The 60,948-nt window shown below is 41.6% G+C and overlaps 3 protein-coding genes across 8 annotated transcripts in view; 1 reads left to right on the top strand and 2 right to left on the bottom strand.

The window, feature by feature from the left end:
• Positions 1-945: 945 nt before the first annotated feature.
• On the top strand, positions 946-4,334 carry LOC128700835 (glutamate receptor 3-like). The gene has a single exon (XM_053794282.2). The coding sequence runs from the start codon at positions 1,217-1,219 to the stop codon at positions 3,362-3,364; it is 2,148 nt and encodes a 715-aa protein (XP_053650257.1). The 5' UTR covers positions 946-1,216; the 3' UTR covers positions 3,365-4,334.
• A 5,572-nt stretch (positions 4,335-9,906) lies between these two features.
• Positions 9,907-35,314, bottom strand: LOC128700755 (serine protease filzig). 6 transcript variants are annotated; one of them, XM_053794160.2, is made up of 15 exons: positions 35,209-35,314; positions 26,449-26,613; positions 26,258-26,310; positions 24,852-25,016; positions 23,846-23,978; positions 23,063-23,193; positions 20,887-21,009; positions 20,299-20,567; positions 19,932-20,073; positions 19,068-19,177; positions 18,300-18,388; positions 17,330-17,420; positions 16,524-16,653; positions 15,690-15,898; positions 9,907-10,921 (listed from the first exon to the last, which is right to left on the bottom strand). In XM_053794160.2, the coding sequence occupies exons 2-15, from the start codon at positions 26,478-26,480 to the stop codon at positions 10,748-10,750; spliced, it is 1,851 nt and encodes a 616-aa protein (XP_053650135.1). In that variant the 5' UTR covers positions 26,481-26,613; positions 35,209-35,314; the 3' UTR covers positions 9,907-10,747. The 6 variants fall into 6 exon arrangements, with proteins under 6 accessions (XP_053650135.1, XP_053650132.1, XP_053650134.1 ...); XM_053794157.2 differs by having other exon boundaries at positions 26,449-26,616; positions 35,209-35,312; XM_053794159.2 differs by having other exon boundaries at positions 26,449-26,616; positions 35,193-35,311.
• A 15,949-nt stretch (positions 35,315-51,263) lies between these two features.
• Positions 51,264-60,948, bottom strand: part of LOC128700754 (uncharacterized) — a 19,490-nt gene continuing 9,805 nt past the window's right edge. Inside the window, exon 7 of the mRNA XM_053794156.2 lies at positions 51,264-52,212. Within this exon, the coding sequence (XP_053650131.1) occupies positions 52,180-52,212 (33 nt within the window). The 3' untranslated portion in view covers positions 51,264-52,179. The remainder of the gene's footprint in view (positions 52,213-60,948) is intronic.

The following is a 60,948-nucleotide window of genomic DNA, read 5'->3' as shown; positions in this document are numbered from 1 at the left end:
GAATTGATTCAAGAAAATCGGTCGATGTCTAATTCTCTGTACTGGTGGCCAGCTAATTGGTATGCAAGAAAGCTAATGCATTGCTGCACATCTAAAGTTTAAGGTATGAGACATAATTATAACACGTACGTACGACCCTGGAATTTGCAACAGCCAGGGCACCGTTGAATAATAACGGGATTCCACGTTAAGAGGCATTTGTCAATGTTTTAAGGAGAGTTGTTCTTTTAGACAAGCATTTACTGTCGGAAGAACAAGTCAGATTGTATAGAATCATTACAGGATGTATTATCTTGTAGTAAGTGTTTATTAAGCAACCAGATTTGTCTAAACGTTCACTTTATCTAGGTCCCTGACAGGGAACCCAGCAGGAGGAGTATATCGATTACCAGAATAATATAATACTACGATTTCTTGGAGAGGTATGCGATCGATACTCCACAATGTATGACCATACTATACCGTGAAGGCCCATCATGAGTGTTCACTGATTTCAGATGTCCTCCAAGATTATCAACTAGGAATACTATAGTAAACCTATGGGCTTAGGATTTGCTGCCTGGATAAAACTTAGACACAGATAGGCTATCTATAAAGCGAAGCAAAATTAAACTGCCTTTGTAACGTTTACAGGAAATTGTAGCGAGGAAAGTGAATATTAATGTCAGTAGATAAAAAGACACATGAAACACGGTAAAACTTTGCCAATTTATCACATATAATTTTGTTACCATAGTGAGAAAGTTTTATTAAGCTACCATTGGGCAAAAGATTCATTACAATAAAATCTTTAGCTGTTTCTTGCAATAATAAGTGCAACTGAATTACAAATAAAAAATTTAATCAGTAATGTTTATATTGTATAATTATTTTTTATGAAGGTATAAATATTTCTTTCTTTTTTTTTTTTGCAATTCAGGTTTGCGAGGAGTCAAACCAGGGGGATCCTCACCTAGTGAGACATGGTGAGTGATTATTATTTTTTTGGCGTAGGTTATTGCCACATGTTCTTAGTCTATCAACTATTGGGATTAAATTATTTTATGTATGGCAGTAAATAGAAATATGATAAATAGTGCTGCTCAATAAACTAGTCCCTCTGTTCCAAATCAACAATTTTAGTTACGTATTTGATGCCGAAGCTAACATTTAATGTTACATACTGGTCACATGTAGCTAATTGACTCACTCCTGGTCCTCAGGTGCTGCAGGAGGGATGATGACTTTTTACAATGTGGTGGTGGTGGCGACTGTGATGGCAATAGTGGGGGTGACTGTACTGGTGATGGGGGCGCAAGTAAGAGTTCAGGTAAAAGGAAAGGGCGTCCCCACACGGAAGCAACCCTCCCATACTAATGCGCGACTCCTGCTGCGTGCCTGGAGCCGTGTCTTGAAGAACCGTCAGGCTGTTACGGATCCGTTGCCCTTAGCGCTGGCTGACGTAGTGAAGGACTTAGGAGGTGGCGAAGGTGGTCCTTGTCACGTCCTACTCTACTACGACAGCACGACGGTACCTCCGGAGGATTTAGCTGTCTTTCGCTCCTCCCTCAGCGTCCCCATCACCTTGATAGATGTGAGTAAACTCACCTTCACTCTCATCACTAAAGTCCGACGTCGAGTGCCTCTCCTTGAGCTCCTCTCGTTCCAGGCAGACAATAGGTGCCGGCTGCTGGTGGCCTGGTCCTCGAGCAATTACCAGCGCGGCCTCATGCTGATGGCTCAGGCAGAACCTGTCGTATTGGGGCTTAGAGGCACACTTGTTTTGCCCGTCACTGACAACAGCCTCGACCGCTTCATCCCACAGCTGCGACGTCGCATTCTTGTGAAGCGACAAACGTTCCGCAAGAAACAAGGGACGAGTGAAGCAAGGTTTCTCGTCGAGGGAACTTGCGAAATATGCCAGCGGTACTACTCGACTCGTCTGGGGGATTGGCGGTACCCTGATGGGTGGAAGTGGGGAAGAGCCACGCCCTATGGACACGTGTTGCCTGGTGCGAACCTGACTGTGGTTTACACGCCTTCTGTTCCTAATATCTTCCCCATGAAGGGAGATGGTGCTCTACTGTTAGAGGGCATCGAGATGCGGCTGTTAGAGTATATAGCAAAAGCTCTTAGATTCAGCTATCGTTTAGTTGTGCCCAGTGATGGTGAATGGGGAAGACCTGTGAACGGGACATGGACAGGGAAGGTGGGGGAAGTAGTAACAGGACGGGCGGATATAGCAATGGGAGGTCTAGTGTACACTGATGAACGAGCAGCTGTTGTTGAATATTCCCTCTTGTTTCTTAACGAGGTGTGGGGCATCGTGTGTCCTCTCCCTGTACGTCTGCCAGTTTGGCCTTATATCATGTTCCCCTTCAGAACTGAATCGGCGCCTTCAGTGTTCGCCTTGTTTGTGGTTTTTAACGTGATGGCCTACTTAGTGGGAACAGTAGTGGCAATACAAGCACCTCAAGGTCCCAGGGACCCGTGGGCAGAATCTGTAGTCAGAGTTATACACGTTGGAGTGTCTCTGTACCTCCGACTCATGGCCTGCCTGTACTTCTGGAATATATATTATTGTCTCATAAAACCTAAGTATGAACCCCCGGTGGATTCCTCGACGGAGCTACTTCAGTCAGGGTACGACTGGGGCGTCGTATCTGGCACCACAGTACCCAGAATCCTCACTTCTTCACAACACAGTGTTCACTGGGATCTCAATCTCAGAGCTAAGCCACTCCCAACAATCACCGAAGGATTCCAGCGCCTTCGCAAAGAAAACTTATGCCTGGTGGGGGTGCCAAAGAGGTTCGCCCTCGCCACTATCGCCATGCGACATTCTACTAAGTGCGGGGAGCCTGGTTTGCAGGTCAGCTCAGAGGACCTCAACTCTGTCCTTAGTGGATGGGTGCTGCCTCGGGGCTCACCCCTTACCTCCTACATTAATGACATCATCTTACGGCTTCAGAGCTTCGGTCTGTTGGAACACTGGAAGAAGAAGATGCACGAACTTCTAATCACCCGCGCCCCGAGAGACCTGCCATGTCTCAACCCTCCTCCTTCATCTCTCACTATACTGGATCTACGCCTCACGCTCTTTATACTGCTGGGTGGGTGGTGTCTGGCCCTCCTGGTGTTCGTAGGTGAACACTTAGTCAGTGTTTTCATCAAGTGTGATATCATGACGGTGACGGAGCGGAGCACGGAAATGATGTTAGGAAGTCAAACAGCACGTAACAACGAGAGACGTGATGGTCTAAGTGATTGGCTCAGTGTGCTTCTGTCTCCAGTACCTTCAATTAATATCAGTGTTAAAGAAGCAGTTTTTCGAAGACAACTGGATGCCATTCTTAGGGATAACTGGGGTCTTGATATAAGATGAGAGAGGCTCCCAGAGGCGCGGGCTGCATGGACGTCGCCTCTGGGAGTTTCAAGAGGCAGTGGCACTCTGCCTCTTTTCCCTCCTCTTCCACTACCGCCACCTCCACCATCACCGCCACTATCACCACCTCCATCACCACCTCCTTCACCATCACCTCATTCACTATTGCCACCTCCACCACCCCCACCTCCTTCACCACCACCTCTTTCACTACCACCACCTCCACCACCACCACCACCTTCACCACCACAAGATACTGTGTTACTACTACCACACCGGCACTCGCCTGATCCTGGTGAAGTGCCTGTTGACCTGCTGCATATAGACACTCGTGACCCAAGGGAATATAACGAGGCGCTGGGGTCTGTGTTCTCGCTGGGTTTCAAAGGACCATCTCGCCCTGGAAACTTTTCCACCGCCGCCAGACTTCACCACAGGTCATCACTCCGTCATCCACTTCCCCAGACTTCCATTGGCCTCTCAAGGAACTCCTCACTCCCACCAGTGTCTGAAGAGAGCAGCGCCGTGGTCATGTGTCACCCTCACACACTTCCCTCACCGGTCAGACACTCCCCTGTCATGAGGCAGCGTCGGCGCCCATACTTACATCCAGCAGCCAGGAAATATATGAGTGACGACGCTACGGACAACGACGCTGAAAGTTTCGGGTGATGGAAAGACTGCTCACAATGCTAGCTATTTCTCTGACGATAAAATACAACCAGGAATGACTGGTCATGGTTTACAGCATCCCAAAAACTGAATCAGACTTAGCAAAAACGCATACATCCGGGGAGGAAGGGCTTACTCGTCCTCAGGAAAATCAGCAAAATCTAACATTTCTGCTACTTTAAGCCCCACTTCAAACTACTTGCAGTCCTGTAACCAGCCACCAGATACACGTATCAGTGTATGCTAGAGTGTGTCTCGCTGGAGGTCCCCGCACTTACAGACAAGTTAAACAAAGAGAGTGCTCTCGGGAACCCAGTGAAATTTACAACAGCTCGGCTGAAGTACCAGCAAGTGTGAAAAATATTTCTCCTTCATGTTAGGAAAGCAACCAGTTTGTAAGTTCAAAGACCATGTTGTAAGCCAATCCAGTTCGTACATAATCACGTAACTGAGGTCCATGTACTATGTACGAGACTCGATCTTGGGTTGTTAGTTTTTGCTGCTTGGTCTGGTTTCCCTGGAGGACTAGACCTTTCATACACATGCAACTCATGTTTACTGTGGTCCCATAGAGTATGTTTACTCTTAGTAAACATTCTCTAAGTAATCTTTACACAGTTTCTGTGAACACTATACTTGTATAGTGTTTATTTTTTACAAACATCCTCCCTCAGCTCATTCAAAGCCCAGCTCTGTGTAGGGTATACTGCCACCCACACCAGTCAACTAACATCCAGGTACCTACTTACTGTTAGGTGAACAGGGACAGCAGGTGTAAGGAAACTTATCCAACGTCTCCGCCCGTGCTGGGGATTGAACCACGTACACTCAGTATGTGAGCTGATTGCGCTACCACGGGTTCAGATCCGCTCATGATTTGGCGAGTTATTTCTTATTTGTGACACTCTTTCATAATAATAATAATTATTATTATTCATTACAATTATTATTAATATATGGCAAGGTCATACAGCACTTGGGGAAATGAGAGAGAAACAGATTTGATCTAAGGAAGGGGATGGGAGGGGTAGGTAGCAGGAGTTCCATGAATCAAAAATACTTCACCAACATCAAGGCAACCCCCCCCCCTTCCATCGAAATATATATATAGGCACCACACAATCATTCAGCTTTAAAAAGCATCCTAGCACTTGACAATTAAAAATCTCGCCCCCATAACTCAACTAGTCTTATTTTATATATATTACGTACTATATATATATATATATATATATATATATATATATATATATATATATATATATATATATGTGTGTGTGTGTGTGTAAGGTTACACGTCTTGAGTGTCGAGTCAGAGAGTCTGTGGATCACAACGTGAGACAGCACAGGTGATCTTTCTAATACTGGAGTATTTATAGCACCTGCAAAGGTCAGCTCCGATTATAATGGAATTCCAACGGTGTTATTCAGAATGCTCTACAGTCAACTTCAACTGTCTACCAAGTTGAGATGAGAAATAGTGATAATCATAAGACCTAAGGTAATGAATGGATACATCCAGGCACAGAGATGCACTAAATTAAAGAATATCCACCTATCTCTGCGATAGTGTAATTGTACTCGTCTATTTATACCAAAATTGCTCTGCTATCATAGTTATAATCATAAAATTTCAGAAGAGAGGATCAATTCGCAGCTCCTGGTTCCTCTACTTCCGACCGGTTAAACTATCCCTGGCGTGAGTCTTACCAGGAGATTATTCCGGGGGTCAACACCCCCGCGGCCCGGTCGTCGACTAGGCCTCCCGGTGGATCAGGGTCTGATCAACCAGGCTGTTACTGCTGGCTGCACGTAGTCCAACGTACGAGCCACAGCCCGGCTGATCGGGCTCCAACTTAGGGTATCTATCCAGTGCCCTCATGAATACAGCCAGGGGCGTATTGGTAATCCCCCTTATTTCTAATGGGCGGCTGTTGAATAGTCTTGGGCCCCTGACACTTACTGTTTTTTATTCTTTTAGTGTACTCACAGCACCCCTGCTTTCCATACGTACTTATTAAACGTACTAAGATCATTTCACTTCCTATACTCAGTCCTACTGATGAATTACTGACTGCAAACCCACTCAGTACAACATTTATGTTCATCTAAAAAAATATATGTAAATTATCTCAGTATCTTTTTTCCATTATGTTAAGTTTCGGATATTAAGTGGGATGTGATGTTTTTTGGAAATCAATCCTAACCTAACGTATGCCAATGTTCTCCCAGAAGTCCAAAATACAAATGTCTAGATTGCCCAATCCACTTAATGGTGAAGAATTTTCTTAATCAGCTGTCGCTAAGCTCAGAAACTAATAATAATAATAATAGTATTATTATTATTATTACTTATATCATTATTATTATTATTTACAGCTAAGTTAAGTATTCAGTCACCGTGGCCCGGTGGCCTGGTGGTTAAAGCTCCCGCTTCACACACGGAGGGCCCGGGTTCGATTCCCGGCGGGTGGAAACATTCGACACGTTTCCTTACACCTGTTGTCCTGTTCACCTAGCAGCAAATAGGTACCTGGGTGTTAGTCGACTGGTGTGGGTCGCATCCTGGGGGACAAGATTAAGGACCCCAATGGAAATAAGTTAGACAGTCCTCGATGACGCACTGACTTTCTTGGGTTATCCTGGGTGGCTAACCCTCTGGGGTTAAAAATCCGAACAAAATCTTATCTTAACTCCCAACCATCAAATCACCACTTGTGACAACAATTATTGAGTCCCCTGCAAGGCTGAAGTTCATTTATGTACCAAAGTACGCAGAACAATCCCCATGGGGATGAAAGCTTTAGCTCTAGATCTTTCACACTCTCATGCGTCGTCAGGAGCTATGTTGCTACAACATTACATAGCTCCTGGTGACGCACGAGAGTGAGTGATTTAAAGCTGAAGATTTTCATCCCCATGTGACTTGTTCTATATTCTTAACATTGCCTGTTTGTGACTGTATTGCAGTGTCAAAGTATGTGTACAGGGTTCACATGTTAATATCGTTAACGTGTGGCGTAAAATACACTTTAAAAAGCAAAACCCGAAGGGGTTAAACCACAGATTCTCCTTAACTGTACCCACAACTATTATTCTGTTCTACTCTATAGTACTTTCCATTCCTCAATATTCACATGACCCAGATTTAAGGTTGGGAAACAGAACAAGTGTTTCCTGACGCGGGTCATAGTCATGTGATGACCCACAGCTGGAGCTTTTGGTCATCTGACCGAGACTTTCCACTGGCTTACCAGTCCACCACTTTAAAGATTTTTTTTTTTTTTTTTTTTTTTTTTCAAAAAGTCGGCCGTCTCCCACCGAGGCAGGGTGACACAAAAAAGAAAGAAAATCCCCAAAAAGAAAATACTTTCATCATCATTCAACACTTTCACCACACTCGCACATTATCACTGTTTTTGCAGAGGTGCTCAGAATACAACAGTCTAGAAGCATAAACATATAAAGATACACAACATATCCCTCCAAACTGCCAATATCCCAAACCCCTCCTTTAAAGTGCAGGCATTGTACTTCCCATTTCCAGGACTCAAGTCCGACTATATGAAAATAACCGGTTTCCCTGAATCCCTTCACTAAATATTACCCTGCTCACACTCCAACAGATCGTCAGGTCCCAAGTACCATTCGTCTCCATTCACTCCTATCTAACACGCTCACGCACGCTTGCTGGAAGTCCAACCATTTATTAATTTATCAGATAATTTTTTTTAAATAGTCTAATTGATGTAGTCAATAAAACCACATTTGTTTAATATATAATGTAATTATTATTAAAGATTCGCCGGTATTCTCCCGGCCCGGGCCTTTTCCAAGTGGTGGCCCGGCCTTGGCTCCCTCTTTAGGGAGTGTCTGAGACATAAGTCTCCCATGGGAGGAGGCACAAGTACCTCCTCATCTTTGGGACCAACTGTCCCCAGGCCTAGCCACAAGCTAGGCCTCTCTGGTCTGCCATCCCCGCCACAAGGAGGCTAATGGGAATGACAGTCTTATGAGCTAAAGGCTCGGGCTCAGGCACCTACCCTACCCTAGAAGGGTTAGGCATGGTGTCGATGTAGTGTAATTTATTGTATATTTTTTTCAAACGCTAAATTTTAGCCAGTTTCTCCTACTTGCTTATTTTATGCTTGTTGTTTATTAATATCGTGTTCAGAAGTCTAAATTATATTTTTTAGCCTTTCTAAAAGTACCATAAAAATTTTCTTAAATGCTAAATTCAGAGGTGATGTATACATGTTTATCACTAACATAAACTTTTCGTGGAATTTATGTAAAATAAGACGTACATTCAGTCATAAATACTACTATGATTGTAATAAAGTTATGTGCACACAGCGGTGTATGTCTCAGTGGCAGACCTACATTTTTGGAGCCCTGAACCTTTATCTGTTTGGGGGGCCCCTTCGCAACCCCTTCCCATACTGTAGACCCAAAATTTTTAAGCAATGAGAACTAAGTCGCTTCTTGAGCCCCTCCGGGATTAGGGGCCCTGAAGCTTGAGTTCCATAGTATATCCTCCCTTAGTCTCAGTATATTCACTAAGAATATATTTTAGTTCCTCTGTACTAGGGACTTATAATGACCTGTTTACTCGATAGGCTTTTAACCCAATTAACCAACCGAGACTGTATGCATTTTGATGTGTGCAGTCAAAGCAACAGTGCATACACACGTACAGGGTTAGTTGGTTAATTGGGATTAAAGCTTATTGACTACACGAGAGTCATTAAGGCTGCATGTAGCTTGTGCACCATCAGTCAAAAATACTTTAATCTTTAAAATAGTGATTCAAGTATTCTCAGTGTGTATAGATTGAAAGATACACACTCCTGGGTGTATATATCCTTGATGTTCAGGGGTGTATATCTCAGTATACCGTATAAACATTAAGTTTAATCCCCGAAAGAACATACATTTGGGACTGAAGTTTGGTCAGGGAGTCTCCTCAATGACCGTGAGAAATAAATTACCTGTATGACACTCATTTCTGCATTCATACAAATAATTTGATTAAAAGGCAACTGAGTAGGACTACTTACATTTTGTTGCACCTCCGAGGTATGTGTAAATATTTTGGAAATTCCAGGTCTCTCGAGATTCTCCCCTCCGACACCCACAACTTTCTATACACATCTACCGGGACCTTAAATAATTTATATTACATTTAAGAAACACAACCAGTAATTCTGGTACTTATATTTATTGATGTGGAGTGTATGATTTGATGTAGACTTGCAGGAGGGGGGGGAGGTACACTATCACTAACAATATTACAACAAATCATTGAAACTTCCAAATTTTCTGTGAGGTTGCTTGACTCTCACTGCATCACCCACAACCTACCTAAATACAGACACTAAACTGGCCAGTTAGTTATCTATATGGAAAGACAGTTATACTTAGCTGTGGATATGAAGACAGCATCCTTTATCTATCCCCCTTCACCATCCAGGATTTCAATATGGCGGACTCCTTATTTCACCATATATCCACTTTGTTTTAGTGGTTTCTTCACCGTGTAGTGCATCACCGTATTATTTGCTGCTCATCTGAGGCCGTTTCACCATAATTTGTCCTCGATTAAACGTGATTTAATTTAATAATCCCCCTCCCCCCCCACACACCAAATTTCGAAGGGTAAAATCAGTATCATTTTTCTACTCATTTGCATTATAAAAATTTCTACAATATAAATTTGGGAAAATTACATCAAAATTTTACACAATGACCTTCATGTGGTAGTCTTTCACTTAATTTAACCAGCAAACCAATTTTAAATAATTCCAAAATCAAAAACTGGAAAAAAAGGAGAAAAAATAGGTAAAAGAAAGTAGAAATCTATAGGGCCGCATTTTTTTTTTCGTTTTATTGAATGATTACATAGGTTTGAGTAATAAAGACACATGTGAGTGATATACTTGTGTTGTACTCCCGACAGACACCATTATTTCTCCACATCAGTGACAGATGATCCAAAATATGAACATCCATCAGTGGAAAAAAAAATTAGGTATAATTATGAATAAGGTAATTTTAATGTCAGGTCCAAGACTGTTCAAACACGTTTATTTAGACTGTTGCAAAACTTAAAAATAGTTTATAATGCCCGAATATTTGGCAGTTCATGTTGTATCCTGCTTGAGTTTGATATGATGAGAGGAGTAACAATAATAATAGGGGTATAACTATTGCACATCAAAGATGAACAGTATAGTTCATGATTGTTACAGGATTCTCAGAGAAAAGTCTGGCTGGAAGCACGGAGTCTGCTTCCAGATTACTGTACGGAGGATCGAGCCTCCACCACCGCCTGACCTACACGGGTTTGTCACTTCACCGACATTTCACAAATAATCCAGACTTGGCAGAGAAACCTTCAAAGAACGTTTCGGTCCAGTAGAGAGCGAAACGTTGTCTAAAAAATCCTCTGCCAAGTCTGAGTTACTTGTGAATTATTTCTGCATATAATTTTCTCGCCTGTACTGTAACCCCTGAATGACCCACACGGATTAGGAGCACTTTTTTGTGTGTATAATAATATCGTCGCTATTATATTTATTAATTAAACGAATTTAAATTTTGCTAAGCATCAGAAGCCTAGCAGATCAATCACGAAAAACTATTCTGCTTTTTTCTCTATTATTTTACCCGTTTATTCTCCTCCACTGTAGCTCCTCCATCAATAACAGCTCAAACATAATTCAACTGGAGAAGATTCATGTCAATCCACGACTTGTAGTTGGTGATACGAGTGAAGACAGTGGGTAGACCTACGTTGATACAGAGAGGGAAGCCAAAACTGACCACACCAACTTGTGTACATTGCACCCCAGAACACACCACCAGTGGCCCGCCGGAGTCACCCTGTGGGAGGATAGGATAGGTTAGGTTAGATTTGTAGGGAAATAGGATAAGTGTTTCCTGAGTCTTAGTCATATAATGGCCCGCAGCTGGGGCTTTGGGTCATCTGGCCGAGACCTTCCGCCACTCTGTGGGAGGAGGACACTGAGTTAAGATATGATTTTTAACCTGGTGGATTATCTACACATGATAACCCAAGAAAGTCAGTGTCATCGAGGACTGACTGTCTTATTTCCATTGTGGTCTGAGCTTCAGTCTTGTTCACCAGATGAATCTCCCGCAAGTGGGAGTTTCATCTGTAAAAACTTACATATGATCACAGCGGAACCCATGTTAGCCTCCCTATAGTGAATAAATATACCTAGGTCGATAAATCTTATTGTAGCCAACTGGCCCAGTGCAAACGCGCTGGCCTGCAGTTTTACAACCCGCCGCGATGTCAAGCCCCAACAATACCGTGTTCTTTTCAACATGGAATCCGGTGTGATTCAAGAAAGGGGATGCCAGGTGCAATTCCTAGAATTTATGTTCCTCCCTTCCCCCCTTCAAGTGAATAAGTATAATAGTTCATTCAAAGTGTCTTCGCATCCTAAGCACAGGTACACATAAGTACAATTATCTTACATAGTGTGAATTACCTAGGGTAAGTTGGTAGACAGCAACCACCCAGGGAGGTACTACCGTCCTGCCAAGTGAGTGTAAAACGAAAGCCTGTAATTGTTTTACATGATGGTAGGATTGCTGATGTCTTTTGCCTGTCTCATAAATATGCAAGATTACAGGTATATCTTGCTACTTCTACTTACACTTAGGTCACACTACACATACATGTACACGTTTATTTATACATACTCATCTGAGTTTTCTTTGATTTTATCTTAATAGTTCTTGGTCTTATTACTTTTCCTTTTATATCCATGGGGAAGTGGAATAAGAATCTTTCCTCCGTAAGCCATGCGTGTTGTAAAAGTCAACTAAAATGCCGGGAACAATGGACTAGTAACCCCTTTTCCTGTAAAGATTACTAAAAAGAATAAGAAGAAAATTGTCAAAGTGGGAAGTCTGAATGTGCGTGGATGTTGTGCAAATGATAAGAAAGAGATGATTGTGGATGTTATGAATGAGAAGAAGCTGGATGTCCTGGCTTTAAGTGAAACAAAGCTGAAGGGGGTGGGAGTTTCAATGGAGAGGAATAAATGGGATTAGGTCAGGGGTTTCAAATAGAGTTAGAGCTAAAGAAGGAGTAGCAATAATGTTGAAGGATAAGCTATGGCAGGAAAAGAGGGACAATAAATGTATTAATTCAAGGATTATGTGGAGTAAAATAAAGATTGGATGTGAAAAGTGGGTTATAATAAGCGTGTATGCACCTGGAGAAGAGAGAAGTGTAGAGGAGAGAGAGAGATTTTGGGAAATGTTGAGTGAATGCGTGGGGAGTTTTGAATCAAGTGTGAGAGTAATGGTGGTTGGGGATTTCAATGCTAAAGTGGGTAAAAATGTTATGGAGGGAGTAGTAGGTAAATTTGGGGTGCCAGGGGTAAATGTAAATGGGGAGCCTTTAATTGAGCTATGTGTAGAAAGAGATTTGGTAATAAGTAATACATATTTTATGAAAAAGAGGATAAATAAATATACAAGGTATGATGTAGCACGTAATGAAAGTAGTTTATTAGATTATGTATTGGTGGATAAAAGGTTGATGGGTAGGCTCCAGGATGTACATGTTTATAGAGGGGCAACTGATATATCGGATCATTATTTAGTTGTAGCTACAGTTAGAATAAGAGGTAGATGGGAAAAGAGGAAGGTGGCAACAACAAGTAAGAGGGAGGTGAGTGTATAAACTAAGGGAGGAGGAAGTTCGGGGGAGATATAAGCGACTATTGACAGAAAGGTGGGCTAGTGCAAAGATGAGTAGTGGGGGGGGTTGAAGAGGGTTGGAATAGTTTTAAAAATGCAGTATTAGAATGTGGGGCAGAAGTTTGTGGTTATAGGAGGGTGGGGGCAGGAGGAAAGAGGAGTGATTGGTGGAATGATGAAGTAAAGGGTGTGATAAAAGAGAAAAAGGTAGCTTATGAGAGGTTTTTACAAAGCAGAAGTGTTATAAGAAGAGCAGAGTATATGGAGAGTAAAAGAAAGGTAAAGAGAGTGGTGAGAGAGTGCAAAAGGAGAGCAGATGATAGAGTGGGAGAGGCACTGTCAAGAAATTTTAATGAAAATAAGAAAAAATTTTGGAGTGAGCTAAACAAGTTAAGAAAGCCTAGGGAAAGTATGGATTTGTCAGTTAAAAACAGAGTAGGGAGGTTAGTAGATGGAGGTATTAGGTAGATGGCGAGAATATTTTGAGGAACTTTTAAATGTTAAGGAAGAAAGAGAGGCAGTAATTTCATGCACTGGTCAGGGAGGTATACCATCTTTTAGGAGTGAAGAAGAGCAGAATGTAAGTGTGGGGGAGGTACGTGAGGCATTACGTAAAATGAAAGGGGGTAAAGCAGCTGGAACTGATGGGATCATGACAGAAATGTTAAAAGCAGGGGGGGATATAGTGTTGGAGTGGTTGGTACTTTTGTTTAATAAATGTATGAAAGAGGGGAAGGTACCTAGGGATTGGCGGAGAGCATGTATAGTCCCTTTATATAAAGGGAAAGGGGACAAAAGACACTGTAAAAATTATAGAGGAATAAGTTTACTGAGTATACCAGGAAAAGTGTACGGTAGGGTTATAACTGAAAGAATTAGAGGTAAGACAGAATGTAGGATTGCGGATGAGCAAGGTTTCAGAGTGGGTAGGGGATGTGTAGATCAAGTGTTTACATTGAAGCATATATGTGAACAGTATTTAGATAAAGGTAGGGAAGTTTTTATTGCATTTATGGATTTAGAAAAGGCATATGATAGAGTGGATAGGGGAGCAATGTGGCAGATGTTGCAAGTATATGGAATAGGTGGTAAGTTATTAAATGCTGTAAAGAGTTTTTATGAGGATAGTGAGGCTCAGGTTAGGGTGTGTAGAAGAGAGGAGACTACTTCCCGGTAAAAGTAGGTCTTAGACAGGGATGTGTAATGTCACCATGGTTGTTTAATATATTTATAGATGGGGTTGTAAAGGAAGTAAATGCTAGGGTGTTCGGGAGAGGGGTGGGATTAAATTTTGGGGAATCAAATTCAAAATGGGAATTGACACAGTTACTTTTTGCTGATGATACTGTGCTTATGGGAGATTCTAAAGAAAAACTGCAAAGGTTAGTGGATGAGTTTGGGAATGTGTGTAAAGGTAGAAAGTTGAAAGTGAACATAGAAAAGAGTAAGGTGATGAGGGTATCAAATGATTTAGATAAAGAAAAATTGGATATCAAATTGGGGAGGAGGAGTATGGAAGAAGTGAATGTTTTCAGATACTTGGGAGTTGACGTGTTGGCGGATGGATTTATGAAGGATGAGGTTAATCATAGAATTGATGAGGGAAAAAAGGTGAGTGGTGCATTGAGGTATATGTGGAGTCAAAAAACGTTATCTATGGAGGCAAAGAAGGGAATGTATGAAAGTATAGTAGTACCAACACTCTTATATGGGTGTGAAGCTTGGGTGGTAAATGCAGCAGCGAGGAGACGGTTGGAGGCAATGGAGATGTCCTGTTTAAGGGCAATGTGTGGTGTAAATATTATGCAGAAAATTCGGTGTGTGGAAATTAGGAAAAGGTGTGGAGTTAATAAAAGTATTAGTCAGAGGGCAGAAGAGGGGTTGTTGAGGTGGTTTGGTCATTTAGAGAGAATGGATCAAAGTAGAATGACATGGAAAGCATATAAATCTATAGGGGAAGGAAGGCAGGGTAGGGGTCGTCCTCGAAAGGGTTGGAGAGAGGGGGTAAAGGAGGTTTTGTGGGCGAGGGGCTTGGACTTCCAGCAAGCGTACGTGAGCGTGTTAGATAGGAGTGAATGGAGACGAATGGTACTTGGGACCTGACGATCTGTTGGAGTGTGAGCAGGGTAATATTTAGTGAAGGGATTCAGGGAAACCGGTTATTTTCATATAGTCGGACTTGAGTCCTGGAAATGGGAAGTACAATGCCTGCACTTTAAAGGAGGGGTTTGGGATATTGGCAGTTTGGAGGGATATGTTGTGTATCTTTATACGTATATGCTTCTAAACTGTTGTATTCTGAGCACCTCTGCAAAAACAGTGATAATGTGTGAGTGTGGTGAAAGTGTTGAATGATGATGAAAGTATTTTCTTTTTGGGGATTTTCTTTCTTTTTAGGTCACCCTGCCTCGGTGGGAGACGGCCAACTTGTTGGGAAAAAAAAAACTCCGAAAAAAAAGTAAAAATAGTACCAGAGAAGGGTGGAGGAGAGAAGACTGCGATATCCCAAAGCTTAAGATTAATTAACAGGGATAAAACGTCTGAATTAGGACCAGAACCAAGGGAACACCGGTGTAAGCTGAAGACACAGATGAACCATTTGAATGTAAGAAAGTTTTTATGTAGTCTTAGGGTGGTTGAGCTGGATGAAACAGTGGTGAAGGCAAACTAAATGTACAGCTTCAAAAGAGGATATGATAAGTCAAAAGGACTAACCAAAAAATCCGTCTTCAGAGAAGATATAAATTAGAATCAAGAAAAACACATTTATAAGTTGCTCCACCGGCCCTTGGTGGCAGGTCCATGTCAGAATTAACTCAGCATAACTATGTAGCTTCACTAATAGGTACAAACCCTGCAATTAATCAGCTGTTAATTTTATTACCTCCGCATGGTACTGATGGGTACTCACGTGACATGGAGTCCCCATAGTGATGTCAAGACACACATGTTTGTCATAAAGAGCTTTGACGCCTGGGAACTTGTTCCAGGCCGCCACACATTTAGTAGTATTCATCAGAGGTCCTGTAAACTTCTTCAAGACGCTGCTGGTTTTCTTCACCTTGCTGGAGTACCGTCCCCACCCACTAACTGTAGCGTTCGCTAGATCGTACCGCTCATCTGTGGATATGTACGGTTTTATTACTATTAACCAGAGAGCTGAGGGCCCTCTCGGGGACCGGAGAGAATTCCACCCGTGAATAACGAAAAGGCACAACACCGTGACTGGAATACACAAAAAACCCGCCCGTAGGAGAGAGGAGCTTCGACGACGTGTCAGTCCGGCTTGGACCATTGACAGAGTCACACTTTGTAAATGGTCTAAGTCGGACCGAAACGTCGTCGTAAGAGGAGGCTCCTCTCTCCTATGTGTGGGTTATTTGTGTATTGTTCCACCCGTGGCATGGTAATTTAATTTTCAGAACAAAAGGGGACATACTGGAAATTATTAATGACTGATGAGCCTTCACACAAATAACCCGCAGTCAGTACCTGAGAAGTCAGTAACTGAGAAACCTGGTTGTGGCTGGTACGTCGGTTTGTGTGCTGCCAGCAGTATCAGCACATTTAATCAGGCCCTGAACCACCAAGAGGCCACGGAGGCGTTGACTCCAGAAACATCTTCCATGTATACTAGAAAGAAGCTTATGACGATGTTTCGGTCCGACTTGGAGTACTGACTAGTCTAACACCCGAAGATGAGAGATTACCCTTAACTTGCACCAAGGGAGAGAAGGTTACATACCTAGGTCGCTGGGTAACTTGACGGCACTGATGCTGTAGGAGAAGTCTATAGGTTCGTCCAGCTCCATGAGGGCTATGTCATTGACGGTGGTGTGTGGGTTGTAGTGAAGGTGCCAGTGGACCGTCTTGACCTGTCCCGTCAGGCAAACACAGTCACCCAATCAGGCCACCCAGCCGGGCATTCAGAACGCACAGCCAGTTAATCATGTAACCCAGGAAGATAATCAGGTCTCCCAGGAGAGTATTCAGGTCGTTCAGCCAGAAACACAGTCGTTCAGAAAAATAAAGACACTTGATAATCGAGGACGGTCAATACGAAGACTCAAACAATAACATCTATCACTCACACACAACTCGTAAGATACTTGTAAAAGAAATCTCGTAACAGATTAAAAGATTCAACGCAAGTGGGGCTCATGTTGCAATAAATTTTGTATGTATAATATATTTACTTTTCCTAGTCATGCTTTTAATTACTCAAAATGATGCTAACTAAAACTACATAAATCATTTTGAAATTAAGAATGACTTCCATTTAAAGTGATTTTTTACTGAAAATAGAGCCTAATGGTTTCATCCTTGGCAAGACCGGGTGAGGATAGGCTAGGCAGGATCTAAGCTGTAGATAGGTTGGGTAGGGTTTAAGCTGTGGATAGTATGGGTAGCGTCTAAACTGTGGATAGGTTGGATAGGGTCTAAGCTGTGGATAGGTTGGGTAGGGTCTAAGCTGTGGATAGGTTGGATAGGGTCTTAACTGCGGTTATCTCTGAAAACGACAACAAACCAGATTTAGGAGACTTCACTGACCTTAGCGACGATATTCTTGGTCTCGTTGCGGGTAGCCAGGTCGTGGTCCCCCAGACTCACCCTCAACAGGTCTATTCCCCTTGAGAAGCTCCTGTAGGAGATTTATAGTCAATTTAATCAGAAAGTTGTTAGGTTACATCTGCTTCGGGATTAACGGATGGAGGATCGAGCCTCTACAAGCAACTCCAAAACTCTGACCAACTGAGTTTACCTGACTGTCATGTATTGCCTCACAACCTAGGACGGGATACTATAATGATGGTGTGCCTGGGCCCGAAAATATTCAAACAATAGTACGAATAAATTGAAATACATTTTCCAGTGTCTTTTGTAACACAGGAGATGTATCCTCCTCCTGTGTCCCAGAGAGATGACACACTGAGGAACCTAGTGCTTGTTCTCAGTAAATAAGATGCTTGGGAACCAATCACGGTAACCTAAAAAATATATGTATATACATGCAAAACAACCATTGTGAAAAACAGTGAACTTCCAAGCGTTTTCGTGATTTCTCGTATGATCAAGGACCCGTGTCCTTGATAATGTGAGAAATCACGAAATTGCTTGGAAGTTCACTATTTTTTCACAGTGGTTGTTTTGCATACTGTGAAATCACCTGTTTAATGTGATCTTATTGCATGCATTAACATTTATATGTGCTGAAGGGTATCCCACATAGAGAGAAAAACTGCAGTGGAAATAAGACTGTATCTATCGACTCCAAACCCGAGTTTCTCATCAGGCTATGAGACTGCTGGGGACTCCAGTTGAGGTCAAAATAAACAGACCAGCAATATTTTCCCCTATTTAAATATTATTATTAATAATGATACAGCAGCGCTGTATAACCCTTGTGGCTTAGCGCTTCTTTTTGATAATAATAATAATAATAATAATAATAATAATAATAATAATAATAATAATAATAATAATAATAATATTAATGATAGAGAGGCTAGAGCTGACTTACCCGAACACACAGTGTCCAGCAGTGAGGATGTGTCTGTCACTGATGAGTGAGCCTCCACAGAAAAATTTGTTTCTGTACACCAGCGCCACCTGTGCCAGGGAGAACACCTGTCTTAGAAACACCTGATGAATGAACACATGTCTTAAAAACACCTGCTGAATGACACTAACACCTGCCGCATGATCCTAACGTCTATTCAGTCACTCTTACGGGCTTAGTACACACAATTCCCAAACAACAAAGAATATAATCCGAAAAATTACTGACATAATCTAATCCCATGTTGGTTACTACATAGAACAGTTGTATAATAAAGTTGTACAAAACAGGTGTATACAATACAGATGTAAAAATACATGAAAGTCGACAGTATCAGGCCAGGGTGTCATGGAAGACAATCAGAGAATTAGGAATTATCTCCAAAATATCTTAATCAAGAGCCCTTAACTGGCATCAAGAAAGCTCTTAATCTCCAATTAAGAGGACTTATTTCCGTAAAAATTACCCATTAGAATCAAAATTGTCAATTACATGTTAAGCTAAGGGTGTCGTGTACATTCACCCCCATTACATGTTGGTACTGTACTGCTAGAATACGTAACCCATACCACACTTGTTTTATACCTCTTTGAGAAGACTGAACTCAGCAAGAAAAGAACCTACTTGCCAGGGATAAGAACCTACCTACAACAGGTAACAACCTACCTACAACAGGTAACAACCTACCTACAACAGGTAACAACCTACCTACAACAGGTAACAACCTACCTGCCAGGGGAACTCATTTAACCTTGTGTAGCCGCCGCCAATAATTCTGAAGCCGGTGTCTGCTTCTTCTTCATACTGCCAACACTTGTCATTTACTTTGAGCTCAAATGCTGAAAAGAACATATACATAGTAGCAATGTGTAAAACTGCACCTTAGGTTAAACATTGTCTCAATAAAAGCTTATTTTGCATAGGTTAGGTAAGGTGAGTTAGGGAAAAGAACGAGGGTTTCCTGATGAGGGTCTTAGTCACTAGAACTTTTGGTCATCTGACCGAAGCCTTCCGCTGGCTTATCAATCTTATTCCGCATATTGTAAGTTAGGTTTGTCAGGAAACAGGACAAGTGTTTCCTGACGCGGGTCTTAGTTATATGACGACCACATTATTAATATTATTATTATTATTATTATTAAAAAGAAGCGCTAAACCTACCAGGGTCATACAGCACTGCAGGGTAGGAATTGATGCAGGATCTTAAGATAAATAAGGGTGAAGATAACAAAAGTAAAGTTAGTAGGAGGTGTGGGGAGTGCTAAAGGAAGGATTATCAAAGTCTGTGTAATAAATCAGCTGCTGTCAAAAAATCGAAGAGGGAGTCTGTGTCAAAGGTGGATCCGTCATCAAGGTGTACCCGTATGTATGGAATACTGGAAACCTAACTGGCATTATTGCAATTACATCTACACAGCTAAATGCTGTGGCTGACTCGGTTCCCAGTACTCCTTACCAATGGGTAAAAAGAACACAATATGCAGAATAATGTTTTATTGCTCTACCTTCAGTGTAACGTTCAAATTTCTCATGTCTACTTTTATACTTGAGTTTACCTCTATTAGGCTTGCATTTAGAGAACGGATGTCATACCTTGCTTGAAGGCTGATATTGGAGGGGTAACTTCGTAATTCTCCAGGTATATTCCCTCCTCTTCCTCTTCTTCCTCGTCACTTTCAAGCTCATCTCCTTCCTCTTCCACAGATTCTGGATGTGAAATCGCGCGTATCAACACCTGCAATATTACGCAGGTGTTTTAATCACACATGCAAACACCTGGTTTTGTAGTTACCTGGCTATATATCTCGGTGATAAGATGGTTCACTTGGTACGAATTTCCTTGAACTTTAATTAAATAAATATTCATTTTTTCCTTCGCACCATCTTTCTTTTTATCCCTCGCTCTCTCATTTCTCTCTCTCTGTCTCTCCATCATTCTCTGCGTCTAACCAGTTCTCACCCCTTCAGTAGACGGTGTTGGCAGCTTTCCTGGCTTGAGTGTGGTGGGAACGGGTTCCTCATGATCTGGAGAAACCACCTCTCTCTCAACGGCTATGCTGCTGACAGTGGTCATATCTTCCATCATCTCCGTGGTGATGGTGGTGTCGTCAGTGGTGATGGTGGTGTCGTCAGTGGTGGGATCAGTGGTCGTGGGGTCAGGTTTCTCAGTGGTTGTGGTGGGGATGTACTTCTTAGCGTCAGGATTCATCACTCCAGCCACCGTTGGTGCTGTAAAAAGAGATCATAGAAGGGCTCCTAATCCGAGAAATTGCCTCAGTTCTTTGACACATGGCAAAGCTGTTATTCTACTTACAAACTAAGAACATTAGAGGCATGGAGCTTCAGTATGACTTTGTAAATGGTCCAAATCGAGTTATTTGTATATTGTACCAGTCACGGTATTGCGATTTTTTGTTATTCTCTGTTATTTAAACAGGAAGAACTTATTACACTGATACACAAGTCTTGTGACTGTAGTGTACTCATCTACTTGTGGTTGCAGGGGTCGAGTCATAGCTCCTGGCCCTGTGTGTGTGTATACACTTACAGTGGAAGGGGACAATGTCCTGACAGGCCAGTTGAGTGATGCTGATGGAGAACAAATAAGCTGGTATACCCTGCAGTACCATGGCCAGCGTCACCACACTCTTCTCCTTTACAGCAAACGTTGCTGGAATAACACACTCGCTGTAATAACGCACTCAATAAAATCCAACTTGCTGTAATAACATACTAAATGACACTGCAATATCCTAACATGACACGCTCGTTATAATAATATCTACACCAGGATGACACCAGCCATATGAGGGCACTAGTTAAAATTCCAATAATAATAATAATAATAATAATAATAATAATAATAATAATAATAATATTAATACAGCTAGTTTGTATGGTAGGACTGTCTTGATTTAAGGGAGAAATTTCAAACGGATTTTTTCCACTAGGCACCATGTCAAAATATTTCAGGAGACGCAGTAATTCGACTTTTATTCCAATACAATCTTAATATTTAGAGGTTGTTACCAGAGGGTAAAGTTTTATTGGCTACTTTTCGCTTACACAATGGTTTCTTTCCAGTTACTGAGAAAACTGAAGTGGGAGAGCGTAGTGCGTAGAAGTGAGGGGAAGTGAGGTGCAAGTCAGGTCACACTCATTGCCAAGAAATGAGGGGAAGTGAGGTGCAAGTCAGGTCACACTCATTGCCAAGAAGTGAGGGGAAGTGAGGTGCAAGTCAGGTCACACTCATTGCCAAGAAGGATGATGGTTTAAATATGTCGCCTTCAAGTTGCAATCCTCTGTGTCTGGATCCAACAATGTCAGCCAGACCAGCGGTTTCTATAATTTAGTTGAACCGCTTGCTAGAAAACTTCCGGGATGTTTGGGAACCAATGTAACCTGTGCCGCACACCTCATTTGGTCTTCACCTCGCTCCTACTCACTACTGTATCACCACTCATACCAGGTATATATCTGTTTGCGATTTGATAAAACCCACCGCATGGTCAAAACGTTTTCAATAAGGGTTCCACATACCTCTATATATATGTCACAATTATCGGGACAGTTTCTCATACCGTTATCAAAATCGCAAGCAGAAATTGATTTTTCTCTGCATGAGTATTCTTGCATTTTTTTTAGTCTATTGTCACTATGAAAAATAAATGCATACACCACCCGGGTATAAAACAAGCAATACAAACAAAGCAAGTGCTATTCGCAATCATGTACCTTAAATGTTATGAAAGGATACCAGGTCCTCATAGGTGATAAAACTTGTAATGGTGTCTTGATTGACAATGGTTATTATAATTATAACCTTAGTTTTTAAAGGGGTGGACCGGTAAACCAGCGGAAGGCCTCAGTCAGATGACCCAAAGCTCCAGCTGCGGGTTATCATATTTATTTATTTATTTATTTATTTATTTATTAATTTGAACAAAGTCTAGCGTCAGGAAACACTAGTCATGTTTCCTGACAAACCTTACCTAATCTAACTTAACGGTGTCTGGAGGAGGCATTAATTTAACACCCAAGACAACCTCGAGAGGAACCAGGGTGTCTATAGCTTAGTTACCCCTATGATTCACAATACTATAGACCCAGAAACTTAACTAACGAACGTTTTCACAAAATTAGTTGATGTATATGCTTAACCAGTCAGTATACCTCCTGGATATCTCCGCTACTTAAATCACCCACCTTCATTCCAACTCACACTTCTCTAGTGAAATCACATTTGCAGGAAACTAACAGGCTCACACAGTGTCTTCTAACTGTACATATAGATGTGTTCATATGTTCTTTGTACTTATTTCTAGTGCTACAGTTAAAGTGTGCGCTGATCCCGTCTTTTCTGCATTCCCCCACGTTCAGTAAAAAGCCACTGACACTAGTAAACTTTCTAATCTGCAGGGATTTCTGAAGTTCTTGTATATCTGAATTGCAGTCATAATGATCCACGTACAGCTGACAAACCAACTAACGCTGATACACACACCACAAAGTACACTTACTGGACCAATAGGCCAATTTCCACACATACACAGGTCCCTCAAGTGGGAAGCTCTGATGCTGGTAAATGGTTTTTAATCCGAAGAATCGAAACTGCACTATACTTTCTCTAATCAAGCCTGATTACGTGCCATTCCCAAGGCACTTCACGACCTCTATGGGTGTCACCCACCCAGGGACACCCAGCCAAAACAAAGGACACTTACTTGCCCAGTTGGTCATATTGCCACACACAGGTGTTGTGGTCTCGTTCAAACTGGTGCCCAGAACAGTGAACGTGTCTCTGATACACACACTGTCGTCATATTTCGCCAGCTCAAACTTATTGAAGTCTAGCCTGCAAGGAGAGAGTTAATAGTTACTGTGCTATTGTCAAGGAAGGTCGGGACCTGAGTTTGGAGTCAGTCGAGATTATACTTGTCGCAACAACAGCGTCATAACCTCATAGCATAAATTATACTTGACAGAAAAGGATGGAGGGGGTAAAAGAGGTTTTGTGGCTTGGCCACACAGCAGGCATATGTGAGTGTGATAGGAGTGAGTGGAGACAAATGGTTTTTGGGACTTGACGAGCTGTTGGAGTGTGAGCAGGAAAACATTTTGTGACGGGATTCAGGAAAACCGGTTAGCCGGAGTTCAGTCCTGGAGGTGTGAAGTACAATGCTGCACTTTAAAGGAGGGGTATGCATATTTGCTGTTTAGAGTGGCATCTAAGCTGTCGCTCTACGCTCCTTTGTAAAAACAGTGATAGTGTGAACGATGGTGAAAGTGTTTTCTTTTTTGGGGGTCACCCTGCCTCGGTGGGAGACGGCCACCGTACCGTGGTTTGTTTGCAATCGTGTCATTACGATTTCGTGAGTCACTACACTTAGCAGACTCATAGCAATTATGCATAATATTTGAATAATCATATTTGTATTCCTATAATATGTAGATAAATATAAAAATGAATTATTTAATGGTGCGTATGTACCTCTTTCAGTACCCACCTGACGGCGCACACCTTCTTTCTGATCTCAATTTCGAAGTTGCAGCTCCTGGCTAATGTGTCATTCTTGGGGTAGGATGGATTCCTGAAGTAAGCGTGGTGGGCACTCGTTCTGCCCCCACAAGTCTTGTCCACTATATGACGGAGGGAAGGAAAGGAGCAAGGAATTAAAACTTCGGCAAAGCGATGTGGATATCGTCAAGCTCTCCATAATGCGTTAAGTACTTATCATAACTTTAAAGGTTTCTTTCCTACAGAACTTAAGCTACTATTACCTGACAATTATCATATTTGAAAATGGACTATGATGAGTTGTTGAAGGGTGTAACTCCAATTGGAATGTGGAAATAAGGCACTAGTGTTTTGAAGTCTTGGGGCAGGTTCCTGTCTAGGCGTGTCTTGACGAGTCTCTCCTTTGAGCGAATCATTGTACATACAGAAGCTTGTTTTGCCTACCTGTGTCTTGTACCACATGGCATGTGGCCTGTAACTCATAAACACACAAGGGGAAAGAAATTAATGAGATGTCACTGTCAGAGAGAGAATCATTTGTTAAAGCTTTGAAGAATTGTGAGGACAGTTGGAGGCGAGTTTCTTGAAGTAGGTTTAGGTAAGATAAACTGAATGAAACTGTTTCTGATAATAGCAAGAAGGGGAAATATTTAAGAGATTAAAATGAAAGGTGTTAAAGACTTTTAATTAGATCCAAAAAATAATATTCTTTTGAGTGTTGTAAAATTTAATTATAACTTGTTATTTCAGGTTTCTAAAGTTGTAAAGAATGGTCTTAAAATGCTTGACATTTGTTATTAATCTTGTGTTAGTTGGCTGAAGACAGAGAGTAACAAGTTTCGTAACGTTAAATGCAGAGGAAGATTTCAGACTGAGGCAGTACTGAAGTATTTAGGAGATCTACAGAGCTTTAATTTTTTTTTTTAGCGATACCAAGGTGTTGTAGTGTAGATGATACCTTGAAGCAAGTGACATCTCTGTCTCTCTACACTCACCAAAACAGCAGTAGTCATCAGTATAGCCACAGTACCCGGCGAACAGTCCTCGCTGTCTGGAACACTCCACTTGGTTCATACAAGCTCCCACAGTGCCGTCCAGCTCACACAGCTGGTATCTGCCGCTCTCTCGGAATACGTACGTCGTCATCTGCATGAATATCTCTGCGAGAAGGTATGAGTACAGTCTCTGTCAGTTGCTTGTGGATGTTGGTGCTTTGATCATCAGGGGAAAATTATTCTGATGCGAGTAGCTTGTGTGAGATAAGATAAGATAAGATAAGATTTCGTTCGGATTTTTAACCCCGGAGGGTTAGCCACCCAGGATAACCCAAGAAAGTCAGTGCGTCATCGAGGACTGTCTAACTTATTTCCATTGGGGTCCTTAATCTTGTCCCCCAGGATGCGACCCACACCAGTCGACTAACACCCAGGTACCTATTTGCTGCTAGGTGAACAGGACAATAGGTGTAAGGAAACGTGTCGGAATTTCCACCCGCCGTCACTAATTAATGTGTATATATGGCTTGCAGTTGATGGGCTTTAAACCTAACAAAATATAATCACCTGTTGTTACACTAAGGCCTCATGCATAATATATACAATAAAGAAGTATAAAAAATAAATAGAGGTAAATATACCTGGTTACCTGGTAATAGTATAACTAATAGCCATTTATATGTACTCACAGCTAACATATGTCAATACAATTACCCAACATACCTGGGTATATTGGGTAATACATCCATACAATTACCCAACATACCTGGGTATATTGGGTAATACATCCATACAATTACCCAACATACCTGGATCAGCCGGGCTGTGGCTCGTATGTTGGTTTGCGTGCAGCCAGCAGCAACAGCCTGGTTGATCAGGCTCTGATCCACCAGGAGGCCTGGTCTCAGACCGGGCCGCGGGGGCGTTGACCCCCGGAACTCTCTCCAGGTAACTCCAGGTATATTGGGTAATACATCCATACAATTACCCAACATACCTGGGTATATTGGGTAATACATCCATACAATTACCCAACATACCTGGGTATATTGGGTAATACATCCATACAATTACCCAACATACCTGGGTATATTGGGTAATACATCCATACAATTACCCAACATACCTGGGTATATTGGGTAATACATCCATACAATTACCCAACATACCTGGGTATATTGGGTAATACATCCATACAATTACCCAACATACCTGGGTATATTGGGTAATACATCCATACAATTACCCAACATACCTAGGTATGTCAAGGCTCTTGTTTCAAGGAATTGAAGATTCTCTTATTTCATTCAAACTCGTTTAACTCTCATACCATAGACGCTGTGCAACATGAGGTCTAAACCCTTCCCCATGAACAATAATTAATGATCATGTGAAGATATACTTACGTCTTCCCTCTCTGCTACCGTCAGTAGCAAAGGTATACCCCACCATTAAGGACCTAAAATAAGAATATATAATAGTTATACCTCAAAGGGATATATATATTTTTATTAACACAAATATACGTAATATTAAAAACAAATATTTTGCTATAAGTTCATAAAGAAGCCATCTTATAATACAGAATAATACTCACAGGAGACTCAGGAACGTCAAGTTACTAGACATCTTGAAGTAATGGAAGGAATTGCTTGACGAGATTTGTCTTAGCTCCTGATGCCAACGCTAACAGGAAGGTTGATCAAGTTCACTGCATGCTCCAAGTGTTCCCTTGACAATTCTCTCCTCACTGATAACTCTGCTGCTGTAAAAATACAACTCACTTTTAGATACTCTGGAAGAAATGGTAACTTGACATGCTGGAACAATGTTGAAAATAATAATAATAATAATAATAATAATAATAATAATAATAATAATAATAATAATAATTCCAACATTTGAGTAATGGAAAACATGAATTAAAAAAATTTGTAGTGAACTATAATAATAACAATGATAATAATAATAATAACAATAATAAAAATAATAATAATAATAATAATAATAATAATAATAATAATAAATATTACCACATTTAAGTATAACTTGTGCAGAGTGAACCACAGAAACTGTTCATATATTTATCTGTAAAAATGTTTTCTCTCAAAAGATAGGGGGGGGGGGAGGGAAGGGTTCTTGATCCAAGGAATCTGATCTATCTTTTCTTCCACGGACCGAACCTGATTACCTCTCATTCCATCAGGTGCTGCACGACCCTTACGAGTTTAGCTCTTCCCCACGAAAGTAATAAAAATTTGAAGAATGACATATAACAATACGGAGAATGGCGCAGTTTTTTTCGGTCTAACTGGAGACCCTCTTCAAGCGAGTGAAGATCAATAGACATAATTTTACACGTTCCGAGAGATTTCTGCAAGTTATTTAAAGTCACGTAGGCCTAACTCAGATTATTTTGATATTTTATATAATATTCACACATCTTCCATACTGCAAAGATCCACTAAGATAATTTCATATACTGCAGGAGGTCAATATGAAAGATGTTTGTCCATTCGTCAAGACATACACCATTACTCACAAAACATGATCGGAATTCCAGATATATTACTCTCTGACGTGCTTCGCCTTAACCACTGTACAAGAACAACTACCAGTGTATATAAATGCGTACATGTATATATGTATAACTGGTCTTCTTAGGATATCCATGTAAATACATGATAACGCTATGATATTAGTACATATTTTCACTGTTTTTTTTTCTATTCATGCTTCTATATGAGTGCAGTTTGTATGTAGTGTATAAGGGGTCTGGGTGCAAATGTTCGTTTTTCACTGTTGTCGACAGTTTAATATCGGGATGGAACTGCTTGACGAGACTTGTCTTAGCTCCTGATGCCAACGTTAACAGGAAGGTTGATCAAGTTCACTGTATGCTCCAATTCTCTCCTCATTGATAACTCTGGCAGGACCAGTTAATGTAGAATGATAAGAAGTGTTGAATTATCTATATTTGTTCATATATGAGAGGCAGGAACTAGTAGACAGAAACAGGGAAACAAATTTTAATATATAAAACGACCTCCACCTGAGGTCCTTATCAGCAGTATATAAAGAACACATGAAATAATGATTTCCACTGCCCGTTATATGCTGATAAGGACCTCAGCTGGAGGTCACAATTTACATTAAACTGTGGTTTCCTGTTTTTGTTTACATGTGGATTGCTGTCTTCCAACGAGAATTGTTTATTATACTTATTTTGAATATGCATACATATATGTTCAGCAATTTGCAAACGGCCGAAATGATTTACAAACATTGTCTCTGAGTCCACAGCAGGATTCGAACCTGCGCACTCTGCATCAAAGTACACAGTATATTTGCCACACAGCATAAGCCTGGCTGTGAACTGTGCCTAGGACAATATGGTAATTAACTAATACAAACTTACACATATCCTGAAACACACACACACAACTTACACATATCCTGAGACACACACACACACACACACACAACTTACACATATCCTGAGACACACACACACACACACACAACTTACACATATCCTGAGACACACACACACACAACTTACACATATCCTGAGACACACACACACACAACTTACACATATCCTGAGACACACACACACACACACACAACTTACACATATCATGAGACACACACATACACACACACACACACACACACACACACACAACTTACACATATCCTGACACACACACACACACACAACTAACACATCCTGAGACACACACACACACACAACTAACACATATCCTGAGACACACACACACAACTTACACATATCATGAGACACACACACACACACACACAACTTACACATATCCTGAGACACACACACACACACAACTAACACATATCCTGAGACACACACACACACACAACTTACACATATCCTGAGACACAATTATGCTGGCGAGAGAGCGCAGGTAACCAATTCATGTATTTTCAGACAAGTTTGGAAGGGTGTTGACCTCCAAGATTAAGAAGGCCAGACATGGAGAGCCTAGTAGTAGCAGTAACAGTAGTATATACAGCGAGTGACAGCACTCTCTTAAATTCCTACATCAAATGCAGGAGTTATAGAAATGCTGTAGCATTCTCTGTGCTGGATAAACCATTTTATTAGCAAACATATATATATATATATATATATATATATATATATATATATATATATATATATATATATATATATATATATATATATATATATATATAATAACAATTCACCTGGCAGAGGTTAAAGAGATTGTTAACCTTGAAGTTGTTCAACATATGTATTTACCTACTGTCCTTTGTTGTGTCTTTTTTACCCTCACCTCACATACTTGTATTTACTCACACTCTGACTGACAAGGAACCTTCTTGGTCTCGCCTAATCACGATCGACACCATGCCTAACCCTTCTAGGGTAGGGTAGGTGCCTGAGTCCGAGCTTTAGCTCATAAGACTGTCATTCCCATTTGCCCCCTTGGGGTGGGGATGACAGACCAGAGAGGCCTAGCTTGTGGCTAGGCCTGGGGACAGTTGGTCCCAAAGATGAGGAGGTACTTGTGCCTCCTCCCATGGGAGACTTAGGTCTCAGACACTCCCTAAAGAGGGAGCCAAGGCCGGGCCACCACTTGGAAAAGGCCCGGGCCGGGAGAATACCGGCTAATCTTTAACTAACTAACTAACTCGCCTAATGTTCTTTTTGGAGCGGAAAACTTCGGTCAGATGACCAAAAGCTTTAGCTGAGGGTTATTATATAACTAAGACCTGTGTCAGGAAACACTTGCCCCTGACAAGCCTAATACCTACCTACTAGGCTTTGTTTCTGACGTCCATTTTTCCACATACTTAATAATGCCATTCAACCTGAACTTAGTGAAATATAAGGTATTCTAAGTTGTGCCCGCCACAGAGACTTTAGCAGTATTAGATTTTCTAGGATGAATGGGCTTACTAGCCACAAAAACACAACCATCACAAGATCAAAAGAACCGCAAAAACACAACTTAAGTCGCTGCTGTTTACAAGCAAGATTTATGTTACTAAATCATTCTAACTCAATTTTAATGAAGCTTTTATTTTGTCTTGTACTGACAAGCATGTTAATGCAGTACACAATGTTCTGCATGTTTATCACGTAGCTAATTAAAACACACACACACACATCACGACCAGTAAAGAGGCGGGCGGGCTCAGGAGCTATGAATCAACTCCTGCAACCACAATTAGGTGAGTACACACACACACACACACCACGCCCAGTCAAGAGGCGGAGCCAGGAGCTATGACTCGACCCCTGCAACCACAATTAGGTGAGTACACACACAGTCTGGAGAGTGATGTAGTGGAGGCAGAATCCATACATAGCCTTAAGAGATACGATAAAAAATGGGGCCAGGAGCTGTGACTCGAGTCCTACAACCACAAATAGGAGAGTACACACACACACACATTAAATAATTCAATAAACTATCTTAATCTACTTCCAAAGAGTGATCATGTTATATTGGAAATATTATATGACCCTTGTAGGTTTAGCGCTTGGCTATGATTGTAATTGTTTATTGAAAATAAAATACAGTTAAATGTAACTTAGAAGAGAAAAACACGAAGAGAAACGACCGGATTATAAGGAAAACTTATTGATTGAAAAAAGACAAATAATTTGAATGAAATGTGCACGTAAGACAATGTTGTGCACGTAAGACAATGTTGTGCACGTAAGACAATGTTGTGCACGTAAGACAATGTTGTGCACGTAAGACAATGTTGTGCACGTAAGAAAATGGAGTCAAACAGTTTATTATTAAAAGGAATATGAGATGAAATGTTAGTGTTTTTTTGTGGACGGTCCTGAAGTTATGAAAAGCCTACACTGACCTGGGATACTATATAGGAAGTGAGCAAGTAAAAACAAAAGCACATCTGCCATTCAAAGAGGCCTGTAATGAATGCACAAAAAGACACCACTCCCCTGAGCCCTCCTGGGGCGGGGAAGGTGCCAGAGCTAGAGCTTGCTACCACCAGCACCTCACAAGACTGCCATTCCCACGAGCCTTCCTGGGGCGGGGAAGGTGCCAGAGCTAGAGCTTGCTACCACCTGCAGCTCACAAGACTGCCACTCCCCAGGAGCCTCCCTGGGGTGGGGATGATGGCAGACCAGAGGTCTAACTTCTCCCTACGAGCCTCGTGAGGTCGGGGAATGGAGCTAGGCCTGGGGACAGTTGGTCCCAGAAGATGAGGAGGTACTTGTACCTCCTCCCATGGCAGACATAGGTCTGAGACACTCCCAAGACAAGGTGTCAAGGCCGGGTCACCATCTGGAAAAGACCAGGACCGGGAGAGTACCGGTGAATCAAGAAGAATGCACAAACGTAGGGAGAGAGGAAAAAAGAAACTTAAATAAAGGAAATGGAGGACAAAGAGACAGAACCAAATCTTTTTTTAAGACTGTAAGAAAAAGATAGAATAAAAAATAGGATCGTACTTGTAGCTTCACAAACCTTGTCGAACCATTTCCAATCCAACACAGATTCTATATTTCCAGGCCCAAGTCTCGGTCAGTTCTCTCACTTAAGTGTTCTTCCTGTGTCCCTTTCCTAATTCTTCTCTACCATAACACTCATTCTGAGATCCACAAGCAATAGGTTAGGTTAGGTAATGTTTGTCAGGAAACAGGACAAGCGTTTCCTGACGCGGATGTTAGTCATATGATGACCCACAGCTGGAACTTTCGGTCATCTGACCGAGGCCTTCCACTGGCTTAATGTTCCACCATTTTATAAATTATGGTTACGATCATAACCATTAGATATTTGAACTTAATATTATTATTCCACAAACATTTTTTTCCTCTTCAATACAAAGAAAAAATAATGTTATCTATCAAATTTATTAAGACAGTTTCTTATGTTCGAATCTAAAAAAAAAAAAATTTAAATTGAATCTGTTATTATTCATTGTGCATTATTAACGAATGCTGTACTTATTGTATGAGGATGAATAGTAACACAAAAGATTAAAAAATTGTTCGTGGGGTGCGAAGTAACTAGCCCTGAAAGATGAACCATGAACCACAGGTAAGATATAAGCCAAGTATGTCCCAATTAGTTGCTCCACCTTGCCACATCCCTCCATCTCTAACCTCCAGCCTTCTGCATCCCCTTTATTTCTCTTTCCCTCTTTTTCTCTACTATCCTTTTATCTTTTAACCTTGTCTGCCACTCCTTCATTTATGTGTTCCTTCACCTCACCAAGACAACTGTGATGAAGTGTCCTGGACCTAGCAGGTGTCTAATTTATCTCACACCAGATACCAGCTATGCTCGACATGGAGTGGACTGCCTCAAGCGACAAGTACTTTCCGCGAGGCACGAGGCATGCTGTTCTTGTGGTACCTCAGTTTTTGCACAGTTCGGTTTACAGGACAAGAGATGTTATCCTACCTCAGCTCATTTCATAGTGCAGTCCTGGCTAAGGTATAATACCACACCTTCCAACTCACAGGATGTCATTCACAACAGTCCGCTAACACCTAGGTACCTATACCTAACACCTAGGTACCTATTCACCCCTAGGTGAGTAGGTACCTAGGTGTTAGCGGACTGCCCCTATTCACCCCTAGATGAATAGGGGCAACAGATTCATGGGAATTCGAGTACTGTCTTATATAACACTTGAAGAAGGTATCACACTAGGTTCGATATGCTTCACCTTGAAGATGACACTACAAGGACAGTCAACACATCACCGTTATGTTTCTTACAGCTCTCATTAAGACAGGAGAAAATCTACTGCAGACACTATTATACGAAAAAATGTGTGAATTCATCTATGAGCCCGTGAGCTTAATTAAACATGAGTTCCAATGAGAAGTATCACAAATGAGTAGCAAATGAGGAATTGAAACATGCTGGGGTAGGTGTTTAGGGCGACAACACCCTTCCGCCAGCACTTTACACACAAAGCAGGAAAGACTGCTTTAAAATAAATTGCATAACAACTATTTTTTTTCTTGTCCGTTAAAAAGTGATAAAAATCAAAGGTATGCGAGTTTAGATGAGAATGGCTTGGCAACCTGACCCTGGCGAGCGATAACATCAGCTGCCATAACGTCTCAGTGTGCAGCCATTGTACTCCAGCCTGAGCTTCCCTGCACAGCTTAACACATCTTAAGCTTTCTGTTCCCATCAGTGGGTGGTATCATGATGCTGATGAACAATTCTTGATCTAAGGAATTGACGCTATCCTCCCTTCCCAAGAACCAAATTTGATTACTCCCCATTCCCCAGGCACTGAATACCCTTCCGGGATTAGCGCTTCCCCAGTGAATATAATTATACTAGGCTGTCTGTTATGGTTTAAGAATCTTTGCTCCTACGATCTTATACAGGGATCTTTAATACTCCAGTATTCTTATTCGCTCTTAACGTATTCATCTGGTGCATCTGCCACGTGCTTGGTACATACAATGTGGCTATTTTAGTCTAGTGTCAAGTGTTTTATTCTATGTTGAAGTTTTTTTTTTGTCTAGAAATAGCTTATTACATGTTTAAGTTGGTTTGTCTAGCAATAAGTTATTTCCTGTTGAAGTTGGTTGGCAGAAGCATAATTTAACTATTAAAACAATTTGTACAGAAATTCATGGTTAATGGGATTTTTATAAAGCCTATTAATTATAACAGGGTTATTAAGGATACACAACATTTCTACCACCAGTGAAGAATACTTTAATCCCTAAAATGGTGATTAGAGTAAACTCCCAGCATTTGTAAGCTGAGGGACAGACAGACACATCTCGTGTTTATGTCCTGTGTGATTAAGTTCATGTTTGTATTGAGTGTTGAAGTACAGGGTGGTACAAATTACTGCGAAATTACAGAATACCTGTGTATTATTCACAATATATTTTTCGGTGGGTTGTTCTCTGACCTGTTTTTTGCACAATGGAGGGTGATTATCATAAAACCAGTAAAATGTTGAACGGTTTCACAGCCTTAGTTTCAACCTTTAACTGTCCAACAAAATCAACTGTCTCATTTTTGCTAGGCTTCCAGGTTATCGCGGGTTCAAACCCCACCCGTGGTATGGTTTATCAGGGTAGGTTATTCCATCCTGCTGGTGAATGGCTTTTAATCCAAGTAAGTGGTGCAAACCTCCTCTTCCTTCGAGCGAACTTAATCACTCCCCATTCCCCAGACAATAATGACCTCTATGGGTTTAGCGCACTGAATGTGTTATTGAGGCAGTTTTTGACCTATGCAATAAAGCACCAAAACCAAATGGACTTCACGTCCTTATATATATATATATATATATATATATATATATATATATATATATATATATATATATATATATATATATATATATATATATATATATAATATATATATATATATATATATATATATATATATATATATATATATATATATATATATATATATATATATATATATATGTTGAAATGTTAATTATCTGCTAGATAAAAAAATAGTTTATTTGCCGTCACTTATCAGTTAGTAGTAAAGCTGTCGTGAATTAATTCGTAATCCTACTAATCAAAGCAAAAGTTGCGCCAATGGTATGTATCCCGTCTAGTATGTATACCATCTGGGATGCATACCATCTGGGATGTATACCATCTGGTATGTATACCATTTGGTATGTATACCATCTGGGATGTATACCATCTGGGATGTATACCATCTGGTATGTATACCATCTGGTATGCATACCATCTGGTATGTATACCATCTGGGATGTATACCATCTGGTATGTATACCATCTGGGATGTATACCATCTGGTATGCATACCATCTGGTATGTATACCATCTGGTATGTATACCATCTGGTATGTATACCATCTGGTATGTATACCATCTGGTATGTATACCATCTGGTATGTATACCATCTGGTATGTATACCATCTGGTATGTATACCATCTGGTATGTATACCATCTGGTATGTATACCATCATAGCATAAGCAAGATGCGGAATATTATAAATTTTTCGTGGGTTAGTTTGAGATCATATCAAAGGATCTCTAGATGACATAACAGAAATATAATATAATGTACACCTAAACTACCATCATTCACATGCACTGGTAACACCTTCTTCACACTGATATCATAAACTGAATGTTGCAAAACTCAAAGATCTGAGGTCATAGATAAAATTCTGTTCCAATCACAGAGAAATTAACTTCTTCGGGTCGTGAGGGGCTCAAAGAATATATAAGATTAAGCACTGCAGACTAGACTTCAAGAGCATAGCTCTTCTGTAGCAACAGAGAGATAATCACTTAATACACCAATGCATTTACAATGCTCGTTACACACGGTGAGGCAGGTGTGTGAGGAAGGTATCTTGCAGGAGTACAGGAGCAACACGATCACCTGGGTGAGACAGCCGCACGCCACCACACACTGCTGCTAACTAACCTTCAAACCTGTCTCAGCAACTTCAACTCACTCCCTGGTAGGGCGATCCACTCACAACTAAAGCAACGAGGGCTCGATTGCCAGGTGGGATAAGAAGGTGTAAGTCTTCCAGTATCTGTCGTTCATTTTCACTCTTAGGGAAGTAGATTCATGGAGATTAGTTGGGTGCTCTTGGGAACCGTTGTGTGGTACCTAATTCAGTTAATATATTAAATTCCTATTTAATCTTTGGTTAATTCACTTAATGATCTAGCCTCTCTTCTGATGATGGGACTAAACCAATTACCACCACAGCTTTTACTACTCTATCTATCTCTGCATATATATATATATATATATATATATATATATATATATATATATATATATATATATATATGTGTGTGTGTGTGTGTGTGTGTGTGTGTGTGTGTGTGTGTGTGTGTGTGTGTGTGTGTGTGTGTGTGTAGGGTATGGCATCTGAAAGGTGAAGAGAGGGGAAGTCCCGCATCCAGACGTTCCAAGAACATACACATACACACACACACACACACACACACACACACACACACACACACACACACACACACACACACACACACACACACACACATACACACACGCACAAACGCTCATAGACTATTCCATGAGCTGAGACTCGACCCCAGTAAACACTGTTCGATAACTATACACACATAGACAGAGGAGTGTACCTCCATTTCCTTGGATCAAGAGCTCTTCACCTGTATAAGGCACCTTCCTTGAGTGTAGGGAAGGTACTGTTAAAAACGCGCGTGTTTGAACAAGACGTGGGCAAGGAGATGTATTTGAACAAGATGTGGGGCAGAAGGCGAGTGTTTGAGCAAGGCGTGGGGCATGAGGCGTGTGTTTGAACAAGACGTGGAGCATGAGGCGTGTGTTTGAACAAGACGTGGAGCATGAGGCGTATGTTTGAGCAATGCGTGGGGCATGAGGCGTATGTTTGAGCAAGGCGTGGGGCATGAGGCGTATGTTTGAGCAAGGCGTGGGGCATGAGGCGTGTGTTTGAACAAGACGTGGGCCAGATGTATTTGAACAAGACGTGGGGCATGAGGCGTGTGTTTGAACAAGGCGTGGACCATGAGGCATGTGTTTGAGCAAGGCGTGGGGCATGAGGCGTATGTTTGAGCAAGGCGTGGGGCATGAGCGTATGTTTGAGCAAGGCGTGGGGCATGAGGCGTGTGTTTGAGCAAGGCGTGGGGCATGAGGCGTATGTTTGAGCAAGGCGTGGTGCATGAGGCGTGTGTTTGAACAAGACGTGGGGCATGAGGCGTGTGTTTGAACAGGACGTGGGGCATGAGGCGTGTGTTTGAGCAAGGCGTGGGGCATGAGGCGTATGTTTGAGCAAGGCGTGGGGCATGAGGCGTATGTTTGAACAAGACGTGGGGCATGAGGCGTATGTTTGAACAAGACGTGGGGCATGAGGCGTATGTTTGAACAAGACGTGGGGCATGAGGCGTATGTTTGAACAAGACGTGAGGTAAGGCTCCAGTATATACATATCATAAACCAGATATCATTGCAGGAGGCAGTACTCAAGGTCACTACACATCCTCGCCCACACCCTAACCTCATCCTCCTCTTTATGCTTCATGTTTCCTTGGTCGACACTAGTTACAAGCAGGCAGTTCTACACGAAGCTTTAGGAATGGGTACGAATAGGCCAACGAGGCTAGGAAGGGGTTGAGCCTGGTGACTCTCCATATCCCGAACCAGCTGAAAGAAAAGCGGGTGTTGACCAAATACAAAAAAGAAAACAAAATGGAAATCTCAAATAATTGATTAGCATATGGGATGTAAGATTGACACAAGTGTTTATCTTGTTAGTGTTGAATGTTAGCTGAGAAGGCTTCTCCTTCCACTAAATGTTAATATTAGCTGGGATGAGGTAGAGAATGACGAGATGTAGCGATGTAGGAAGATTGGGGAATCTTATGTAAGATGATGGAATGGGATTTTTGAGGGAAGAATGTTACAGCTCTTTGCTTGTAAATAAAGGTAGGAACCCTTAACCTAACCTTGTAGTAATAATAATCTATATTTCTACAACTACATGATACAACAAGCTGACATCAATGACATACTATAAAGCCCCTGGTTGCAGAGCATTTCGGGCAACTTGGGTTAATCTTGTCCCCCAAGACGCGACCCACACTAGTTGGCTAGCACACGGGTACCTACTTGCTGCTAGGAGGACTGGGACAGCAGATATAAGGAGGAACACCTAATGTTTCCACCCGTACCGGGGATCGAACCACGGACACTCAATGTGAGAGATGAGTGTGTTACCTAGCTACTGTACTTGCAGCTGAGTGCGCTACCAACTGAGCTACGGGCTACCTTTGTGTAAAAAAAAGGGGGGGGATGTGGGAGCTGCTAGGGAAGTATGTGAAGTCTTAAGAAAACAGGAAGAGCATCAGCTGGAGGAACAGAGAATCAGACAAGGAAAATAGCCTAGCTAACAACCATCACACCAAATTGTCCCCTGAAGCACAGACGAACATAAGAGTTTCAACAGTACTTGAGCAATGACCTGTTTAAGACGCTTCACCTTAGTGAACGACTCTTGGCTCACAATCGCAGGGACCAGAGTTCGATTCCCAGGCGGGGCAAAACGTGATTCATCAATAAAGCTTCCATATAACATTATGTATTTATCTTTAACATCGTGTTAACTGAGTTGCTTAAATTGTCAACATTACTCTTATCTGGTAGCAGTAGTAATAGAAGGAGGAGGAGGAGAAGAAGAAGAAGAAGAAGAAGAAGAAGAAGAAGAAGAAGAAGAAGAAGAAGAAGAAGAAGAAGAAGAAGAAGACTTCTTTATGTTAGCCCCGGAGGGTTAACAGCCTAACAGCGGGGATCATTTCCATTGTTATTATTTTTTGTCCTTCCCCAGAATGCGACCCACAACAGGCGCCTAACTTCCAGGTACCTATTTAATGCTAGGCAACAGGAGCAGCAGGTGGGTAAGAAACCTGCCTTACAATCTCGCTTCACCCGGGATTCGACCTGTGTCCTCTCGATTGTGAACTGAAAGTGCTACCACTAGACTGGACTAGTATACTGAGAAGAGACGACGACCCCTTACCAAGCCGGACTAATTCATGCGCTGGGCAGGAACTAAGCTCGTACCCTTGCCACGGACTTATCCATCCTACCTTTCCCTACCTTGCCCACTCATACCATGCCCTACCCCACAAGGGAACGTGTTAGTCATGGGTATTTCAATCTTATGATCTCATGACTGATATGTCGCCAAATATCCTGGTAATGGGTTTGTGTATTATTTACAGTGTTCGCCTGGACCAGCCTAGCAGGTTTAGAGCCAAAAAAAAAAAAAAATGCCAATTGGTAGGCTAGTACAAAGACTCCTATAACATATAATTTAACGTTTCGCTCTCAGTAGAGCGAAACGCTGTAGAGCCAGTACAAGCACTTTTTTCTCACTGTAATACAGAGATAGTTCTGTTATCCAGCGGTGGTAAATAAAATAGTTATAGCAAAGACAGTTTGTTATTTAGCCTCTAAAGAATCTGTTGTAAAGTGAGTAACCTCATCCGTATACCTGCTGTCATACAGAGTATAATCATTCATATCATTCGTGTTAATGCCTTCATACTGACTTTAATCATTCACATCATCGTCCGTATCCCTGCTCTCACGCAAACATCCGTGTTTTTCCTCTCATATCAATGTTCGTCATTCAGACCTCTGACCCCCTCGTGTTCTGTATAAATAAGATAATTATGACGTGCCTAGTAGTGACGATAGTACTGGATGGTGGTGGTGGATGGTACTGGTGGTAGTGGGTGGTATTGGCGATTGATAGTAGTGGTGGTGGTGAATGGTGGTTCAGCGCTGGTCACAGATACAAGACCACACTGTGAACTCCACTAACATCCACGTTTCTTCTCTCCTGTCTAAAGTTAGCAGTATTTCTGAACCTAAATCTTCTTAGGTTCTAACACAAAAAGCCTGGAGTAAGGGAAGGTAACTTCAGCCTCTCGTACAGTAACAACTTCAACGTGTCTCAGAGGAAGACATTTCTTGCCCCTTTCTCATGTTTTCTTGTGTCAGTGGTGGAAATGAAGAAGATACTTGCATCCAGAGACAACTAGGAAAACAAGAGACATAATGCGAATAAAAATGCATCATGTAAGGTCATCAACCTTGCATGATGATGACCTTGTATGTCCTGGCTGGAGACTTTGCCGCATACACCTCCCACAACTGGTTTCCCGATACCCATCATCCACTCTCTCAACGATACCCATGAGCACATTCCCCACGGAACGATATCTGAGGATACCATGGCTTGTTCTTTATTACAGTGGACATTAGGAATGTTGGCAGGAGCAGAGTGGAAAAACTGAGCAGGATAAATAAGGTTGTGTATGCGCAGGTGCCCTGTCCTCTGGTTGACCTCTGGCAACGTGGGTTGCCTGCCACTCACCAAGATGTTAGGTTAAGGCTTCATACCCGACTCACCCATTTACAATTGCTGGGGGTCGAGTCTCAGCTCCTGATTCCACCACTTAAGCTACCTTGATCTGAATTACTCGATTTTCACCTTTGAAGCCCTGTCATGGGTACTCTTGAAACTGTGTATTGAATTTTCCACCACCATGAGGCCTGGTCTCAGACCGGGCCGCGGGGGCGTTGACCCCCAAAACCCTCTCCAGGTAAACTTCGTCTTGTACTTCTTAATTCACGTTTCTACCACCCTCAGACTGAAGAACTGAATTTTTCCAACTTAAAACCATTGCTGCGAGTCCTGTCTAGGCTAGATATTTTCAGCACACTATTTACATCCCCTTTATTTATTCCTGTCTTCCACTTATAAACCTCAATCATATCCCCCCTAATTCTACGTCTTTCTAGAGAGTGCAGTTTCAGGGCCCTTAGTCTATCCTCATAGGGAAGGTTTCTGATACATGGGATCATCTTTGTCATCCTCCTTTGTACATTTTCCAGAGAATTTATATCCATTCTGTAATACGGTGACCAAAACTGTGCAGCATAATCTAAATGAGGCCTAACCAAGGATGTATAGAGTTGAAGAACAACCTGAGGACTCCTATTATTTATGCTTCTTGATATGAAGCCAAGGATTCTATTAGCTTTATTGCGAACACTTATGCACTGTTGTCTTGGTTTCAGATTACTGCTAACCAGAACTCCTAAATCTTTTTCGCAATCCGTAATATTAAGATCTACATTATTTAGTTTATATGTGGCATGGTTATTGTCCTGTCCAACATTTAGAACTTTGCATTTGTCTATATTAAACTGCATCTGCCACTTCTCCGACCACTGCATCAGTCTATTCAAATCTTCCTGGAGTGCTCGAATGTCCTCGTCAGAATGAATTCGACGGCCTATTTTGGTGTCATCGGCAAACTTGCCGATGTCGCTCTTTATGCCCTCATCTATGTCGTTTATGTAGATTGTGAACAGCAGGGGGCCCAACACTGACCCCTGTGGAACACCGCTCGTGACGCTTCCCCACTCTGATTTCTCCCCATTTATGCAAACTCTCTGCTGCCTATTTGTCAACCATGCCTCTATCCAGGAAAAAATTTCTCCTCCTATTCCATGTGCTTTAATTTTCCTCAATAGTCTCTGATGTGGGACCCTGTCAAAAGCCTTACTGAAGTCCATATACACAATATCATATTCATTACCATGATCTACCTCCTCAAATACCTTAGTGAAAAAAGTTAATAAATTCGTAAGGCAGGAACGCCCCTTTGTAAACCATGCTGAGATTCGTTGATTAATTTATGCTTTTCAAGGTGGCTACGAACTGCCTCGGCAATTATTGATTCCATAAATTTTCCCACTATGGAGGTTAGGCTTATTGGTCTATAGTTCGAAGCTAAGGACCTGTCACCTGTTTTGAAAATAGGTATCACATTTGCCATTTTCCACTTATCTGGCACCATGCCAGTTTGTAGTGATATGTTGAAAAGATTAGCCAAAGGTGTGCTAAGCTCCTCTTTACATTCCTTTAGAACCCTTGCATACAGTTCATCAGGGCCTGGGGATTTGTTAGGTTTTAATTTATCTATTTGCCTAAGGACCATGTCACTTGTGACCCTAATAGTGCACAGTTTATTATCGTCCTGTTCTACATAATTTATCATTACTGGAATATCGCTGGTATCCTCCTGTGTAAAAACTGAGAGGAAGTATGTGTTAAAAATTCTACACATTTCCTTATCACTGTCAGTGAGCTGACCCGAGGAACTTTTGAGTGGGCCTATCTTGTCCCTGATCTTACTTCTGTATACCTGAAAGAATCCTTTTGGGTTAGTCTTCGATTCTCTTGCAACTTTAACCTCATAATCTCTATTTGCTTTTCTAATTCCCTTTTTTATTTCTCTCTTTAACTGAATATATCGATTTCTTAATTGCCCCTCTCCTCTTTTGATTTGCCTATATATGCCTCTCTTTTGACCAATCAGATATTTTAATCTATTGTTCATCCATTTAGGATCATTTTTGTTTGATCTGATTTCCCTATTTGGAACATAATTTGACTGAGCAGCTAGAACTATGCCCTGGAAAGCATCATATCGGCAACCATCACTACCTACCTGACCCCTAGTCAGGTCATTCCAGTTCAGCCCACCTAAGTAATTTTTCAGTCCTATGAAATCAGCCAAGCGAAAGTCAGGGACGGAGACTTGATTGCCATTATTAGGGGAATTCCATGATATGTTAAAACTGAGTGATTTGTGATCACTCTCCCCAAGCTCATCATTAACCTCAAGATTATTAATTAGTGTTTCCCTACTGGCAAGAACCAAGTCAAGGAGGTTATTTCCCCTAGTTGGCTCTGTCACAAACTGTTTTAAAAAACAATCCTGGATCGTATCAAGAAAGTCACCCGACTCTAAATTTCCTGTCAAATTGCTCCAGTCAATCTGTCTATAGTTGAAATCTCCCATTAGCACAACATTTTCGTATGTAGATGCCTTACGAATTTCGTCCCATAGAAGTTTACTGCACTCCCTATCAAGATTTGGGGCCCTGTAAATCACACCCAAAATTAGTTTTTCTCGGCCCTCGAGAAGCTGTAACCAAACAGATTCAGTGGCTGACGCTTCTAATTTAATATCTTGTCTAACACAACAATTTAAATTGTCTCTGACATACATCGCTACTCCACCACCTTTCCTGTTGACCCTGTCAGTGTGGAATAATTTATAGCCTTGTATGTGACATTCAGAGGGCATCTCTCTATCTTTCAGATTGAGCCAGGTCTCTGTTATAGCAATAATATCTATGTTTCCTGCACTTGCAATTAATCTTAGCTCATCTATCTTATTTCTAACACTCCTGCTATTAGTATAGTAAACCTTAAGGGAGCTAGTCCCTTGCTGCCCTCTGCTGTCCCCCTTTGTTTGCTGACCTGTTCTATTGTCTTTATTTATAACTTCATGCTGAATGCCTTTTATACATTTACTGTTTCCAACCCTAGTGTTGGAACCTGCTTGTTTCCCACACACACCCTTACCTCTATCTTCCATCAGTTTAAAATCATAGGCATTTCACCAATGGCCTTCTCAATCGAGTCTGCAAGTGCTACCACCCCTGCCCCAGAGAGATGAACCCCATCCCTTGCATACATATCATGTTTGCCATAAAAGTTGTTCCAGTTGTCAATGAATGGGATTGCAAGTTCCTTGCAGTATCTGTCTAGCCAGCAATTTACACCAATTGCCCTAGACAACCATTCATTTCCTACTCCCCTTCTAGGCAAGATGCTACATATGATTGGGATCCCTCCCTTAGACTTAATGAAATCTATAGCTGACCTGTACTTATCTAGCAGCTCTTCTCTCCTACCCTTCCCAATATCATTTCCACCAGCACTGAGACAGATAATGGGCTTGTTCCCATTACCTGACATGATATTATCCAGTCTGTTGACAATGTCCCCAACACCAGCTCCAGGGAAGCACACTCTATCTCTCATCTTCTTATTCCTATTACAAAAAGCACGATCAACATATCTTACCTGAGAGTCACCAACCACAAGAATGCGCTTACCTTCATTAGCAGGGGCAGTAGTACCCTTACCTTCACTGGCCACTGAAGTACATTCATCCTGGAGAACAGAGAAGCGATTTCCTACCTTCAGATCTGCACTCTTAACTTTCCTTACTCTGATGCGCCTCCCATTACTGTGAACAACTCGCCACTTGTAGCAGGTGCTGGGCTGCACCTCACTGCTGGTAGCCGTTGCTACCACCCCACCAACAGCCTCCTCACAGTGAGAGACAGACTGCACCTCACTGCTAGAAGCCTCATTCCCCACATCTCCAACCACCTCACACTCTCTCCCAGGCCCATTGAGGTGGACCTTCAGCCTCCTAATCTCCTCCTGGAGAAGCAAGACCTCCTCCTTCAACTCTCCAACCTCAGCTTTTAAAACACTGTAGAAGCAAGCCATGCTTTGTAACCGTCCACGCTAATCCCCAAGCAGCTCAGGGTCTGTGACCTCACGTGACGACTGACCACTGAACACTCAACGACTGACCACTGAACACTCAAGAAGTACTTCCTAACATACCCAAAATCCTCCCCTGTGTTCCCTTGTCAAATGATCAATATCTGCCTTCTTAAATACTGATGTTATGTACATTATAATGCGCTAAATCTGTACGGGTCATTCAGAGGTCAATTCCAGTGAAATTCTACCCGTCATAATCTTGTCTTGTCTAGTTCTTCATCAAGGTACTCAGGTTCACTTCCCTCAACCTTTCCTCATACTGTATTCTTCTCAATCTTGTGACTAGTCTGGTTATAAATTTATGAGTCCTTTTGAGTTTTTGTAAGTTCTTGATCATGTGAAGGTTCCACACTGGCGCCCATTACTCGATGTTGCTCTGTGTTTTGACAATTGAAGAATCTCTAAAGGGAGAATATTGGAAATATTAGTAATATTTCATTGGGCAGTAGAGTTTTAATTATATTATTCCACTCAAATCTTAAACAACCCTGATTATTATAATAAAAAAGAAGCGCTAAACCCATTAAGGTCATACAGCGCTGTAAACAAACTTGAAGTGAGAGAGAGAGAGAGAGAGAGAGAGAGAGAGAGAGAGAGAGTTTCTTCAAGATGTAAACAAGGACAGTTTCCTATCCTCAGGATTTAGACTATGGTAACTGGACCACTTTAATTAAGTGTCGTATCGCACCTGCTAGTTCACTTAATGTAACTCTGGCATCCTGAAGATAGTGTTTTTTTTTTCACTACCTTCAGGAGGACAACGAGTGGTTCCTGCTGTTTGTCTTATCACAGATGAGGGACGAGGATCTGAAGGTGTTGATGTGTTTAGGTCATTCCTGTCAACACAGGTCTGGCCCTGACATTGTTAGTGCGTTAGGTTTGATGCCTATCGACTGAACGACTCTTTGGGGGAGGGAAGAGTTATGATGATGGTTAAGTTCACTTGATCCAAGGAATAGAGTTACTGTTTTCCTCGTATCAAATATAACCTCCCACTTTCCATGTACTGTAAGACTCCCACGAGTTTTGAGTTTTCCCGTGATAAAAATAATAATAGTACTTCACCACTACTACTACTACTACTATTATTGCCAACATTATTGCTGCCACCAAAAGACCTACATTAGCCTCTATCACTACTACCACTTTGACCAATGTGGCGAGAAGGCCTTTCCTTGGTAGCTAATGGCGACTGTGGTGGCAATATTGGTGATGGTAACAGTGGTGGTGTCAAGGTGGCTAGCTCCATTGCCAACATGGCTTGCCTGGGTTGTCAACATCACCACCACCACTACTACAGCCATATTTGCTACCCCTACAACTACAACAATCAGTAGTAGTAGCATCCATCAACAACTGACTAGTGAAACAAAAAAAAGCCACTCCTACCATCCTAATTAACAACCACCCATCACCACCACCATCCAAGTCCATTCTTCACCTACTCTTTTTTTTTTTTAACCATAAACCAGTTCCCCACAAGGTCGTTGTGCATCACCACACACGCACACGCGCACGCACACACACACTCAAACACACAAAGTGGTCATTGCAGTGATGTACAATCCACCACAGAACTGCAGGAGGCCAAGAGAGGAATATGAAGAGAGCAACAGAGCAATGGTAGACACACTTGCTGAGGTGGCAAGAAGAGCTCATTCCAACAGAGCAAAGTTGCTGGTTATGGGGGATTTCAACCACAGGGAGATCGACTGGGAAAACCTGGACCCACATGGGGGTCCCGAAACATGGAGAGCCAGGAGGTTGGAAGTGGTGCTGGAAAACCTCATGCACCAACATGTTAAGGACACTACCAGAGTGAGAGGGGAGGATGAACCAGCAAGATTGGACCTTGTGTTCACCCTGGGCAGCTCAGACATTGAGGACATCAAGTATGAGAGTCCCCTAGGAGCTAGCGACCACGTGGTTCTGTGCTTTGAATACATAGTAGAGCTGCAAGTGGAGAGAATAACAGGAGTTGAATGGGAAAAGCCTGACTATAAAAGAGGGGACTACATAGGGTTGAAGAACTTCCTGCGGGAGGTCCAGTGGGACAGAGAACTGGCAGGAAAGCCAGTAAATGAAATGATGGAATATGTAACAACAAAATGCAAGGAGGCAGTGGAAAAGTTTATTCCCAAGGGCAACAGTAACAACGGGAAGACCGGAACGAGCCCCTGGTTTACCCGACGGTGTAAGGAGGCAAAAACAAAGTGCAATAGAGAATGGAAAAAGTACAGAAGGCAGAGAACACACGAAAATAGGGAGATCAGTCGCAGAGCCAGGAATGAGTATGCACAGGTAAGGAGGGAGGCCCAGCGACAGTATGAAAATGACATAGCATCAAGAATCAAGACTGACCCGAAACTGTTGTATAGCCACATCAGGAGGAAGACAACAGTCAAAGACCAGGTGATCAGATTAAGGACAGAAGGTGGAGAACTCACAAGAAATGATCAGGAGGTATGTGAGGAGCTGAACAGGAGATATAAGGAAGTTTTTACAGTAGAGACAGGAAGGGCTGTGGGAAGACAGCACAGAACGGAACATCAAGAGGGAATGTACCAACAAGTGTTGGATGACATACGAACAACTGAGGAGGAGGTGAAGAAGCTCTTAAGTGACCTTGACACCTCAAAGGCGATGGGACCGGACAACATCTCCCCATGGGTCCTTAGAGAAGGAGCAGAGATGCTGTGCGTGCCTCTAACCACAATCTTCAACACATCCCTTGAAACTGGGCAACTACCTGAGAAATGGAAGACAGCTAATGTAATCCCCATATTTAAGAAAGGAAACAGAAACGAGGCACTAAACTACAGACCTGTGTCTCTGACATGTATTGTGTGCAAAGTCATGGAGAAGATTATCAGGAGGAGAGTGGTCGAACACCTGGAAAGGAACAAGATTATAAATGAAAACCAGCATGGGTTCATGGAAGGCAAATCCTGTATCACAAACCTCCTGGAGTTTTATGACAAGGTAACAGAAGTAAGACACGAGAGAGAGGGGTGGGTAGATTGCGTTTTCCTAGACTGCAGGAAGGCCTTTGACACAGTTCCCCACAAGAGATTAGTGCAGAAGCTGGAGGATCAGGCGCATGTAAAAGGGAGGGCACTGCAATGGATAAGGGAATACCTGACAGGGAGGCAGCAACGAGTCATGGTACGTGAAGAGGTATCACAGTGGGCGCCTGTTACGAGCGGGGTCCCACAGGGGTCAGTTCTAGGACCAGTGCTATTTTTGATATATGTGAACGACATGATGGAAGGAATAGACTCTGAAGTGTCCCTGTTCGCAGATGATGTAAAGTTGATGAGAAGAATTAAATCGGACGAGGATGAGGCAGGACTGCAAAGAGACATGGAGAGGCTGGACATGTGGTCCAGTAACTGGCTTCTCGAATTCAATCCAGCCAAATGCAAAGTCATGAAGATTGGGGAGGGGCAAAGAAGACCGCAGACAGAGTATAGGCTAGGTGGACAAAGACTACAGACCTCACTCAGGGAGAAAGACCTTGGGGTGACCATAACACCGAGCACATCACCGGAGGCACACATCAACCAAATAACTGCTGCAGCATACGGGCGCCTGGCAAACCTGAGAATAGCGTTCCGATACCTTAATAAGGAATCGTTCAAGACACTATACACTGTGTATGTTAGGCCCATACTGGAGTATGCAGCACCAGTCTGGAACCCACACCTGGTCAAGCACGTCAAGAAGTTAGAGAAAGTACAAAGGTTTGCAACAAGGCTAGTCCCAGAGCTCAAGGGAATGTCGTACGAGGAAAGGTTAAGGGAAATCGGACTGACGACATTGGAGGACAGAAGGGTCAGGGGAGACATGATAATGACATACAAGATACTGCGGGGAATAGACAAGGTGGACAGAGATAGGATGTTCCAGAGAGGGGACACAGGGACAAGGGGTCACAACTGGAAGCTGAAGACTCAGACGAGTCACAGGGACGTTAGGAAGTATTTCTTCAGTCATAGAGTTGTCAGCAAGTGGAATAGCCTAGCAAGTGAAGTAGTGGAGGCAGGAACCATACATAGTTTTAAGAAGAGGTATGACAAAGCTCAGGAAGCAGAGAGAGAGAGGACCCAGTAGCGATCAGTGAAGAGGCGGGGCCAGGAGCTGAGTCTCGACCCCTGCAACCACAATTAGGTGAATTAGGTGAGTACACACAGCTAAGAGGTGGGGCTAGGAGCTTTGAATCAACCCCCTGCAACCACATATAGGTAAGTACATACACAACCACAAATAGGTGAGTGGAAGGATGTTAGACTGCAAGAATGATACAGTATACTCCACAAGACTGGGGCAAACACTTGAGGTGCAGGCAGGAATAACTGGAAACAAAGTATTGCGGTGGATCGAAGTGTACTGAGGGAAACTAAACAAAAGAGTGCCTGTCCGGGGAGAGATGTCAGGAGAAGGAAGAGAAAAGCGGCGTTCCGCGAGGATCAGTGTTAGGACCAGTAGTATTTCTGGTTTATGTAAACGATATTCCAGGTGAGATTAAGTCAGTTGTATCCCTGTTTGCTGATGATTTAAATCTAATGAGGGAAATAAAAGTAGATGAGGACAAGGCAAAGGCTGGAAATTAATCTAAAAGGAGTATAGACTTGGGACAAAAAAAAGGTTGCAGATTTCACTCAAAGAAAAAAGGGCCTCTGCAGCCAATGCTCTTGCACCAAATTTTGGAACAGCCTTCAGGAATCTCAACAAAGAGTCATTTTGGGCCCTTTACACAACATACTGTATGTCAGATCCATCCTAGGTACTAGTATGCAGCACCAGCATACAACCCACATATGAAAAAAATGTTAATTAAGAGACCAGAGAAAGTGCAGATATGCAAGGAATTGTATGTAACGACATTGGACAGAAAAACAACCAGACAGACATGATAACAACTTACAACATACTCAGAGCAATTCATCCTGGAAGTTAAAACACAAATGAGCCACAAGGATGTCAGGAAGTATTCTTCAGTCTCAGGATAATGAGGATATGGAATAACTTCAATGAGAAATTGGTAAAGGTAACACCCTCTATATATGTTTTTAAGAACAGGTACAATAGGATCCACGAGGCTAGGAGAGTCTGGCAAGCTGCAAACTGAGAGGCGGGGCCAGGAGCTACGAATCGACCCTTTCAACAACATACAGATGAGTACATGGAAGAAATCACAATAAAACGCGTGATTGCAAATATGTAAAAATACCACAGTGAAAATAGGAAATACAACCTGAGCGCTTCCATGTGTTTGCACACATCTTCAGAGGAATAGGTTTTATTTCCTATTTTCACTGTGGCATTTTTACATAGATGAATACATATATTCATCAATAGGAAAAAAGCGTGACCAGGAGCTATAAGTCGACCCCTGCAACCACTGGTAAACACTGCCTCCCTGCCCACAACCACAATGCAAATACATAAGTCACTTAACTTTTTTTTCTGGGAGGGGGGTGGATATTCTAGGTAATTTGCACATATGTGAAGCTATATATGATAATTGTACTTATGTGTACCTGTACCTAAATAATCTTAGACCCTAGACCCGTTATCCTCCAGTTACACGCACACCATCTACCAGTACACCAACCACTGCTTCCATTCTAAATTAATTTTGCCTCCCCTCCAGATAAATCCATAACCTGACCTTACTACTGCCCACCACAAACCCAGCATTACAGGAAGGTGGATTGTATTGCAAATTATGATCAATCGCTCTTATTAAGAGTAAAAACTCACAATACTGTGACGGGAGCAATTTTCTAAAAATCCGTACTGAAGGGACGAGCCTTATTACCATGTTTCAGTTCCTCCTGGACCCCAGCTGTGACCTGACAATGTTTCAGTTCCTCCTGGACACCAGCTGTGACCTGACAATGTTTCAGTTCCTCCTGGACACCAGCTGTGACCTGACAATGTTTCAGTTCCTCCTGGACCCTAGCTGTGACCTGACAATGTTTCAGTTCCTCCTGGACCCCAGCTGTGACCTGACTGTTTCAGTTCCTCCCAGACCCTCAGCTGTGACCTGACAATGTTTCAGTTACTCCTGGACCCCAGCTCTGACCTGACAATGTTTCAGTTCCTAATGGACCCCAGCTGTGACCTGACAATGTTTCAGTTCCTCCTGGACCCCAGCTGTGTCCTGACAATGTTTCAGTTCCTCCCGGACCCCCAGCTGTGACCTGACAATGTTTCAGTTCATCCTGGACCCCAGCTGTGACCTGACAATGCTTCAGTTCCTCCTAGACCCCAGCTGTGACCTGACAATGTTTCGGTTCCTCCTGGACACCAGCTGTGATCTGACAATGTTTCAATTCCTCCTGAACACCAGCTGTGACCTGACAATGTTTCAGTTCCTCCTGGACCCCAGCTGTGACCTGACAATGTTTCAGTTCCTCCTGGACCCCAGCTGTGACCTGACAGTGGTCCAGGATAGACCGAAAAGTCGTCGTAATGTTCCTCTTTTAAGTACGTGTTTTCTTTGGTGAACTGTCAATAAGTCTTTAATGTTTTTATCGTCATATATTACACACTTAACTGTAGTACAAAACAATAGTCCATTTGACTAATACAACAAACACACTAATACATCAGACTGTATACTAACACCTAGATTACAGAGGAGAAAATAAAAGACCTTTATGTAACGATTTTCTTTTTGTACAACGAACATGGCAGAAGCAATAAAAATAAAAATACAGTATATACGCTCTCATGTAATGCTTCTCTCTAGTGATTTTTTTTGTAACTGCTACTGAAGCAGTACATCCAAGAATTTAATAAAGCGTGATGTAGTAATGATTTATGTTAAGTGATAAATCCACGAGGGTCGTTCAGCGCAAGAAGCGTTGGTGGCTCGATCCTCCGTCTGCCAAGCGAAAGACGGATTCGCTTCCTATTTGGGTGGAAAGGCCTGCACTTCACTCGCTGTTCAACTGTGGATTCACCCTTTTTTTCACTGTGGATTCACCCTTTTTTTCCATCTCGTTTACCACCCCTGGGCACACAGTCAATTCATAAGAGGTGACTGTGTGCCGGGAAACGTCAGGAACAACCTTGAAAGCGGAGTTTGAACCACACACAAATAAAAAAAACAAAACCTTGAAGTCAAATAAGAATTATTTTAGTTCAGTGTACACATAACAAAGATCTGAGGTACCATGAAGGGTTGTGCATCCCTAGAAGAGCATTCACAAGGACCCAGATATTCCTCTCTTCAAGTCTTAGTATTCCATTAAACCTTAATGTCGTGTTATTGTAAGATTCTTAAAGTCTTAATACTCTCCTTGCAATGAGACTTAAGACTCTTACAATAATACGTTCTCAACATTCTAATATTTTTTTTTTTTTTTGGGGGGGGGCTAGGCTTCGTTATAACGTTCCTGCAGAGAGAAAGGTAGCCTGAGAAAAAAAATATTAAAAAACGTTGCCTATATATCAATTTACCTAACTGACATATCGATAACTTACTCTCAAACAAAAATTATAATCTCAAATAAAAATTATTCTCTCAAATAAAATTATCACATTAATTGCTTGAATTTCAACTCTGCGTCTTACAAAAAATAAATTATTCATCACCAAACTTAATGAGATCAATTGTAGTGTTTGTAATTAGGCATCCGCAAATTAAAGATAATTCCACAAATATTATTATTATTACAGTCATGGGGAAACGCTAAACCCACAGGGATCATTTAATACCCAGGGAATGGGAGGTCACTAGGGATGATCTTCACAGACCTCCCCTACGGAATTAGAGCTTCTCCATAAACATTACTACTAATAATAGTCTTGTCTAACTAGAGCATCGTGGTAAATAAAAAGTGGCAGACCTTCAGTGCAAAAAGCTTGTTGTTGCTTGTGTCTTTATTGAGGTGTTGCTGTGAGTTTAGTGTTTCTCTTGTCCTTGTATCTCGAGGTGCATCATCAACACGATCAACTGCTTCACTCGCCAAGTACGTGTTCACCAGAGGTGAGTGTGGGTGTAGAGGTCTGGGGTGTGTTTAGTGTGTGTGTGTGTGTGTGTGTGTGTGTGTGTGTGTGTGTGTGTGTGTGTGTGTGTGTGTGTGTGTGTGTGTGTGTGTGTGTGTGTGTGTGCAGCCGTAAATGACACGAGATGTAGAAAAATAAATACGTGTGGGTGATGAGGTGGAAAAGTGTAAATAGGTGTGGATGATAATGGAGTGGTGAAATATACAGTAAATAAACGGTGTGGGTGACCGGTAGTGATGTGTGAACTAGGTGTCACATTTTTCCTGGTAAGCCTAGTAAGCTCTGACGGGTTGCCAAGGTCAATGACTTCACTCTAGGAGGTCGTTGGAGACGAACGGGGCCTGGAGGAACGTAGTGGGAGAACATTTAGTACAGGTTGTAGCAGCTATAGTAGTAGTAGTAGTAGTACGGTAGAAAGGTACAAAGTGCAGAGCAATCCTGTTTTTAAACGTTTCGTTCTCAAAGCTTTGAAGATGACATCTGAAACGTTTCGACAATATACATAGTGCTCAGCTGTTGCATACGTCTTGCTCAGCTACTTGTCGGTACTGTATACTATTAATATAACGATAAAACAGACATCTAATATAACTTTGTAAAGCTCTGTTTAGATTCGTAATAGTAGTACTAGTAACAGTAATAATAGTAGTAATAATAACAGTAGTAGTAATAGTAATACTAGTAGCAGCAGCAATAGTATAGCAATAGTAGTATTAAGAGCATCAGTAGTAGAGTAACAAGAGCAATGAAATAGATAAAATAATAATCACTGATTTTAGATCAGCTAAATCCTGTATATTCATCCTACTGTGTTATTATAGTAATAGAAATTACACAAAATATAAATATAAGAATAATTATGCACTAACATACACATTATAATTACCATTATTAGTCAGCCTATAGCTAAGAAAACATTAAAATCATGAAATCGTAATAAATAAGTTTTTTTTTTTTTAAATTTTACACTGAGCAATCATCACTGACTTTCAAAATAAGGTTTATACCACAAGCGGTGTTCCACAGGAGTCAGTGTTGGGCCCTTTGTTGTTCACAATATACATAAATGACATACAGTAAGGTCTTCCAACCCAGAGACTGTCTCATGTTGAAGATTGAGACACTTATGCAGCATATGGGAATCTTTATTCAGGAAACGTTTCGCCACACAGTGGCTTCATCAGTCCAATACAAAGAGGAAGGCGTAAGGAGAGGAGGAGTGTGAGGTAATCAGTCCCTCAGCCTGGAGTCGATGTGTTCAGTCCATCAATCTTGTAGAATGTCGGTTTTCCAAACCATTCATCACTGTCTCATGTACACATACTAGGGTGACCAAGCTAAGAGATACAACCTACTTTTAAAACAGCAATAGATAGTCCACGTCCTTGATTTATAAGTGGAAGCTCAAAGACTTGCAGAATTATTATTACTATTATTTGTGACTGCATATGATCTAATATCAATCTTGATATTGATGTACATGTACTGAAAGCAGCAGTGCATGTACACTTGTAAATAATGAAAATAATAATAACTGTATTAGGCGGGTAGACTGAGCAAGCAACATATGGCTATTAATAATATAAAGTAATATTCTTATTGTTCCAAAGGCTCTTTGGGGTGAAACTTAAAGCCTGTCGACTACACGAGTTATTAAGGGTGCATATTAACCCGTTCAACACCAGTCAAGCATACTTTAACCTCTAAAATAAGTATTAAAGCAAACTCTCAGCATACTATATACGCTGATATACACACAAAGTACTTGCACTCCAGGGTATAAAGGGAGTGATGAGGATGTTACAGTGTTTCATCCCAGGGGAGGGACACATGACAGATGTGTTCACAGAGGGAAAAAAAAGGCACAATATCACTGGAACAAAACACAAATAACCTGCACGTAGGAGAGAGAAGCGTACCACGATGTTTCGGTCCGACTTGAACCATTTACAAAGGCACACAGGTCGGACTGAGACCCTGTCGTAGGCTTCTTTCTATGTGCGGATTATTTGTGTAATGTGTTCACAGATTTGTCCCCTGTTGTATGGCAGATTACACTATTATTATTATTACTGACACATGTCAGTTAAAGGTATGTACAGGTTTGTCCTCTGCTAGATGGTGGATCAAGCAACTGTTATTATCATTATTATTATTGTTATGCTCAAGTAGTGGCGTTGAGTACATGGGCCATACAGCGCCTGAAGAACGGAATTCAATCAGGTTCGATTCTTGGAATGGGAGGGCTGCTCCAGTCCCTTGGATTAAGAGACTGTTAACAAAAGCGGTTATAATCATGGCTATAATTTTTAAACGGGTAGACGGGTAAGCCAGCGGAAGGCCTCGGTCAGATGGCCAAAAATTCCAGCTGCGGGTCATCATATAACTAAAACCCGCGTCAGGAAACACTTGTCCTGTTTACTGTTAGACATTCTACCTACAGTTAACAAACACTGCTAACAGTCATTTGTAAGAAATTATCCTAACCGGATATATTTTTACTAGAACCCGCCACTCTGGTATGTTAACACTGTTTTCTGTGTGGCTAGGATACCAAAGCTGTAACACCTATGATTCCCTATGTCGAAATTCGTTGTAACGATCTGAACATTACGGGAGACAAGCATGGTTCAAGAGCCCTACTGCGGTGTTCCTTCATTCTCATGTTTTTATTAAATTTGTAGTATTGTAGAGAGATTTCAGAGAGCAACCAAAACGATGCTGAGCTCTGCTTTCTCATCGCCTATTAAATATTGATCTACGTACTTCAAGTATGGCATGCTAGTACAATTTGTCATTCTTTTGTTACGTTCAAATACTGCGTCAAATACAGGGGTAAACACAGGGTCAAATACAGGGTCAAATACAGGGTCAAATACAAGGTCAAATACAGGGGTAAACACAGGGTCAAATACAAGGTCAAATACAAGGTCAAATACAAGGTCAAATACAGGGTCAAATACAGGGTCAAATACAAGGTCAAATACAAGGTCAAATACAGGGGTAAACACAGGGTCAAATATAGTGGTAAATGCAAGGTCAAATACAGGGGTAACTACGTTGGCAGTGTGGCCAGAGAGAGAGGTTATTATATCCTCGACTGAGTGACAGCTGAACAGTAATTTATTCTTTCTCGTTCTTTAACATCGATAAAGACCACAAGACCTTCAGTTACATGACTTTTCCATGTGCTCTCCCAGCGAACCAAGTCATGAATACAGGCTCTGAGGAACTGGAAAAGTGGGTTCCTGGTACCAGGTGAGGAAGGTACCGGAGGGTGGCTGGGCTAGGGAAAGGCTGGACTAGCGTGTACAACTTAGGTGTGTAACTCGTCCCCAGCGTAGCAATGACCTTACCAAACCTGTAACTGGACTATGAGACGGACAGAGTTGGTTATGAAGATTGAAAGCCATTAAAACTGCATCTACTGACCATTAAAAATGTACTTGTACACTAACTTTCAGAATATTTATATACATAAAACAGATAAAAAATAAACAATAAATACATAGTCACTGGTAAGTATGTATATATAACCAGTGATGTTGGAATTTTGTTTGTCAAGTAGAATTTGCACGAAGGAACAAAGAACCTGACTGATTACATTCCAATACTGAGTACTCGGATCAAATCAGTGGATAACAAGACGAATTTCATATCAAGTCGAATTTCTCCTTCGTTACCAATTTCCCCATTGTCAGTCGGGAAATGAATGACTTATTTTGCAGGGGGGGGGGATATAGAGATGATGTCCTTGTGACTTTTAGTATGTAAATTCACCTAGATTAAGCGGGATGTGCAAAGGAAACATTTATATTTTGGACCTATTAAAAAGTTTTAAGGTTAAAAGAGCTCAGTCTACTTTAATCTAAAATATAACTCATAGTTATGTTAGATTTGGTTAAGCTGGTTTACTTTTTTTTTTTACCACGGTTACCCCGGTTGCTTTTTTCCACTGCACAACCCACTTAATATTGCAGAATTTGCATAAATGCCTATCGCTAAGCTCAAAGTTGACGGACTTCAACTCTATACTTGCCTATTTTGTTATTTTTTTATATTACTTCTAAGTTTATTTAATTTCACTGTGCACTACATATCTTTCGTGGTGAACGGTACCACGAGAACGTAAGGAAACATCGAGACTTAGGAACTAGGTCCTCAAATAGTGTACAGGAGCACACTTGACAATTTTGTCATTTGCATAATTATACATTGTCTGTTATAAGATAATTAACAATACTTGCTCATAATTTATGGCATAAGAGTAATAAGATACCCTCCATATCAAAATGGTTTATATGTAGTGTGGAAGAACCATCGTAAGCACACACAAAAATGAGTCTTAAATCACACTTACATACACAGGAGAGATACTCATCATGAATGGCAGAGAAGAGGAAGAGAAGTCAGCAAGATGGTTATCGCAAGAGCCTAGCAACGCCAAAGACTCTCATGCGGGTCTCACTGAGATGTAATTCAATTCAAACTCCTGTTTTGAGATTCATTTCAAGTTACTTTCCATAGATTCACTTCAAACTACTTTCTTGTTCTGATTTGAAATGTGAGACGAAACACAGCACCATCAAGAGAAACAAGAGGTCAAAATTTAAAACTAGGACAAAAACAGCTGTGCCGAAATGAAAATAAAAGCAGGTTACAGAGTTATAAACTAGTGGAAAGGGTATGTAAGAGACAGAAGTGCTAGTCACTGGAAACTAAAATATCACACCTCATTTACTTAACCATTATTACCTCACTCACACCTTTACTCAGCCATTATTACCTCACACCTCATTTACTCAACCCATTATCTCACCCCCACCTCATTTACACAAAGCCCCAGAAAGAAAAAAGCTTCCAATTAATATTTGGTAGCAAAGGAGAGAGGGCTAGGGTCGTTAACCCCCATGAGCAATGTGCTAGTTCATGGGGCGGGGTAGACATCGCAACTCGTCTTCTTCAGTGGTGTCGTCATGTGTGTGTATATATATATACATATATATATATATATATATATATATATATATATATATATATATATATATATATATATATATATATATATATATGTCGTGCCGAATATGTAAAACTGGTCAGTTAGCAAGAACTCGTTTTAAATTAAGTCCTTTCTAAAAATTTTCTCTTATACTTTTAAAGATATATTTTTTCATTAATGATAATGTAAAAATTTATAATTTTGCACCAAAAGGATCTTAGAAAACTTACCTAACCTTATCATAACAAGAAAAGTTTATTTTAGCCTAATCCAACTAAATATATTTTAGATACGTTTACAATAATTTAATACTATACAAACACAGTGAAATATATTTTTTTTCGTTAGGTTCAGAATGATTTTGGCGAAATTATTGCATACACAAATTTTCACTCGTCTTATATGGCAAGGTGAGCGTTGCTATTTAAGCCAAAATCGCAAGTTCTGCCTATTCGGCACGACATATATATATATATATATATATATATATATATATATATATATATATATAGAGATATATATATATATATAGATATATATATATATATATATATATATATATATACCTGGAGTTTACCTGGAGAGAGTTCCGGGGGTCAACGCCCCCGCGGCCCGGTCTGTGACCAGGCCTCCTGGTGGATCATAGCCTGATCAACCAGGCTGTTGCTGCTGGCTGCACGCAAACCAACGTACGAGCCACAGCCCGGCTGGTCAGGAACCGACTTTAGGTGCTTGTCCAGTGCCAGCTTGAAGACTGCCAGGGGTCTGTTGGTAATCCCCCTTATGTATGCTGGGAGGCAGTTGAACAGTCTCGGGCCCCTGACACTTATTGTATGGTCTCTTAACGTGCTAGTAACACCCATGCTTTTCACTGGGGGGATGTTGCATCGTCTGCCAAGTCTTTTGCTTTCGTAGTGAGTGATTTTCGTGTGCAAGTTCGGTACTAGTTCCTCTAGGATTTTCCAGGTGTATATAATCATGTATCTCCCCCGCCTGCGTTCCAGGGAATACAGTTTTAGGAACCTCAAGCACTCCCAGTAATTGAGGTGTTTTATCTCCGTTATGCGCGCCGTGAAGGTTCTCTACATTTTCTAGGTCAGCAATTTCACCTGCCTTGAAAGGTGTTGTTAGTGTGCAGCAATATTCCAGCCTAGATAGAACAAGTGACCTGAAGAGTGTCATCATGGGCTTGGCCTCCCTAGTTTTGAAGGTTATCATTATCCATCCTATCATTTTTCTAGCAGATGCGATTGATACAGTGTTATGGTCCTTGAAGGTGAGATCCTCCGACATGATCACTCCCAGGTCTTTGACGTTGGTGTTTCGCTCTATTTTGTGGCCAGAATTTGTTTTGTACTCTGATGAAGATTTAATTTCCTCGTGTTTACCATATCTGAGTAATTGAAATTTCTCATCGTTGAACTTCATATTGTTTTCTGCAGCCCACTGAAAGATTTGGTTGATGTCCGCCTGGAGCCTTGCAGTGTCTGCAATGGAAGACATTGTCATGCAGATTCGGGTGTCATCTGCAAAGGAAGACACGGTGCTGTGGCTGACATCCTTGTCTATGTCGGATATGAGGATGAGGAACAAGATGGGAGCGAGTACTGTGCCTTGTGGAACAGAGCTTTTCACCGTAGCTGCCTCGGACTTTACTCTGTTGACGACTACTCTGTGTTCTGTTAGTGAGGAAATTATAGATCCATCGACCGACTTTTCCTGTTATTCCTTTAGCACGCATTTTGTGCGCTATTACGCCATGGTCACACTTGTCGAAGGCTTTCGCAAAGTCTGTATATATTACATCTGCATTATTTTTGTCTTCTAGTGCATCTAGGACCTTGTCGTAGTGATCCAATAGTTGAGACAGACAGGAGCGACCTGTTCTAAACCCATGTTGCTCTGGGTTGTGTAACTGATGGGTTTCTAGATGGGTGGTGATCTTGCTTCTTAGGACCCTTTCAAAGATTTTTATGATATGGGATGTTAGTGCTATCGGTCTGTAGTTCTTCGTTGTTGCTTTACTGCCCCCTTTGTGGAGTGAGGCTGTCTGTTGTTTCTAGTAACTGTGGGACGACCCCCGTGTCCATGCTCCCTCTCCATAGGATGGAAAAGGCTCGTGATAGGGGCTTCTTGCAGTTCTTGATGAACACAGAGTTCCATGAGTCTGGCCTTGGGGCAGAGTGCATGGGCATGTCATTTATCGCCTGTTCGAAGTCATTTGGCGTCAGGATAACATCGGATAGGCTTGTGTTAATCAAATTTTATGGCTCTCTCATAAAAAAATAATTTTGATCTTCGACTCTCAGTCTGGTTAGCGGCTTGCTAAAAACTGAGTCATATTGGGACTTAAGTAGCTCACTCATTTCCTTGCTGTCATCTGTGTAGGACCCATCTTGTTTAAGTAGGGGCCCAATACTGGACGTTGTTCTCGACTTTGATTTGGCATAGGAGAAGAAATACTTTGGGTTTCTTTCGATTTCATTTATGGCTTTTAGTTCTTCCCGCGATTCCTGACTCCTATAAGATTCCTTTAGCTTAAGTTCGATGCTTGCTATTTCTCTGACCAGTGTCTCCCTACGCATTTCAGATGTATTGACCTCTTTTAGCCGCTCTGTTATTCTTTTCCGTCGCCTGTAAAGGGAGCGCCTGTCTCTTTCTATTTTACATCTACTCCTCCTTTTTCTTAGAGGAATAAGCCTTGTGCATACATCGAGTGCCACCAAGTTAATCTGTTCTAGGCATAAGCTGGGGTCTGTGTTGCTTAGTATATCTTCCCAGCTTATATCGGTTAGGACTTGGTTTACTTGGTCCCACTTTATGTTTTTGTTATTGAAGTTGAATTTGGTGAATGCTCCCTCGTGACTAGTCTCATTATGTCGGTCTGGGGCTCCACGCATACATGTCTGAACCTCAATTATGTTGTGATCTGAGTATATTGTTTTTGATATGGTGACATTTCTTATCAGATCATCATTGTTAGTGAAGATGAGGTCAAGTGTATTCTCCGGTCTAGTAGGCTCTATTATTTGCTGGTTTAAATTGAATTTTGTGCAGAGATTTAAAAGCTCGTGTGAGTGTGAGTTTTCATCAGAGCTGCCTCCTGGTGTTATTACTGCAACAATATTATTTGCTATATTCCTACATTTTAGGTGCCTTAAGTTGAAATCCCCCAGGAGCAAGATGTTGGGTGCAGGAGCTGGAAGATTTTCCAGACAGTGGTCAATTTTTAACAGCTGTTCCTGGAATTGCTGGGATGTTGCATCCGGAGGCTTGTAGACTACCACAATGACTAGGTTTTGGTTCTCGACCTTTACTGCTAAAACTTCCACTACATCATTTGAGGCATTAAGCAGTTCTGTGCAAACAAATGACTCTGCAATGTACAGGCCAAACCCCCCCCCCCTTTTTGCCTGTTCACTCTGTCACATCTGCATAGGTTGTAACCTGGGATCCATATTTCGTTGTCCAAGTGACCCTTTATGTGGGTCTCAGTGAAAGCCGCGAACATTGCCTTTGCCTCTGCAAGCAGTCCACGGATGAAAGGTATTTTGTTGTTTGTTGCTGGCTTTAGACCCTGTATATTTGCAAAGAAGAATGTCATCGGACTGGTGGTATTGTTGGTACTGGGGGAGGATTTTTTTTCCGGCATTAGTATCTGTATCTGTTGGTCTGGAGTGGAGGCCATCGACTGTGGTTCCACTCCAGGAATGACTGGATTTGGTGTACGATTTCTGCCATTTCCTGCCAGTTTTTTTTCCTTCCTGGCACTAAAAAACCTCTCCCTCTTGAGTGGCTGTGGCTACCCAGGTTTTCCCATGTCCTGGATGTTTTGTATCTTTTTGTCCCCTTTAGATGGTGTGCCTTCAATTTAAGTTATAGCACAGTCTTTCCTGTACTGAAGAGGTACACATTTCAGGGTGAAAAAAGCTTACAGGGAGTGAGTTTGCATTTTCCTGTTGTCATATGGGCATGGCATTTTCTAGGGTGGTCATAGTTGCACGTCCCGTCTGTTTTTCCAGATTTCCCATGTCTGCAGATACCAAGTGCATAGTATGTGCACAGGCTTGGTTTCCGC

The sequence above is a fragment of the Cherax quadricarinatus genome, chromosome 56 (assembly GCF_038502225.1).
Source record: "Cherax quadricarinatus isolate ZL_2023a chromosome 56, ASM3850222v1, whole genome shotgun sequence".
NCBI classification, from domain to species: domain Eukaryota; kingdom Metazoa; phylum Arthropoda; class Malacostraca; order Decapoda; family Parastacidae; genus Cherax; species Cherax quadricarinatus.
Note: the sequence above shows the minus strand (reverse complement) of the source record. Positions and strands in the feature narration are given on the sequence as shown.

Excerpts from the sequence above, each read along its gene's own strand:
- LOC128700835 (XM_053794282.2), top strand. The coding sequence starts at position 1,217 with ATGATGACTTTTTACAATGTGGTGGTGGTGGCGACTGTGATGGCAATA.
- LOC128700755 (XM_053794160.2), bottom strand. The coding sequence starts at position 26,480 with ATGTCTAGTAACTTGACGTTCCTGAGTCTCCT. Across the intron at positions 25,017-26,257 it reads CGGTAGCAGAGAGGGAAGAC|AGATATTCATGCAGATGACG; the intron begins GTAAGTATATCT and ends ACCTTCTCGCAG. Across the intron at positions 17,421-18,299 it reads GCTGGACACTGTGTGTTCGG|GAGCTTCTCAAGGGGAATAG; the intron begins GTAAGTCAGCTC and ends AATCTCCTACAG.